This window comes from Arvicola amphibius, chromosome 9 (genome assembly GCF_903992535.2).
Source record: "Arvicola amphibius chromosome 9, mArvAmp1.2, whole genome shotgun sequence".
In the NCBI taxonomy this organism is placed as follows: Eukaryota; Metazoa; Chordata; class Mammalia; order Rodentia; family Cricetidae; genus Arvicola; species Arvicola amphibius.
Window position 1 is genome coordinate 113,561,442 of NC_052055.2, and position 72,089 is coordinate 113,633,530.

Consider the following 72,089-nt stretch of genomic DNA (forward strand, 5'->3'; position numbering starts at 1 on the left):
GTTCTCTTTGTGCCTGGTGTGATCTAGAAAGCAGCTTCTACTGCCAAGCAGCTCACAGCTGGGTTTAACAGTGGAATCCAGGAGAGAATTTCAGAGACAAGAACACAGTCTAAGGCACGTCTCTTGATTTCCCCTCCATTTGTCCATTTGGATTTGCGCTGTGTTTCACCTTTTTCTGTAGCCTGGTTGTGTCCTCCTTCTACTCCTCTTTGCTTTGCCTGACTTCCTCCAAGTGCCGCAGTGTCGAGGCTTCCATTTAGCCATTCTCTGGCCCTTCTCCTGCCACCACGCCTTGGCTCTCATTCTAGGTAGACAGCTGAAAAGGCCTGAATTGGAGAGGCAGAAATATTTCCTCTTCCTTCTGCTGTTTCAGTTCTTCCTCTAGCTATGGCTTCTGATTCCCACTGGTGCCCCTGGAGAGCAATTTAACCATGCTCACCTTGAGTCCCATTCATCACCTTGTCCTCTGACAGGTAATTGTTTTGAAAATGGGGCAGGGTGGGGCACTGCCTTGAAACTGGGCACTTCCCCTTTCTACATTTCTTTTATTTTCTTCCTCTGTAACTGACGTTTGTCTTCTTTGAGGAGGAAAGGATAAAGGACGCTTCCACTTTATTATTATTATTATTATTATTATTATTATTATTACTATTATTATTATTGGTTTCTCTTGTATAGCTCTGGCTGTCCTGGAACTTGCTCTGTAGAACAGGCAAACCTCAAACTCACAGATATCTGCCTACCTCTGCCTCCCTAGTGCTGGGATTAAAGGGTTAAAGGGTGCCACCACTGCCCAGCCACTTCCACCTTTCCTGCCTGCAGAAAGGGAGGTTTCCGGGGCACCCGGTAGTGTGGCTCACATAGCTTGAGCTCTTCTCACTATGTCTTTATCATCCTTTAGTTCTTCAATGCAAAATCTGGGGGCTTGAAACTTAAAGTGTTCATTCCGTGTTTTCATCCTTGCCTCTCACTCCCAGATTCCTTTCGCAGTTTCCAAATCAAAACCAACAGACTGAGCAGGTGGTTTCTTGGATTAGATGGCCCACTTTCAAGAATTCTGAGATCAAGTTCCTGTGTTCTAAATGTGTACGGTGGCAGTTTCTTGAGTTCCTCGGACTCCCTTTCTGCTCTGCTTTTGTAGGTTACAAGGCTTGAGCAACATTTGGTTTGCACCATGGGAGTCTGGTGGGGGGGGTATTTCATGAGAACTTATATTTAAAATTGTTTCATCTACGCAGAACTTATCCTCTACCACTTTTGCACCAAGGATGTTTTCCCTGTAAAACTTTTCTTTAGATGGCTTCACTCTGAGTTATAATTAAGCTAAAGTATGTAAGTAATTTTAGATGTTTTTAGGTGTTGGCTTATCAAGGGTTTCAAAGATTTGGGGGAAATTAAACATTCAAAACCCTGTGTTGAGCCTCCCTATTCTTTTCCAAAATAAAGCATTAAGTATGATATTGATAGAGTAATTATAGTTCCAATCATCAGTGTTGTTCAAATTTCCTTTCATTTTTCTCTTTTTAGTAAGTTTTTTAAATTAGCATAAAATTATTGAGCTTCCTTATTGCAGTTTTCTTACATGTGTGTCACCATATTTTCTTAATATTTGTTCGTCTTTTTCATTACCTCTTCCAACCTCTCCACCCATTAACAAAAGGAACCAATACTAGTTACAAGGTCACACATCTACCCCACTCCTGTACCCTGAAAGAACCTATTCTCTGAGCTGAACATATCAGATAGTCTAAAGACATAAGTATTAATTTTCATAAAAAGAATTTTAAATAACAAAAAGACTAAAGTAAAATTATAATGTTAAAGACAGCAAATTCTCTTGTCCAAAGGGTTTGCTTAGAACACTCCCTGAGAAATCCAAGCTTTTGTCTTTATTTACCTTTCAGAGTGCCTCTGAAGCCTTCTCTCAAAGGCTGGAGAAGCTTTGTCATTAAGCCCCCATTATGATTTTCTTTAGTTTTGTTTCTTAAAAAAAATAACTTAACTTTCAAAGAAAGAGAACACTTGGAGAAATTGTAATATACATTTTCAACCCAATTGCTTTCAGAGTCACAGTTCCAGACAACTCTAGCTTCACCCTCGTCTAGATAGCAGTATCATTTCCTTTATTTTTAAAACATTAGAAAGCATCATATGTATGTATGTATGTATGTATGTATATATGGAGAGCGTAAAGCATGACTACATGACTACACAAATTTAGGACATGACCATCGTTTCACAATAGTATCAAACAGTCAAACTGACCCTGCTCAGTTCATGAAGACTCCTTCTGATTCCGTATGTTTTCCTTGAAATCAAAATCCTATGTGTTTCCTTTGATTTTTCCCTTTTCTGTCTCTTCTCAATAGCATATACCACAGGCTGATAATACTGTTTATTTACCAAAAAACTGGATGGATCTTCATATTTAGCTTATCTCATTCTGCACATTTTGAAATGTGTGATGCTCTGATTTGGCTAGTGGTTTTTGATTAATTATTTCCTGGAAACTTATTTCTGTGGTGCTTGTTATTGGTCCCTGGAGTCTCAGAAGCTATTGACCATCTCTTACTTTGCAAAAGTAAAACTGAGTTTAGATGTTGTCTGTAGCCTCTATTTCTTCCAAATTTACATCAATCCCATTATGTGTTCTCATGATGTTATTTCTTGACAAGCGAAAGTTCACAATGTTCTAATTTCATTGGTAATTGGATAATTAGTGGGCACATGGTCTTTAATAAATGAGTTCTATTATCAACTATTAAGCAGAGTATTTTATATATTAAAAGCAGGGTAATTGTTCTATTATTTGTCCGTGTCTCTTGGTTCAGTTAAGAATGTCTCCTGTCTGTCATCCTCCACCCTCTCAGACCATTAAGAACCTGTGGTTACAGCATCAGAGTCACTGACTTCAGCCTATTGTGTTCCTTACTGGGATTGAGACCTGCCATTTCCCAAACATTAACTTGTGTGAACCTTCCAATTTTAAACTAAAAGAGATTTATTTGATATATGGATTTAGCTTAATTATTAAAGTAACAAGTCTATATTTAAGTCATAATAAGAGAAGAGAAAATATTAATGAACAGCAAAATAAAGATGCTTACTTTTGAAAAAAAAAATCCTCTCTTTCCCTTATTACTGCTCCCATTGATCAAAATCCCATATTAGTTAGATGAACAGCAAGTAAAAAAAGTTATGTCTGCTAAATAACTTACAGACCCTACTGTTATTTAGAAGTAATTGATTCTGTTTCATTTTTTCTTTCCTTTTATGTTTCTGTTATAGCTTTCAATGTAGACCTGCTTGTTCTATAGCTCACTGAGTAGAATCCGGGTGGTCTTGAACTCACAGAGATCTACCTTGGGGACTTGCATCAACGGGCCCCTTGTGCAGTCTTCACCTTTACAGATTCTTAGTTCCCATTAACTTATCCCCTGTCAGGAGTTCCAAAGCAGTCTTCTTAATTTGAGGAAGTATGAAAGGAAAGGAAGTTTTGTCCATGTGCAGATACATACCTTTTCCCTTTTCTTTTAAAAAAAAAAAGCCCTTCTTGTTATTTCCTCAGTAAAATTAGAGTAACTTGTGAAATGTTTAAATATCCAAGTAAATTGGTTAGGATAAGGGTTGGTCTACTTTGGAAAAGAAAGTTATGTCTGAGAAAGATCCATGACAGATGGTTCATGCTACCTGCAAATGCTAAATGCATCATTAGGAAATAGCCCAAAATATTACTTTGAATCATGTAAGCTGTATTTTGGCAAATTACTGTCTGGAGATGATAATAATGATGTCCTGATTCAGCCAAAGGAAGTTTAAAAACTAATTTTGTAGAAGATGCAGAGACAGACAACAGATGCAGAAATGTCTGGACACGGCTACCATTTTTCCCTTTGAGCAAAGAATCTGCTCCTTATTAAACTTGATAAAATCCTGGAGATTATTACATTAAGGCATTTGCATGAATATTCTTATTATACCTTTCTCTCCTCTGTTCCCTTTCTCTGCTGATATCTCCATTTCCCCCATTTATAGGCCCCCTTCCCTACAATCACCTACATGCCCCCCCAAATCTTCTCCCTGTTCTGCTTTCGTGTCTCATATTGTTTATCACCCTCTTAGACCTTCTTCCTTAAAACATACTATGGTTATAATCTCCTATTTACATTCATGATACAAACATATACATATATACACACATATATGTGCATGAAAATATACATAAGTATGTATATTTAATCATATACACACAGCTGAATTTAGATTCCACTTATGAGAAGGAATGTGTGGTACTTAGTAATCTTCCAGTCTGGCTTGGCTCGCTCTCATTTGCATCCATTTCCCTGTAAATGTCTTTGCTTCAGTTTCCCTCATTGCTGAAAGGGGATTTCTCAAACATTGCTCTCTGTCCTGAAGTGAGGGGGTGGGGAACGAAAGGCATAATTAACACTGAAAGGCATAACAGAATGGAGAAGAGGTGTTTCCTGCTTCACAACTCCTGAGTCCATACAGAATATCCAACAGCTCAAAACCCAACAAGCCTGAAGCTGAGAAAATTGTCAGGTTGGATTCAGGAAAATACTTAAGCAGCGTCACTTGTTAGCTCATTGTATAAAACACTTGGTCATCTGCCCCAAAGTAGGAGCTTTGGCCCTCTTTTGTTACACTGTGTGGATGAGACACATATGTGCAATTTCTAAAATGTTCTGAGATTATTTTCAGCAAAATATTGTCATTTCTACTGCAATTGCATGGAACTATCCAATTTCCATGTAATGCAATAGCTGTAATTATTTCCTTTTTATTTCATTTGAGATTTTTAAAATTTTTGAACCAGGCATCTCATATAGTTGAGGTTGACCTGGCAGTCACTTTTTAGCTGGAGATAAACTTGAACTCTTGATCCTTCTGCCTCAGGGTCCTGGATGCTGGTACTAGTGTGTGTCACTGCCCAGGGCTAAAAGCCACAACTTCTAAATAATGGGTAATGGTTTAAACATATTGAATCTCTTTAGCGCTTAGTAGAAACGCATGCACGAGGTCTAAAAGGCAACTAGATCATTTATCTCATCAAGAAAAGAATAAGATCAGTGACTCCTGCTGGAAAACTCCGTTCCCCCTTGTGAAGTGTCTTGTGGGCACTGTTCTGTTTGTTAAAGTAGCTTAGTGTGTGCAGACTTCATCAGAGAAACCTGATAATAATGCCAGAGGTGAGGCAGACACCCACTGCTTCTTAAGCAAACAAAAGCTTATTTTTTACATTTTTTCTCTTTGAGGAACCTTGAATACTAATATCAAGTGCAAAAGGCTCAAACGATTAGCTCTTAAAGGTCCTTTGCTGTTAACTCTTGACATTTTAATAAGCATAATGACTAATATATGAATGAATAAAGAGATTTGATGTTATTTTTCAAGGGTGTAGAGTTCTAATTTAGCATAGTTGAGAGATCTGACTAAAGACAAATGAAGTGTGAGGCCGTGGAAAGAAACACTGTGTAAAATAAAAACTGCTTTATGAAAGATCCACGTATTAAGTTACTCTAAGATTACTGCCAGATTCTCCCTCCCTCCCTCTCTCTCTCTGTCTCTCTCTCTCTCTCTCTCTCTCTCTGTCTCTCTCTCTGCCTCTCTCTCTGTCTCTCTGTCTCTCTCGTGTTTTACAGACACATATGCGGTTATTCCATATTCCTATTTAATTATATCTGATTAACAATTGCATCATGGAGTGAAATTCTCTAATTATGATAGACCTCTGCAAGGCTTTTATGTTCCCCAGTTTTCCATGTCATTGTAAAGTAACAAATATGAATAGAGAAGAACAACTTTTTGCTGCAAATTACTTAGTGATCTCTCCTCTATTTGTTTCCTAGATACAATGATACTTGGCAGCTAATTATTTCTCTACATGTCTTTCCTCCCCCCCCCCTCTCTCTCGTGAACATCTTGGCTATACAGGGTATCAGTCATACATATTTGTGTTTTCATACCTGTATACTAAAAGTATGTAAGTATACTAAAAATACTTTCTGAGGCGATCAAGGACTATTTCAATATTGAACAAACTCCTACCTATGACTCTGGCTGCACTGAGAAACAGGAATTCAGCTGTGTGCTTTTAGCAGACAGGTTGGATCCAAACCAAAATACTTGTTATTTCCTTTACCTCCTTCCTCTTTTACTAAGACTTTGGTGGAAGGTTAAGCTTGTACTCCATTCTGCATGTACTCTATACAAAACATTTGGTGTTTAATGCCCATGTTTATCTGCCTAGTTATGCATTCCCACTGTGTGTGTTTGTGTGTGTATACAGGGAGTCCAGAGCAGTATGTTAATCTTCTGATCCATTTCTTTCCCCAGGATTCCAGTGTCTCTTATTAAATCTGGAGCTAGGCTGATGGTCACCAGTCCCTGGAGATCCTTCAGTATTAGCATCATACAGTGTAGGGTTGCAACATTCCTAGTTTTTATTTAATACTTATGCAGCAAATTCTCTTACTCACTGATCCATATCAGCAACCTTCTACCACACCAGTGAATACCATCTTTTGAAATGTTGAAGGAATCAATGTCCTTGAAATTTAAACTTACTCAATATAGTCCTGTATCACTGGGATTTCTGAGCATAAAACTACTTATGACAGAAATGAGATACTAAAATTTTTATTAGAAAAAACTGATCAATTACTTTGAAATCAAACATCAAATAAAATGATGTATTATTTCATGCTTTTCTTTTTCTGCAATCTATAAAACTATTTAAATAAGTTGAAGTGTTATATTTTATATTATGTGTATGATTGTTTCTTCTGAATGCAATGCTACATACATTCAGCGCCCAAAAGAGAATAAAAGAGGGCATCAGAAATCCTGGAACTGGAGTTTAAAATGTTTCTGAGCTGTCATCTGGGTGCTGGAAACCAATCCAGGTCCTCTGTAAGAGAACCAAGTGCCATTGAGTGTGGAGCCATCTCTCCAGCCCAATCCCTAAAATTATTAATAGACCACTTTGTATGATAATGCTTTACATTCCAAAGTTGTCTTTAGCTGAGCAGATCCTACTAACATTAGCTTGAGTAATGGTTCTCAACCTTCCTAATACTAATATTGTTCCTCATGTTATGGAGACCCCAAAACCATAAAATTATTTTCATTGCTGTTTGATAACTGTAGATGGTAACTTTTTATAAATCATAATGTAAATATATGATATGCAAGATATTTGATATGCAACCCCTGTGAAATGTCATTTGACTCCCAAAGATGTTAGGACCCATAGCTTGAGAACCATCTATTTAGAGACATACAGTACTGCTTGCTACATTAAGAGAAAGGGGCAACAAGATTCATGACATATTTTTATGTCTTTTCTCATTTTCAAACAGAATGTAAATAGAAAAATCACACAAAACAGGGATTCAGCATCCTATAGAGAAGAACATGGTGGCCTTGCAGCACCTTGCTCTCCAAGCACCTCAGTTGTTGTCTCTTTTCCTCTAAGGAACACAGGTTCCTTAACTTCTATGGAAAAAAGACCCTTGTTTATATTTTTCCACTTAAAAACTGAACATGCATTCTTAGTATTTTTTCTTCCCACAATCCATATACAGAAGCACACAGAAAATACTATTTCGCATATTGCTTGTTCTTTCATGTTTTTGTCGCATTTAGCCTTGCTAATATTTATAGTCTGTTTTCTTAAATGAATTCCAACATGTCTTTACATTATATAAGGAATCTCCATTTAATTTACTACTGGTACTTTTGTTGGTATTTGAATTATCACAGACTGGAGACTTGTATCATTTATATTTTTTTTGGTCATCATCAGTGTATATCTTTGTTGGGCATATATCTGGGGGGGCAATTACTAGGTCTTGGTTAGTGTGTATGTCCAACTTTCCTGGAAAATGATTGACTATTTTCTGATGTGACTGGAAGCATACAGTTGTCACAGGCTATATTAATGGACCAGTTTTTGACTTTTTGCATGTGGTGGCATTTAATTATGGTCTCGGTTTTATTTCATTGGCTATTAATGAGGCGAGTCACATTCAATATATTTATTATTGAAGATTCACACACTGTAACAGTGAAATGCTTTACCAATTAACTTGACTGTTTTCAATTTTCTTTCTTGTTCTTATTGATCTGAAGAATCTTAATTTTCTTGAAATAGGGACTTGCCAGTCACATGTGTGTTACATGACTTCCTTTGAAACCTTGTATTTTCATTTTTAATGCTCTCAATTTTATCGTCATTTGAAAAATAACAGGCTTGGCTGTAAATGTAGTATAAATGTAATATTTTATTGTTAGTAAGGTTTTTTTTTACAAATACTGTAAAAATTATTTTCCTACTCTAAGGTCAAACTATATATCATAGAGTAGCTTTAAACTTATATTGCTTTGTTTTTCATATTTAGTACTTTAGCCCATCACAGATGGGTCTGTTCATAGTTTTAAGTCACGGTCATTTAAGTGTATAGTATGAATTAGTTTGTCCTAGCACAAATTTTTAAAAAGTTTTTCTTCCCTTCTCTCTAACACCAACATTGCCCCCACTCTGCACTTGTAAGTTAGTGCTTAAAATAATTCTGTTTTCATCATTTCTGTTATCGTATTTTCATGTATACAGCACACACACAGTAAATTACTTACAATTTACAAATATGAATTCTTTGTATGTGTTCCTTCTATAACTGTAAGATACTTGGAATCCTCTTGAAATTTGATTTTCATATGTATTTTAACTTCATCTTTTTTATGAACTAATTATTTTGCAAACTTGATCGACAGTTTCCTGCATCTTGTGTTTGTATATAATGCCATTACAATATAACATCTTCCAAATCCATGAACATGATGGATTTTTGTGTTTATTTGTTTTCTTTATTTTTCTTCTTTGTAGATTTATTGGTTCTCCAAATAATGGTCTCAAAAACTTTAGTTAGAATCATTACCCCATAATATTATTTTTATTTATTCATAAAATTATCGATATTGTAAAAGGTTTTGTATGTAAATTGGTGTTATATTTGTTTCAGACAATCTATTCTGATTATAGTCTTCCCTTCCTGCACTCTTTCCTTCTCTCATTGCAATACAAGTAGGCATCTAAAATATAAAAAAGAATTAAAATAAGATGAAATAAAAGCAATAAACAAGAATAGTTCAAAACAAAAACACCAGGAAAAAATGCCCAAAGCACTGTGTGATGAAAAGAAACCCAACAAAACAAAAAAAGTTCAAAATACAACTGAGCTGATTTTGTGTTAGCCATCTGTTGCTTGGCATGGGACCTGCCTTTGAGTGTGGCTGGTATACTCAGTGAGATTTCAATGGAGACCACTAATTTTTCCTTTATGAGCTGTTATTCATTGATGATATCTTCTGGGTCAGGGGTGGGAACCTGTGTCCACTTCTACTCAATGTTGGAACCCCCACCTGACTCAGACCTGTGCAGGCCCTTTGCAAGCTCCCACAATCTCCGTGACTACATTTGTGCGTCTGTCCTGTTCTGTTATCTAGATCTTGTCTCCTTGGTGTCCTCCATCCCATGGGCTCTTACAATATTTCCACCTCCTCTTCTTCAGGGTTTTTGAGCCCTGCAGGGGAAGGATTTGATGGAGACATCCCATTTAGGACTGAGCGTTCCAAGGTCTCTCACTCTCTACACAATGTCCACTTGTAGGTCTCTCTCTTTGTTATGATGTACTTCAGGAAGAAGCTTCTAGACCCAACAGGACTGACACACATATGCACTCACAGACACTGTAGCAGCATGCACAGGGCCCGCACAGACCTAAGCTAGATGAGACCATACCTGATGAGAGGACAAGTGGACTCATGTCCCCAAATTATAGAACCTGTTTGAAATGTTGCTGGGGCAGCTGGCCCAATCCATTGCATTCAGGGGCGTGGCTGCCCCAGGGGAGAGAGGTACCTTTAAAAAGAACCGGGTTGGGGATAGACACCCTGTTTCCCCCCCCCCTCCCCCCCCCGCTTGACTCTCTGCTTCGCTGGAGCCTTGGCTTTGTAAGTGTGTCCCTCTTTCTCCTTTTATTAAAACTGATTTATTCTAAAAGGACTATTTTTGGTTATTTCCAAATTCCTCCGACCGCCGTTACAAAATGTATTGTTTAATTACATTGGTGAAGCTTAATCACACACTTTTTTATTATTTTTTGTTTAGGATAAACTTGTGCATGTGGATGCATGCACACGAACACACACACACAACAACAACAACAGCAACAACAACAACAGAAACCTTGAACAAAGCAAAAGCACGACTTGGGGGACATAGAAAAAAAAGCAAGCACTTATCCATAGCTAACCCACACCTGGAGTCAGTAAGCCGGCTAATGGCTTAATTGCAATGGGACTCAAGTTAAAAGGGGAGAGTTATCTCCAAACATCTCTTTCTCAAGGCAAGACATGCAGATCAATAACAGAGAAATGAAAAATACACAATATCTCCAATCATCATAAAGGTACAAACCAAAGAGAGATACAACCTTACTCTAGTAGAGGTGTGCTTCATAAAAAAAAGACAAAAATATTAAATGCCGGTTGCTCACCTTCCTGGACTTAGGGGGAGTTGGGAGGACCTTGGACTTAACATAGTGAAGGGAACCCTGATGGCTCTTTGGCTTGGAGAGGGAGGGAGTGGGGGTATGGGTGGAAGGGAGGGGAGGGAAGGGGGAGGAGGAGGGGAGGAGTTGGAAATTTTTAATATAAAAATGAGAAAAAAATATTAAATGCCGCAAGGCTATGAAAAGGAGACCCACTGACTGCTAGTGGGATTGTACATGGACTCTTCCCCTTGCCCTTACAGAGCAGCACAGAGGCTTCACAAAGAATTAAATACTGCTTTCCCAGTGTTCTCCCCTGGTGTCCTTCAAGCCCACTTACCTTAAGCTTCTCATTTTTCCTAAACTTGGGGATTCTTTGCTTGGATTGAAATTGGACCATGGCAAGGGGAAATCATATGTTTTTTTTTGAAAGTACACGTGGGCATAATGGCTAGTAATTACTATCAATTATATTTCCATTGCTTGCCCCAATCCATACGAGAAGCAAAAGGTTAAACTGTGAGGACATGGTTGTAATTTTCTTGGGAAAGTCTTTGCCCACATGCTTGCAGCTTGTATAAAAGGAGTTTCCTGAAACTTTCTTATGTTTGGAAACATATGTCTGTGTGTCTGTCTACCTGCCTTTCAGCCTGCCTCCCTCCCTTCCTCCTCCCTCCCTCCCGCCTTCCCTCCCTTCCTTCCTTTCCTTTCTTCTTTACCTCCCTCCCTCCTCCTCCTCCTCCTCCTCCTCCTCCTCCTCCTCCTCCTCCTCCTCCTCCTCCTTCTTCTTCTTCTTCTTCTTCCTCTTCTTCTTCCTCCTCCTCCTCCTCTTCTTCCTCCTCCTCCTTCTTCTTCCTCTCTCTCTCTCTCTCTCTCTCTCTCTCTCTCTCTCTCTCTCTCTCTCTTTCTTTTTGGCAATTTTTGAGATAAGGTTTCTCTTGTGTGGCCTTGGCTGTCCTGGAACTCAGTATGTAGACCAAGGATGACCCTGAACCCAAAGATCTACCTCCCTCTGTTTCAAGAGTTCTGGTATTAAAGGTGTGACCCACCACAAAGAAACTTTTTCTTATGCAATCTTTTGTGATTACCATTTTTTGTTTTTTGTTTGTTTGGTTTTGTTTGTTTTGTTTGACCAGGTCATGTAGTTCAGGTTGGCTTAGACTCCTAGTAGCAGAAAATTATTTTGAATATAGGGTTCTTCCTCTGTCCTCTGCATACTGGCATGGATGACCTTCACCCCACACCTGATTTAGTATTCAATTCACCTATGTGTAGGCAAGAACTCTACAAGCAGCTCCTGACCCATTGCTGGCACCTATTACTTCTCTCAAGCATTTCTTCTTCGGTTGCTTTGTTTGTGAGTCTTTTATTAAACATCAGTTAGATTGACAACTTATCATTTCTTTGTTTTCCGACATTCATAGAGTACCTATACGTTTTCTACCTTGAATCTTTGTTAAGTCCCTTATTTCTCCCTCCTGGTTAGGTTTCTTTGTCCAAAGTTTTCTACTCACCTGACTAATTATCCCTTCAACTTCATTTTTTATCAATTTGTCTCTAACACATACATACACAATTGTTTTTTTAGGTTCATTATTCTCTTCTCAAAGTGAACCATATTTTCTTTATTTTGATGTTTATTTTGATAATTCTTTATTCCGACATGTCAAATGTCTACTTTTCCTACTGTTTTATCTCATCCATCTTTTTTCCTGCAGTTTGCACTTCCCCATCTCCTGAACTGCCTCTGTACTCCCAATTCAGGAGCATTTTCATTGTGAACTCAAACTTTTCTTCAAAGTGCATTTTCTGGTGTCCATGACTGGTAGCCACATTACAAAAGGCTACAACATGGTGCTCAAATGTTAGGTCCTTACCAAGGGATTTTGTTGCCCTTGTCTAACTGTTGATACATGTTCTAGTCTTGATGTTCTTGTATCTACCCTCCATCTGAACTGCCACAATTGGCAGTGTTTCAGATTCAGCCATCATAGAGCTAGGTACTGCCTTCCTTCTCTCTTCTTGTCACAGGAACAACTTTTAGCAGACTCACACTTAACCTGAGAACATGTGCATCAATTCATTGCAGAATTGCTTAGTTTCCGAGTGGTCACTGGAAAGCAAGTCCTAAGGCTCACACACCCAGCTGTCTGATCTTCCCTACTCCACTTTTCTCCACTTCTGACATTGACTTCTCTATCAGAGACACCAGAGGATTTTGGATGTTCTTTGTAATATCTTTTAAGCCATGTCCTGTGTTAAAAACAATTATCTCTTTTACTTATTTTCACCTGTAAACCATTGGGTTTTCTCAATAAAGTTTAGAGAGAATGTTAGTAAAATACATTAAGTTTAAGTTTACAGTAATTGTAGCATTAGATCAACACTAAACATGTCACCTTCCACTATTGCCAAAATTACTAATCAATCTCCATGTGATGTTTGCACTTTTTTTCATGAAAAAGTTAGCCCTTATTGTAGGTCTAAATCATGCAGCAGGTATCAAGATACATTTTGCTGTTTATGCATCGCTGGAGGGGAAATTGGAAATGATGACAGTTGAATCTATTATGTAAGATAATTTGTATAACAAGCTATTTTTCTAAAATTTGTTTTGCTATTTGTCCCTATTGCTTTCTATTTTCAAACTTTTCTCCAACTCTTCTCTTAGCTACAAGCCTTAGGGACGAGGGATAGAATATTGCTACACACTCAATCAGTGACCAAGAGATCTGCAGCTTTTGGGCCAGTCGCTTGTTCAGCCCCCCCACCCTTGGTTCTCCCTTCTCCACAATCATATTCTATTCTGAAGTTTCTGGGGTGATGTGGTGTTTCTAAAAGATTCCCCCAAAGTTAGCACTGGCTTTAAAGTTTGAACAACATTTCCCCCCACACACATGCAGTTGAATTTATCACACGTGTGGTTCTGTTTCTTGGTGTATTGAGTGAAAAGTTTGCACTGGGTCTTAATTTGCTACACTTTGCAGTTACTCATTCTTTTCTTCAGCAAAGATTGGCAAACATTAAGCCTTACCGAGACTTCCTCCCCAGCCTACCCCTTTCAATTTTGCTGTTGGTCTTTTCTAAGCGACCATTCTATCTTTGAGTTTGGAAACTCTGTGACATGTTTTTCTTCTAACTCCCCTCTTTTATAAAAAATAGGTTCTTTTCTTATACAATATATACTTAACAGTTGCCACTTCTGGACAATAGCAAGTGATGTCTACTCAGACAGGTACCACTGCATTTTATTTTAAAACAGTCATGCATAATTTATGAAGGTCTTCAAAGTTAAATTATTTAGAACTCCTGAAGAGGTACATTAGTAGTTACAGATTATTGTTAAGAAGTAACCCAAAGGGGAATAGAAAATGGATGTTAAATATTGAGTTGCTGTTCATTGCAACTGTGGAACCATTTCGTACATTGGTTATGGTGAGAATGTGTGCTAACATTTCTTTGCAGAACCACCTGGAACACATCCTAGAGCTTTAATTTCTCAAATACTTATTTGTAAAAAAAAAAAAAAGTATTCCTCCTTCAAAGATGTTGAAATTAGGAAGAACCCCTTTGATTTTTCTCCTCTTCCCTCCCCTGTGTTATCCTTCCTGCTGTCAGTGGGGCTCCCGTTTGATGAAGATCTTGAGGTTGGCTGTCATATCCTAAGCAAAGCTAAGAAAGGTTTAAGGAGAGATGGCTTATGTGGTGAGGAAAATGAAATATACTTAGAAGATTTAGAAGGCGGTGAGATTTGTTTTTGATTTGAATGCTATGGAAAAGGCTGAGATGAGAATAAAACTATGTAAATGATAACCTAAGTGGCTATTATTTATTCAGTCTTGCCAGAATTGCAAATATGCAGCTTAGAAATATTTAAAAATATATTTGTACCCTTTCCACTTTTTAATATTGTTATGATCAACATGTTATGTTAATATCTCTGATTTCAAATAATAACCAAGATGTGGGGAGTTTTTATAGATGTTTAAACTGACACAAAAACCAGAGCATAGTTCCATGTATTCCAAGCAAATCTCTGTCCTATAGGAACCAAAACATGAACCCATCTCCCATTTATGACTTCACATGTATTTCCTTCCTATAGGAACCAAAACACAGACTCAAAGTATGAATAGGTTGAATAAACGCTGACCTAGTTTATGAATGATGAAATATTAGAGATATTCATGAAAATTTTTCCCCTAGTCATTTTGTAACTGATATTAAAATCTATGCTGCTCTGTAATGAACTGGAAAAGCACTGTCATAAATATCTGTATATCTAGAATTTGTATTTAGGAAGTTATGATTTATGTGTTTTATAGCAAAATGAAAATAATTTCAACATGATTCAAGATTTTCACTCTGTCGAGGTCCTCAGTCTCTGAGCCATGACATCTGTTAGCTTATCTGACAAGTACTCTCATTGAATTAGATAAGTGCTCTAGATTTTATTTAGCATTTTTGATTTAATAACCATAGCAACCATATTTATTTACAGTGTATGTCTATTTCTCCAAGCTCTCTGTTCTTGCACAATTTTTAAGTTATAGAGAAAAGCCAGTTGTTTCCAGCATGTGCTCTTTTACAAAGTACACTTTAGACTGGGGTTCTGTGCAAGCGGCGTTAGTTACAACTATCGTTTCTATGCATATTTTCAGAGTTCTTTTCTACCAGTAAATACTAAATTTTTACGTCTAGACATTTTTCTTCTCCATAAATTTATGTTATGAAGAGGCAAGTTTGATGAGTTGTTTTGTAGATCTGAAGCCAGGCATGAGGACAGGATGAGAATCAGGGCCAAAATCCAGAAGGAATGAGCACTTGGAGCCTTGAGGGGTGTGTTTGTCAGGAGGCTGGAGACCCAACACAGCTTGGCCTGCTTAGGAACTGTTTGGTGCTGCCTATTGCAATGTTATGCCTCTCTCTTAAAAGCATTTAATGCAAATATAATAACTTTTTGCTAGAAAAACATTTCTGGAAAATCACCTTATTTTTCCAGAGACAGTATTTCTCTGTGTATTAGTTGTATTAGTCCTGGCTGTCCTGGAGCTCACTTTGTAGACCAGGCTGGCCTCATACTTACTGAGAAGCACCTGCCCCTACCTCCTGAGTGCTAGAATTAACAGCGTGCTCCACCACCACTCTGCTGGAGAATCTGCTTCTGAAACAATGGCACATATTCGAGGAGGCAGGCTGGTTTAAACATGAAACAATGTATGTATGTGTCAGTATATCACAGGGTGTCTCATTTGTGTGTTTTTTACATATTTTCTTCTTTTTTTTTTTTTGGTTTTTCGAGACAGGGTTTCTCTGCAGTTTTTTTAGAGCCTGTCCTGGAACTAGCTCTTGTAGACCAGGCTGTCCTCGAACTCACAGAGATCTGCCTGCCTCTGCCTCCCGAGTGCTGGGATTAAAGGCGTGCGCCACCACCGCCCGGCTTTTACATATTTTCTAAAATTAAAATTTTTTAAATCAAAAGATTTTTTTTAAAATTGTATCTGAGTTCAAGCTCATCGCCATTGTCCTTGGTTTCTCAGTCCTCCTCTACCGTCAGCCACATTCAGAGAGTCCGGTTTGGTCCCCTGTTCCATCAGTCCCATTCCAACTGGACTTGGTGGTCTCCCGTTAGATCTGTCCCACCGTCTCAATGGGTGAACGCACCCCTCACTGTCCTGACTTCCTTGCTCATGATCTCCCTCCTTTTGCTCCTCATCAGGACCTTGGGAGCTCAGTCCGGTGCTCCTATGTGGGGCTCTGTCATTTTCTCCATCCAACGCCAGGTGAAGGTTCTATGGTGATATGCAAGATATTCACGAGTATGGCAATAGGATCTGGACATTTCTGGCACCCTCTCCTCAGCTGCCCAAGGAACTAGCTGGGGGCATCTTCCTGGACACCTAGGAACCCCTCTAGAGTCAAGTCTCTGCCAACCCTAGAATGGCTCCCTTAATTAAGATATATAAGCTCACCTTCCTGGACTTAGGGGGAGTTGGGAGGACCTTGGACTTAACATAGTGAAGGGAACCCTGATGGCTCTTTGGCTTGGAGAGGGAGGGAGTGGGGGTATGGGTGGAAGGGAGGGGAGGGAAGGGGGAGGAGGAGGGGAGGAGATGGAAATCCTTAATAAAAAATGAGAAAAAAAAGAAAAAAATTGTATCTGAGTAATTCACTTTTCTGATTGTTCCACTTTATGTTTTGTGCTTACAACAATTACAGAAAATTTGTTATGATTCTTCCCAATTGAACATTTTGGGGGATCGACAAGTCTTTGATTTATGATGATAAATTTACTTTTATAGCAGTTGCTTACCCTACTTTTATGGTGATTGGGAAGTCAAATGTATTCTTGTTGGTTAGCTTCTCTTAGGGAGACTTGAACATATGTCTACATACTGCAGACCGAGCAACAATGACAAATCAAAGTAAGAATTTCATGAACATCATCTTGGTGAACCAATAACTATATTAGGGTTACTTCCAGGAATGTGAATGAAGGGTTATTTACAGGTGCATGAATGAATCAAAGGGAACTACATCCCCAAGAAGCTCAGACTGGTATTCATTTATGAAAGCTACAGTCATGGAGCTCTTATAACTACTTACCAATGGCTCAGTAGGCCAGAGATTTATCTCCTCAACAATCACTGCTGCTAATAGAACCTTAGGGAGAAAGGAAATTTGTGAATCCTGTCAGAGACTACTGATGCCAGTCCAGACTACTATACCCATCAAAACTTTCAATTGTCAGAGACAGAAAAAACAAGACATTTTATTACAGAACCAGATTTAAGTGATACCTAATCACAAATCCAGCCCTACTCCAAGTACTAGAAGGAAAACTCCAACCCAAGTAAGTCAGCTACACCCATAAAAACACAGACAATATATGATCTCACAGCAGCAAATCCCAAAGAAGGGGAAAACATACACAATAACAATACCAGCAATGGAAACTTAAATAACAGAAACTAACAATCACTGGCCATTAATATCCTTAATATATATGTGCTCACTTCACCTAGAAAAAAGACATAAGCTAAAAGACTGGATACAAAAACAGAATCCATCTTGCTGCACCCAAGAAACAAACCTTAATCTTAAAGACAAACATCACTTCAGAGTCAAGGGTTAGGAAAAATTTTCCAACCAAATGGACCTAAAAAACAAGCTGGTGTAGCTATCCTAATATCTAACAATGTAGACATCAAACTAAGATCAATAAATAGAGACAAGGACATTTCATATTTGTCACACGAAAAATCTATCAAAAGGAAATCTCAGTACTGAACATCTAAACCTGAAATACAAGGAAAACCATCATATGTAAAAGAAACATTACTAAAGCTTAAATCACACATTAAACCTCACAAATTAATAGTGGGAGACCTCAACACCACACTCCAACCACTGGACAGATTTACCAGACAGAAATTTAACAGAGAAATAAGGAAACTTAGAGATGTTATGACTCAAATGATCTTAACAGACCTATATAGAATATTCCATACAAGCATGAAAGAATATACCTGCATCTCGGGTTTTTAATAAAGATTATTGAGAGTTTAATCTATGGCAGTATAGGAGACTGAAGTCAAGGAGAAAACTTACTTCACATGGGTAGTAAGTGTTCTTCACCAAAAGAACTCTGCAATATAAAAGTAATGAGGGATACCCTGCCTAAGTCAGAAGTAGAGGTAAGGGGACATTTGGATGGGCGGGAGAGATGGCTGAGCAATTGAGAGCCTTCACTGTTCTTTTCAAGGATCTAGAATCTCTTATGTGAACCTTTTCTTTCTTTGTAAAAAACAGTATTTATGGGGGATGGTGAGATTTCTCAGTGGGTAAAGTCACTTGCCACCAAGCCTGAAGCTTGAAGACCTAATTTTAATCCCTGGCATGTACATGGTAGACTAAAAATGACTCCCAAAATTGTCTTCTGACCTCTAAATGTGTGCCAATGCATGTATGTGCATGCACACTTGCACACGTGCACACACACACACACATAAATGTAATAAAAATTTAAAACATAGACTTGGTGTTGCTCTCTTTTTCTAACTAATGTCCTTTACTTTTGGGCACATACGAAATTCTTACCTTTAGCTACAGCATGAAAACACTAGGGGACATGCATTTAGTTGCTAGCTGGAAAGGCGACTAATAGCTTTCTTTTTTTGGTATTTTAAAATATGACACAAATAGGGTTTTCTCCTAATGCCTTATTTATAGTCACCTCTTTTCAGCAGCTTGCCCTAGAGTAACACAAAAAAGCAATTAATAGAAAAGTTTCCTCTAATAGGGACTGACAACAGATGCAACTCGCAATGAACAAATTACAGCTTCCTTTAATGGCCTGTTGCTGCCCCCTATTTATGCAATATAAGAAACAGCTTTGCTTTTCACTGAGTAGGGTTCTACCTTTCCAGAGGCAGGAAGTCATTCTGTACCATCACATGCCCCCTAGTATATTGGACATTAATGTCAAATTGCATTCAAAGATTAGACTTACATACAGAATTGAGAGACAAGAAGGATAGAAAATACATATGATAAAATTCATGTACTCAAAATGACCAGTGTTAGGGCTAGAGAGGTGGATCGGTAGATAATAGTACTTACTGGTCTTTTGGGCACCCAGATTCAATTTCTACACTCAAATGGTGGCTTACAACTATCTGTAAGTCCAGTCCTAGGGAATCTGATGCTGTCTTCTGGTCTCTGAAGACAGTAGGCACATATATGTCTAGGTACAAGACATTAATGAAGGCAAAATACTCATGCACATAAAATAAAAAATAAGCTATATAATATCAGTGTACACTAAGTACTTCTGAAGATGTACAGTCTCTCATCTCTCTTAATGCTGAGTTATGCCGTGGCTGTGTTTTAAACCAGGCTGATGAATTAAGACTGAATAGCTCACCTTGAACTTCTGTTTTTGTGAGGCAAATACATAGAGAAACTGTCTCATTAGAATATCTTAGAATTAATTTTAGAACCTAAACAGGCATAGGTTTGCATTTATGTTACCAAGGAACACATAATAAAACCCTGCTAGATGAAAACATTGTCAACACTGTGCTGGGGTGACCAAACTTCAGGAGACTCCTTTTCAAGTACACCCTAAAGTCAAACTAGCAGTGTGCTATTGGATTGGAATTGAACAGAACACAGGCCAAAGTGTGTTGAAAATAGCATCACATAAATTTTTCTTGTGTCATTCACCAATTCCTGTTCAGCTTTTGAATTTTACTTTATAAAGATTTTTGAAAATCAAAGTGTGTATGTGTGTGTGAGTGGGGAAGGTTCTGACTTCTTTATGTAGCAAAGCTCGACAAGCCTTGCTATTGTCCTTGTGTGTCTTCCAATGTTGGAAGGCATGTCCCTATTGCTAAAGTCCCCATGTATTTCAGACACCAGGCCCAGAGTCCTTTGACCTGAAAGCCTCCTTTCTGGAGGCTAATTTTAATGGCACCAGAAGAGAACATGCAAAGGTCCAAAGGAGATCAATGACCAAGAATCCTACCCTACCATGACACCAATGGACTGCAATGAGCATCACCGCAGAATAACCTTAAGGGGGCAGTAGTGGCACACACACCTTGCAGTAATCAACAACTCTCTAATTGGAAGTAAGACCTAGTCAACAAAAGGGAAGTCATGCAAATTGGAAGAGAATTTGCAAACAACACTTTACTAAAACTCTGTAAGAACAAACATCACGGGGTTTAATATAAGCATATATAAGACCTTGAAATTATTTTTGATTACTGTTATAGTTTGAGGATATTCCAAAACTGGAATGCATTTAAATTGTTATTTTCAGAGAAATAACTGAAAGCGCACCCATATCCAGTGAGTACTTAAGCTGTGATTGCTGGATAATTTTTTTAGGGTGAGATATGCTTGAGTATTAAAATATAAAGCTTCTTAAGTTCCTCTCCCAGTCCAGCAGTTTATCTCTAGATTGATGATTATGACTCCATCTTCATTGCTTTGTGACATTCATTCACTTGCTGAGATTGAAAAAAGGCAAATATATTGTTTTTCATATAAACTGACTTACAAATGGAACATGTCCCTGTGTTCAAAATATTCAGAACAAGACTTTAAATGCTTTGTTCAGGTGTAACCATATTTTAATTCAATATAAATAACCACAAAAAACTTCCACAGTGTGCCTTAACTGATCATGTTTTCCAAAACGGCACTGTAGCAGAAAATCAGATGTGATTAAATTGTTTTTCTAGGAAAATGTTTCTTCTGTAAATGGGGGAGCAGAACTGAAAACTGGAACATTTGGTGTTGGGAAGAGTAGAGCAGTGCCTGGGGTTGAAGGGCAATTGAGATACCTAACCTATAATTATTTCATATAATAAAAGATACTTATCAGATGTTGACACTGTGATCCTAATTCTGAGACAGACCCACTAACAGAATGTGTTTCCATGCTGTGCTCTTCCCTTTTCAGCATCCTGGTTTTCACCAGACAGCTCATCTTTTTTCCCTCACGCCCAACCTCCTGCATAGCAGGTATAGAAGTAGAGATGACATCAGGGATCCACAGACAGAGATTACAGATTGATTGCTCCATAGCTGTCCTTTTATGTTCAACTGCTGTCCACTCATGAATCTTGAGTCATGTTTCAAGAAGAAAATAGTTGATCATCCTGCCAAATAAATTTATCCAAGTCTTTCTAATTTAGCCTTAATAAATTATCAGGACGGGGGCAGAATATAGCCAGATCATTTTTTAAAGCATCCAACGAATGGCCTACATCCCGCTGCTAACAGTGTATGTCTTTGCCTCTGAAATGTCCTGAACCAGGCCTCACTGTCTGCATTACCCGCAGCATTATAGCTCTCCTTGCTTCTACCAGAACAAATGGCTAAACGCTTCTTACAGTATTCAATGGCTTTTCTAGGGCTAAATTCCAAAGATATCTAAATTCCTCAAGCAAGCAAACAAACATAAAACAAACAAAAAGAAAACAGCCTGGTTATGTTTTATCAAAGCAACTGTCTCTTTTTCTTGGGAACAACTTCTATCTTAGTTATTTTTCTGTTACTGTGATAAAATGCTATGACCCAAAGCAGCTTCACTTAGAAAGGATTTAGTATATGGTTCCAGAGAGATGGAGATGGTAGACTCTATAAGAGCTAGGAAGGCAGCAGGAACAGGAAACTAACTGGTCATATTTGTATCCACATAGAACCAAAAAAAAGCCAATGGGAAATGCAATGAGACTATAAACTCATAATGCCTACCTCACCCTGATGTACTTCCTCTGACAAGTCTCCACCTCCTAAAGCCCCAAGATCATCCCAAACAGTCCAACCACTGTGGATCACATGTTCAAATATATGAACCTATAGGAGGTATGGTTCATCAAACACAATGCTTACATAGGTCCCATCAACCTCATGGATAAAAAGATGGAGGCATAGCTTAGTTGGTAGAGTGATTGTTTAGCAGGCATGAGGTCCTGAGTTCAATCCTCAGGATATTATAAAACCAAGTGATTAGTGTACACCTGAAATCCTAACGCAAAGGAAGCAGGGGTAGGTGGATAATAAGTTGAAAGTCATGTTCAGCTGTAAAGCAAGCTCAGTGACAGCCTGAGCTATATGAAATCTTCTGCCAAAAGACAGCAAAACAGAAATAAGCAAAGCCATGCACAGGATATAATTGCTTTATTCTTTTTACATTTTTTTTTTCGAGACAGGGTTTCACTGTAATTTTAGAGCCTGTCCTGGAACTAGCTCTTGTAGACCAGGCTGGCCTCGAACTCGCAGAGATCCGCCTGCCTCTGCCTCCCAAGTGCTGGGATTAAAGGCGTGCGCCACCACCGCCCGGCCTTTTTACATTTAATCAGACTCATTGTCAGTATAATCTGCTCAATTGTGATTTATTTATCAAAATTAATTTGACGTAGCCAATTATGTTCTGACAAACTGAGATAATACTAGTTTTTTAAAAATTATTCTTTCTTCTAATGCACTTTATAAAACGGGGTCTAATATAAACCATAACTCAGAACAGGTGACACAGTAATTAAATAAAATTTTTATAAATAGTTTAAAGCAATCTTTTAGTTATTTAGAATCAAACTTATTTCTATTTAGATATTTTTAAACTCATAGCATTGCTATTTTTCTGTAATTCTTTGTGTTTTCATTATTATAGACTATAGTGATAACAATATAACACTATGTAATACTAGGAATTCTATAGTCTCTGAGAGAAATAAGCATAGTTTATTTAGTTTACATTACATATTCACTGAGAATGAACAAGGGATTTTAAATATGAAACAGCCTGTATATAAATTCATAAATATCTGGTGTTTCAGCAAGAATATAAAAATCTAAAAATAAACTTCATAGTGCAAACCACAGATATCTTAAGACTGGATTTTCATGGTTTGAACTACACATAAACATTTTATATATGCTATTTCTATTTAATCACTATTTTTTTTCAATAAAGGAGTATAATGTCCTTAATTCCCTAAACTGAGAAAACCCAATATTAGCATTATTTTACCTTTTGCTTTAGGATGCTAAGAGGTAAATATTATTTCTAAGTATGCACACTGAATATTTCTCCGGCATGTATTCAGCTGTCTCCACTTTCTTCTCCTCTGTTGAAAGCGTTTTGTTTTGTTTTTCCTTTTGCTGTTGTTTTTATCCACTGTGCTCCTGCGGCTACATTGCCTTCTGGTGCTCATCCTTGGAAATGTCCCTGAAAGGATCTGCACATGAGATCTTGCTTGTGTGCTGAGGTTTCTGTCTTCTCATGTGCCGAGATGCTTGACATTTGTTAATTGGTATTAACTGGTAAGATATTTTTCTGAAGTCTTGATGCTATTAGCTTTATAGAATATCCCAAACTTGGCAACTCACATTTTTATTGCCCTTGCATATATTTCCAGAGTCTATTTCTCAATGAGAACTTCTTTTGGGTTATTTGCCAAGCACCTTCCTTGATTTCTAGAATTGTAATGGATATAGAAGTCACTAACGGGATTTTTTGGGAAAAGTAATATTTTAGAACAAAATACTGTGTCATGTCATAGTCAACTGAAATATGATAATGGAGGACAGGGTTGGTCCTTTGAATTAGAGTTATTCTCTTAGGAAATCCCATCCCAGTTTTAGCCACTGATAAATTTTGTTTCCACTATTGCCTAATTAGTTTGCTCTGTTATTCACATTTAATATTATATGTTTGTAAACTTGTTTATTAATAAGATTTCAGAAATATTAAAAGATATCTCTTATTATGCCCACTATTAGCAGTAGTGGATATAGTGTTTTTTGACAATGGTCGTGTTCATCTAAAGGAAGAATGTGGGCATGACTGACAAGTTTCAGTTCTCTTAAAGTTTCAGAGCACTCTACAAGTCTCGAAGTACATTTGTAGGGTTGCTGATGCTTCTCCCCGAGAGTGCTTCATCACTGTATGAAGGGGATATTGGTGTTCTGAGAGTCACAGTGCCTTATCCAAGGTTGGTCTGCAGGGAATGGAAATGGATCACACTGGTTCATGCTCATTGATGCTCCTGTGCCAGATACTTTGTTGGACTCAGAAGGGGTGAAATTGGTCACATGCAGTCCATTAATTTTGTTTCTTTTGTCTCTCTTTTAAAATGGTTAAAGCTCTTTGTGCCACAAGGGATTACTCTGCCCAGAGGCCTGGCTTTAGATCTTCACTCTTGGATCAGGGTAGTTTTACTCTGTTTTTTTTCTCTGCCTGTGTCCCCAGCGGGTGCCCCTGCCTGGCAGGAATGCAATAGTTGATCGGAGGTATTTCTTTGCTAGCTCTAATGGTAGACCCTCCGTTCCTATGCTTTGTTTAATTCAAAAGGTTACCATTGAAATCAAATTTGGAGAAAAGGAGAGCTAATTGTGTGAATGTGAGCAATGAGCTAGGTATTCATCCACACTGGCTCAGGCTTGGGCAATGTAAAACAATGCCTTTGTGCAGCTGAGCTCACTGAGCTCGGGAGCTGCTCAGAGTGGCTGCTCAGAGTCAAAGCCACTTTCCTGCTTCTAAACCTTCTTTATGCTCGTGGAAAATTTTAGGTGTGGCTTGTTTTTAAAATAACCTAGAATTAGTCCTCAACTCTTAGAATATTTAACTTTCTAAATTATATTTTATTATACATTTTAATTAAAATACAATTATATCACTCTTTCCCTTCTCTTTCATCTACCCAGCCCCACTGAACTCCCCTCCCTTCAATTCTTCTCATACCCCACTACTCTTAAACCTTCTTCTTTCATTATTCTGCTTTAAATCTGCTAGTCCACGTTTGCTGTTTATGTGTATATGGTTTTCAGGATGACCAGTTTGCACTGAATAAACCATGACAGCTCTCATCCCTGGGAAGAGCTAACTTTCTCTTAGCAGTCATCAGTTGCTTAGAATTTCCTGACCGGGCATGTGACTATTCCATTTGAAATTTCCATATTTGTTTTGGTATCCTACAAATTTATTCAGGATTTTATTATAATATGGAATATTTGAAGGAAATAGTTAAATGTCTTATAATCATATACCAATGAGCCTTACAAATGAAAATTGAGTACATATCTAGAGTTTTTAGTATAGATGTTATGTTCTGGATAGCACTAGTGAATTAGAAGAGAAAGAAACGTCATGTAAGAACTTCATATCATCTTCCGGTGCAGCATGCAGCACTTATTAGGTGCCTGTATATATAATAAGACATTTTATATTCCAAGTGCAAAGTTTTTTATTTAGCTCTTATTATTTTTATTTTTAAAATATTAAATTTTTACACATGTATATACTATATATAAAATATATAAATTAGGTACCAGTCAATCTGGGAGGTAATCAAGAACAATTGCAATAGTCTAGAATAGTTTTTAGTAGGGAGTCATCTGCAAAAATCACCAACAAACAAACCAAAAGAGGTAACTCACACAAACACTGAACTATTTATTTGATAGCCTATTAGCCTATGGTGTCTAGGTAAGGTGTGGTAACAAAGTATATATATATATATATATATGTATGTATATTTGTGTGTGTATATATATTATTTCATGAAGCTCCTACTTGTAGTAGGTTTCCATTTGAAATTTCCATATTTGTTTTTGAGTTATCCCTTCCTAAACTCCATCTTTTCTGGACCCAGCCCCAATTATTTATCTCTTACTTTTCTCTCACCTATAGATTGTGAGGTTTGAATCTTTAGAGATATTCATTTAAGTCGTGTGCCCATAAAAGGCAGAAACTTAGTTAGGAATCATGGGGAGATTTCAAGGGATGGCTATAGAAAGAAGCAGATGTTAAAGGGCAAAGAAGAATAAACTGTATACATTTGGTTAAAAAAGTGATATAAATCCTAAGGCAAGGGACACCCTGTGAATATAGGCTGAAAAGACTAGCTTTGGTTTTAAGATAATGTTCCACAATTGATTAAATTGTTAACATAATTCTCATGAAAAACAAATGCATACAAGGGTTCAATTAAATTTCTAGCAAATTTAGGGCAGCACCCTCCTAAAATTTATGTGAAATGTCAATGAAAGCATGAGAGTTTGCAGAAATTTGAAAGAGAATAAAATATAAGATGCCAGTCCACCTGGCTTCAAAGTTAATGGTCCAGTTACAATGATCGATACAGGAGCTTTGGCAGAAGGACAGAAGCTTGGATCAATGAAACAGAATAAGAAGCTCAAACATTCCCACACCGTGTTACAAACTGCTTTGGAGGAAATCTCAAGAGGAAGTCAGTTTACAAAAGAGTCTGTCATCAACTCATGCTGGGTTTAAATACACAAAAATTTAGCAGGATTATACATTATATGAAAAGAAAAATTGATTATGGACTAAAATGTATAAATATAATAAAAAGGAAAAAAATGTCTCTTGGATCTTACCCATCATAGAACAATATCCAAAAGCTGAATTACACATCAAAAGCTGAATCTACTGTAGGGGCTGGAGAGATGGTTCAGCTGGTAAGAGCAGTTGCTTCTCTTACAGAGAATCAGGTTCAGTATGCTGCATCCATATGGCAGCATACAGATGTAAATCTAGCTCCACTGGATTTGGTGCCTTCTACTTGCTTCCAAAAACACTGCATGTCCTGGATCACAGGCATACATGTTGACAAAACACCCATGCACAAAAAATAAGTGTGATAAAAACTTTTTAACGAGAAATGTGTGAAAGAAAGGTTAATTTTTGGACTTCATCAAGCTGAAAAACCTTCACTCTAGGGGCTGAATAGGTGAACTGGCAGCTATGGAACTGATTGTTCTTTCCATGGGTCTCCCACTCAGTTTCCTGCAATCACATGACAGCTCACAACTATCAACAATTCCAGTCACAAAAGATTCAGTGCCCTCTTCTGACCTGCTCTGGATTACATGAGTGTGATATGCATACGCACACTCAGGAAAAACCCATACACATGAGTTAAATGAAGCCTTTGCTGCACAGAAGATTCTGTTAAATAAAAGAAGAAAAAAAGTAACAGATTATGAGAAAATGTTTCTAAATCTTAGTATCACCCTGAATGCTAACATCTTATAAAATATTTCTGAATATTAAACAGTGAAAACAATCTTTGGTGTTGTGTACTGATTTTAGTTCTTACAACCTTTCTGCCTTCTCTTCCACATAGCTTCCATAGCCCTCAAAGGAGAGTTTTGTTGAAGGGATTCCATTTAGAACTGAGTTCTCCAAAGCCTCTCCTTTCTACACATTGTCCAGTTGGGTGTCTCTTGTTAGTGCTTATCTGTATTAGTTTCCCATAAGGAAAAAGCTTCTCTGATGACGGGTATAGTGAAATTTCATTATTAGAGGTAATCTTATTTCTATATTCCTTTAGCAGAATTATAGTATTACATTTTCCCCTAAGCCCATGACCCATATAGTCTCAGATTCTTGATCACTTTAGCAGGATCAGGCATGGGTTCCATTTCATCAATAGGCCTTAAATCCAATCAGAAATTGGCAGGTTATTCCTGTAATAAGTATGCCACTATCACACCAGTATATCCTGAATGTTCACGCATAGATTGATATAGATTACTACTTTCCACCTCAGGTAGCATGAATGTTTTCTGCATTATTTTGCTTTTCTTTTGGTTTTAATTTCTTTTGTCTTATTGCTTTTTATTTTTGGTTTGATTTAATTTGTTATTTTTTTTTTCGAAAAGAGAGGGAAAAATGGTGCTATGGGAAGATGAGGAGGATCTGGGAGGTGTTAGGTTAAGGAAAAGAACCTGATAAAAATATATTGTATGAATAAGGATTTAAATAATAAAAAAGAAAAAATAAAATTGTGGTATAACATGGGAGAAAGACAGTAACAGACACTTTGCTGAAAAGCTAGATTACTGTGCAGGTGAAAGTGTCAAACTCCATTGATATTTTAAAAGGTAATACAGGTAAAGTTACAATGAAACTCTTATCACCAACCTAAGAATACCTGAGATGAGTAACCATTAACTCTGAACCCTGGCAAGGATGCAGAGAAGGCAGCTTGTTTAAAGATGGCTTTGGGGAATATCATGCAACGCTACCATCTTGGAAAATCATTGGCTACTGTCTTACAAAATTAGAATTTACATCTTCACTGTGGTGACTGTCTCTGTGACTTGCACTAAGTAGTTTGCCTGACAGAAAACAAGACACAGATATTCCCTCCTGTATTGGACTTTAACAGTATGTTCTGGGTGCATTCCTTTGGTGATTGCATCTTGCACAGAATGTCTGTGGTTGGCTTTGCCAAACATTGGAGTACCAGTGAGAGGGCAAGCTTATGATCCACTCTAATATCAAACTTGAATAATGGCGGTGGTGGCGCACGCCTTTAATCCCAGCACTCGGGAGGCAGAGGCAGGCGGATCTCTGGAAGTTTGAGACCAGCCTGGTCTACAAGAGCTAGCTCCAGGACAGGCTCTAAAGCTGCAGAGAAACCCTGTCTTGAAAAACCAAAAAAAAAAAAAAAACTTGAATGATGGGTACGAGGACCCTAGACTTAGGCAGTTTGATCATAAACTCGGGTTATTATCCAGATATTGGTGTCCAAGTTGTTTACAAAGGGCCCAGTCTTAGAACTCTGTCCTCTCATTGTATTCTCTGTACTCACCAGATAAAACATTGTTCTCTGGTAAAGGCTGATTGGATCATACATCATATGCTAAAAAAGACATACTTTTGGGTAGAGAAGTGTGTCCATTTTAGACTGCAATTTCATTGGGTATAACAAAATATTTCAGAGGCAACTGGAACTTTATTTGTAACTAGACAGCCAAGTTATTTATAATATAATCCCAGACTTTTTGCATAAAAAGTTGATGCAGAAGAAATTTTCAAAGTAATAATAAAGTTTAAAACAAATTAGGAAGAAACATAACTATGGAGTTTATTGATAAGTAATGGGTTAGCAGGCATGCATCTACATGCAAAATATTGTATTATCGTAACTGGATTGGATGACTCAGACTCTCTATTATGCCTGTGATGTATCATTAACTATTCAATATCATGACTTATGGTCTCAGGGTACATTTTGTGCAAACAAGTCTTCCTGTGAAAGGCTTGACAGTGTCCTTACCTGTTGCCAGTTAGTTTGGCCTAAATTCAAGACATGCTAAGATTTGGGAGCATCTACAGACCTGCTCATCTCCACGTTGTTCTATCCAGATCTGAGCTCCATCATTATGATAAGGCCACCAGGGTGATAGCTTCTTTCCTTTAGACTAGTAAGGAATCTCAGAGATTTGACAAAGGGTAGGAATCTGCTAATGAAATTCCAATTACTGTCAGATAAAGATTCTACCAGCAAAGGCAGAACTCCAGGCTTCCTCTCTGTAGCACCTCCAATTACCTGCCCACCCACTGTCCTCCGAGCCAGGAGCTCAGCACATTGATTCACATTAAGAAGGACATCATTTCCCTTGGGTTCAATTTGAGGAGAGAGGCATAAGAGAGAGGTTGGGTTGAAATTTTCTCTCACTCATCTGCAAATTTACAAGTAAAATGTGTGAGTTAAAACCACATGGTAGGGTACATTAATTGTGTTTCAAGCTATCAATTTGTTTATTCTTCACCAAGGAGACCAAGTGTTTGTATATTGTATCTATTTTTCAAAGACATGAAGGGCTTATTTCAGACCTTAGTACCTTAGTTCATCAGGAAGAAACAACTGTCTAATTTTTATTTATTTATTTATTTATTTATTTATTTATTTATTTATTTATTTTTTTGGAGACAGGGTTTCTCTGTGTAACAGCCCTAGCTGTCCTGGAACTAACTTTTGCATACCAGGCTGGTCTCAAACTCACAGGGATCCACCTGCCTCTGCTTCCCAAGGGCTGTGATTAAAGACATGCACCACCACTGCCTGGCTACAACTGTCTATTTTAACATTAGGAATAAATTATAAAATGTCTAAGCTAGGCTAAAGATTGTCCAAGATATACCAGACATTGTGGATCTGGCGATCTAATGGCTTGTCCATCACCATCACCCAGCATGTAATATTTAGTAAATATCAATATGCGTACAGAGATGCACACACCAAAGAGCTCTTATACATCTGCAAACACATTTTACATTAATTGTCTATGAAGCCAATGGAGCAAAGACTTGCTGAGTCAACTTCGAACAGAGGTTAAGTGAAGCCTCCTTTCTCCAAGAAGACAGTCTCCTATTTCACACTGTGAAATAAAATGTTCTAGTCAATAGCTTTTATACATTAGCACCATGCATCTCTGCTAAAGGAGAAAAAATTGCCTTCCAGTTCCAAATATGAAATAAATGAATGTACTATTTTAGGCAAATCCTAAGGGAGTAATGATAGGGATAGTTTTAAATGGTGGGAATGATTTGAGACCTTAAAGGAAAATAGAAGGTTTAACAAATGGATCCTGAAATAGTAAGCCTATTAAATCTGTACTTGGTTCATACAAATGTATGATAAGAAATATGTGATGAAACTTGGGAGAGTAGGAGGAGGCAGGGAGAACTATTCTCCATCGTAGATGGGGAAATGGGCTGTATCTCACTTTTCCCTAAAAAGAATGAACGTTAAAATCTGGAGTATAACAGATGAGTCAGTTCACCACGGGACAAAGGGAATCTTGCTTTGGCCTCTCTCTGGGTAAGGCTTGAAAATTCTATTCTGTAAGCAACAGCTTGCAAATTTCCCTTCTTACTGTACCCTAGCACTCACGGTGACTATAGAAATACCCACAGAGCAGACATAAATATCTAGTGAATGGAGGAATTACACTGGAAGAGAAACTCGTGGATGATTGTTTCAGAAACCAACAAGTCTGTCTTTTCTATGGAAAGTTAACTCTGTATAGAAAGCAAGCAGGAAAACATAGATGGATAATGGCATCGCTTCCCTTTTCCAATAGTGTGAAAAAGAACAGATAATTTCTGGACTTAACGATTGTCTAAGGAACACGTCATTTTGGAAGCTGCAATCAAGTCATGATAGGATGCAATCATTTTCCATAAAGTGCTTCATTTCAGTACAATATTAATCCATAAATAAAGAGTCAAAGGTTAAAATAAAACCAGGATGTCTGTTGTTGATTTTAAGAGAGTCCTGTGGTTATTCAGATTGTCGTGTTCAGAACACGGAATTGATCTTCACTGCTATTGTCTTCCGCAGCTTATGATAACGCAGAAAAGGAGACAATACTTGAGAACACTGCCCCAAGTCTCACATGTATCTGGTACAGAAGGTTATGTTAAATGCCGATGCATGTTTCACAAAAGCCTCTTCAGTCACGGAAGCTGCTTGACTCAGACAGGTTATTTCCAGTCTTCCATAAAGATAGTAAGGCACAGTTCCCCAGGCTGCATGGCTTACCCTTCTGCCCCAGGCCGCTCCCATCCTGAAATAACCCCTGTTTTGTGGGACTTCCCCACTGCCATTTACTCTTTAGAGGCTGGAGATGATAGCCTTGGAGGATATCACTTCTGTTGCTTTGCTCATTAAAAACTTTTTTCTTCGGTAAATATTTACTAGACTGTTATATATGTGACATTGCACCTCCTTTTACCCAGGAATCTCTGCTACACAAATGGATATGGAAGTAATAGTAACTAGCAAACAAAATTGAATACAGGTAGTGTGTATAAGTTTAAGAAGCAAGGAGACCAAGGACACCCGGCAACAACAAAAGGGAATTGATTTTCAAAACGATGGCACGTTGGAAGTTAAAGAATAAGTTGAAAAATGATGTTGTAAAAATGTAACTTAGCATAAAATATGTCCGCGCTGTATGAAATAACAATGAATGAATGCTGAAGAACAGTTGAGAAAAATCAAAGCATCATATGATCCCTGTATATTAAAATACTCTTTAATCATCTCTATATTAGCTTTAGTGTTTGGTCACTATACATCTGTACCTATAGTCAATAGCTAAGTAGAGGAAAGGTGTATGAATTATTGCGATATTAGGGGAATTAGTAAATTAATCTGATGCTTAATTTGCTCTGAATTAATGTTTGAAGGAACCACCTTGCCCCTATTTTCTTCAATGCTAAGAGAATTGTTGTCTACATCCTCTATCAACCATTTCTTTTCTGTTTTCTAAATGCTAATTCTCAGTGAATATTAAGGAAAATCCAAATGTTGAACCGCAAACCGTCCCTAAAGAAATACAACGAGTCTTTGGACTCCATTTCTAGACTGCTTTGTTAGCCCATAATAATTATCTTTCCTGCTTTCCTGACCAAAAGGCAGCTAATTGACTTGGGATGTGCCAAGGAAAACAGGAACATTAAAATCTAAAATTAAAAGGCATTTCAGATAAAAATACTCCAGGGGAATGACCTAAGTACTTTCCTACGGTAAAGATGGAATGGGTGACTGGCAGGCGTGGACTACCGGAATACCATGGGAAACAGAAAAACAATAGGTAGAAGAGCCTTCCAGAGGTCAAAAGCATAAAATCACTTTACTCAGAGTTCCTGCATAAATCCTGCCCTCAGGATCACAACTCATTCTTTTGAAGGGAACATCAGAGATTCTGAGTGATGTGTTTCTTTTCTCTCTCTGTCTCTTTCGTTTCTTCTCCGTTAATCTTTTTGGAAAAAAATTGAGAATGGCCACTACTCATGGCAAAATTTGTCTTTATTTCCTGCTGAGAATTCACTCTCAATGTAGTTACTTTCAAAGGGAAATCAAGCATCCTGTCTGTCTACAGTTCACCCGACCACTGCATGGCTGTCTTGAACTACTCCCCTGGAAGCCTTAGAAGTAATCTCTAGGACCTTTCGCCTTTGTATCTCAGATTGGAGAAGTTCATCTCATGAGAGAGCTAAATGTTTTGATCAGAAAGCCATAGAGAACAACCTATACCGAGTGAGATTTGTGTGAAATTTTCTGTGACCCAAGTATGCCCTTAGGAACCTCTGGGTTTCACAAGAGAACATTATGGAAATTCAAAGTCAAAACTCCAACTTTGTACTGAAATATTCCACGAAATAATTTATGAAGAGGTTTCTCATGATTTGCATATGTGACTAATCAATATAGAAGTAACACAAATCCAAATACAATTGTATCAATTATAATTGTTTTGCCGACCTTGACAAAGGATAGGTATGAATTACTTTTCTCTGTTTCTTATATTTTATTCTACCTCCTAGGCCATGAACTAAGAACCATAAGGGAGTATATTGGTGATAACTGAAATATTTAGAATGGCAAAGACATTCTCTGAAAGGAAAATGTGAAAAAAAGAACAGAAATAAAACCCTTCATTTAGCAAATAGAGTATTCTACAGAGTGGATAACAAGCAGGAGCAGCTTAGACACCAAGCAAGGAAAGGATCCTGGTATCTAACAAGGTGATTGTTTCATCCAGCTTAGCTGCTGTGGGGTGAGGAATGTGTGGTTAAGCGTAGATAAGTGGGTGATCTTAAAATGTCTTTAGAATGCTGGGTTAGATGTTAGAGAGAGGAAGTACAAGAGGAAGCGGAAAGGGATGAGCCTGGACTCCAGGCTTGAGTTACTGAAAGGAGGAATGTCACTTTATTGAAAGAGGTTTCTGGAATGAAGTGATAATACGCAGCGACGCAGGGCAATAGGAGAAAAGGAAAGATAAACATGTGGTTTATTATATTTTTTTCATGATGTTGTATTGCCCATTTTTTTTCACTGCCAACCAGTTCCAAATCATGAGCAACTTCCAAGTAATTTAGGACAATAAGTAGGACTATAATCGAGATATTAGAGAATTTTTTAAATTGGAAGAATGGATTGTGTGCGCATGTATATGTGTGGGGGGCATGTGTATGTGTGTGTGTTTGTGTGTATGTGTGTGTGTGTGTGCATGTGCATATGTGTTAGCATTAGACTCTCTCAGATTTTTGCTCAGTTTTTTTCAAATGCAGTATAAGGTAACCACCACACATTTCTTCTATAATATTTTTATATAGCCTGTTATGGCTAAGTTAACTTTTAAAAATCCATTACACACTTCAAAATTAGTCCACTAATTGTGTTATCAGTGTGGAAGAATTGGCTACGTTTCAGCATAAAATATAAATGGATCTAACTTTTCTCATTAATATTTGATGCTACATGGTTTAATTTTGAATTGAAGCAGAACCCTGAGGAGGTCCTGAAAGGATAATTTATAAATGTGAATTTAACCAAGGAATGATAAAGTAAATCTTAGCTTTGGTTCCTTGAGGTTAGTGTGCCTTGCTCGACTTTTTCAACGTGGAAATTGTATTCTGTTAAAAGTATTGTATCTCTATTACCATGGTAGAGACGGAATTGCCACGTTCCTTTCCGGTATTATTTTCATAATATAGGGCCTGTGAGGCATCATTAGAAGCCACTTCTATGTGAACCTTGACCACATAACTCAATAGGTCAGCCAGTTGATACTCTCTAGAACATGGAACCTTGGTATTGTCAGATGAATTTCTCCCATTATGTTTATCTGCCTTTCCCGTCTTTTATAGAAAATATTTTCCATTTGAATTTTTAAAAAGAAAATAAGGCATAAATAATTAACTAATATAAGCAAACTATTGACACATTTTGTATTATTTTGTGGGAAATTATGGGGATGGATAATCATTTAGCTTAATTTTTGGAAAATAGCCCAATGGTCAGAACATGAAACCATATGCTTTCTCAATTAAACTTTGGGTCTTGTAGAAACCCAGAGTCTTGGGCAGTAGCTATGAAGAGCATACCTTCGGGTCACATGGATAGGAGAAATGTCAGGGATCATGTGACTTTCAGCATAGTTGCTCAAGGGTCTCTCTCTCTCCTTCATCCTTCTCTATCTTTCAACTCACAGCTAACAGGAAATATGTGTTTCAACATGTTTTGTATATCTTTCTAAAACAGGCAAACAAATAAAATCAACTGGTTCAGTAAATAGCACAAGTGTGCTAGCTACAAAATTTCAGGCTAGCAGGCTAAGAGCCGGGGAGCAAGCATGAAGCCCTCCAAGCAAGGACTGCATTTAGTTGCATAGGTTGTTTATAAAAAGCAGTTAGGAAATGAGAATTTAAGAAACCATGAGAATAGTAACCCACACCTGAAAGTTCTATCCAGAGGAAATGAAATGCAAGGCTCCAGTCACATTCCTCCAACAGAAGAAAAGTTGTGTCTATGGAATGGGTTGTGTTCCATTTTTACCCCTTCTTCTCCACTGATGTATTCTACATTCCTACCAGCTATGGTGGGTCTGTGAACCTCTGGTGCTCTCAGAATGAAGTTGCAAGCATTTAACAAGCCTCTGCTTTTATAGCCTCAGGACACAAAGCACTAACCCTAGTTCTTAAAATAAGTCTATTTTCAAGGTTGATAGGCAGAATGCCTCATATCTATGTTAAACATAGATGCCCAGCTTTGCTCATAATACCATTCAAATTTACTCCAAACTCGTTGTCTAGATAAGGCAAGTTCTAGAATGTTAACTCTGCAGACTAAAATGAGTTTGTGCATATAAATGGAGTGTTAAGTGGAATATAAAAAGGGAACTGTTTAGAGTGTGGGCTTGCCTCAGGCTCCCATGCTATCAGGAGAGCTCACACTCGTTCTCAAGCTGACAGGAATTCTAATGTCTTGGTATAGGTCTTTCACACGGACACAGAAGAAGGTGACAGAGAAGCACCCTCAATATTCTACTTTTTCAATTCTGGGTGAATTCTAATGTATCCTTTCAATTTACTTAGAAACGTTCTTTCAAAGCTCATATATGCAGACACATCAAATTAAAAACATTCAGATTGGGAACTTTTATCCATTTTAGGTGAATGTGTCGTCTTATTTGGCATTCAGTTCTTTATTTATTAAAGCAGTCATCAGCATCTGTATGAACAGAAATTGACATTACATCAGCACATAATACTCATGGGAAAATTAAAAAATATTATATCTAAAAACAAAAACACCATGTAACTGGAGGGGTTGTTCATCAGGACAACAATAACCATGTTAAAGTAATATGTATATAAACTTTATGAGTACAAGACATTTTTAAGAATACCCCCTCCCACATGTGAAGTGATATCCTTGCACACACTCACATAGAATACCATCTTTAAAAAACAACAAAAGGAGGTAATATCACTTTTAGATTTCTCTTAGCAGTTACTCCTCCTAGAGATGTGGTAGGGAATGGCAAGACCAGCGGAGCCGAGGAGGTTGGGAAATCCTATCAGAACAGGCATTTCCTGGAAAGATGTTACCTCTACATAAAACACAGCATCTTGTCCCCTAAGGAACCTTTTATGAGGTAGTGTCACATCCCTACATCCCTTATCTGAACTTGAGACCGTGGTGCCTTATAATAACCTGGCTCATGAGAAGAACAGAATTGAAATCTGCAGGCAGAGACAAACCAGGAGACAATTATGCTGCATCAGAGAAGAAGATCATTTCTACACTTCCACTTGAGAATTTCTGCATCCTAGTATGCCTGAGAGAACATTAGCAAGACCAGGAAAGTTAGCCATTTTCGCCAATCTATTATCTGGTTTTCCAAGTTTCAGACAACACAGAACAGATTATCAGAGTGGCTCACAATTCTTTGCACATTCTTTGCATTCTCCTCTGTGAGATATTTCAGAATGAATGGATATTCGGGAAGAAAGAAATACAGGCCTTTAAATGAATATTGATATGCCCATTGCATAATGTTTCTAACTTACCTAAAGTGAGGAATGTGGGCAGGTGGAGAGATTCAGAATGATCCCCTCTTTTTAAACATAACACAGCACAGAGCTGGTTTTTTTTTTAAGGAGTTGTGCTTTTAGATATTGTGACCATTTAACATTCCATATGAACACATCAGAAACTACCTTAGAAAGGACCCACTGGCGGGGGGGGGGCAAATAAACTTCTCTCTGAGTTCTTCTTCTCTTGTTCCTTGATTGTCAGTCTGCAATCAGAGCAGGAGCTGTCAGTCAAACTGGGAAATACACAGTCAGGGAGAATGGCGATGACAGGTCCAGTGACAGATGAGATGTTCAGAATGATCTCCCAACCAGACAAACAGCACCCAGATAAGAGATTTTAAAAACGTGTCTTTTCAAGCAAGTCTGTGGACTGATTAAAAAAAAAATGGACAACTCTACAGATCCTTTAACTAGAGACAGTGGTAATTTGACAGCTTGCACAAAGCCCTGCAAGATTGAGGCAGGGAAAAAGTCAGCACGAGTGGGTAAAAAGAGCAAGGAAACCCACCTTTTAGCCAAGGAGCTATTGCAATCCATGGCTACTGGAAGAGGGCATCAGTTCTCCTCCTTAGTGATGTGGTCCCTGGCCAGAAGAGGGCACTACACATGGGTTGCATTCTCTGAACTGTGGTCCCCAGCCAGACTTCCCATTCTCCAAAAGAGGGCACTGCACATGAGCCACGTTATCTGGACTGAGAATTTTTTTTTAAAAAAAAATAATATAAAATTTGAAGGGCTTTTGGAAAGAGTTGGAGGGGATTTTTTTAAAACATGTTGTATGCATATATGAGATCACCAAACAAATAGAGGCAATATTAAGGAGCATTTTAAGCCAACTGTAGAATCATAGAGTTTGTAAACCTACAGTTTCTTTACCCTCTGATTTGACAGCCATGGGCTTCAGATCCAACTTGGGTATTGAGATGTATCTCACACATAACATTAGGGAGCTAGAGACTGCAGCCTCTTCTGGAGAGTTGAGAGAGAACATACCATTTAGCACACAGACAAGCACGTATGGGTATCAGAACTTGGGGGACACAGTCTATTCTGAAAAATGTGCAGTCACAAAGCAGCCATGAAGTTCATTCAAATGGCCTGGAATCTGAGTACGAGCTTAGTCATCTGTCCGACCATACACATTCAGATTGTGCATCTTAACATTCTCTTTCCATTTCAACTTTACAGGTAAACTGAAAGGGGTTTTGGGGTTGCCTCCTGTGTAAGTTCTGATACAAAGAATGCAGCCAGTAATAGTAATGCATGTCCCTTACCCAAATGAAACACATGCTTGCTATTTGTACATTTTTAGTTCAGAGCAGCTAAACTATAATTTCTAACTAATATTTGGTGTGGGTGTGTATGTGTGTATGTGCGTGCGCACGCACATATGTGTTGTATGTGTGTGTACATGAAATGCCAGCCACTTAAGGTGTTCATTTTTAAAAACAAGATTTATTTTTTCTAATTGATAATGTAGAGAACATAGAATATGTTGAAACTAACGTACATGTACAATGCTCAGAGCATTCTCTTATAATTTTTATACAATGTTAAAGATGGTGTCTCTAGATACTTTATGATATTCAGCTGGGGCTTGTGAAATGGAGAATCAAATTCCTTTCTCCTTGTTTGGCGTTTGATAGACTCACAGGGGATGCAGAACTGCATAGCAGTTGAATGAGGCATTGTGAAGAACCACAGTGAAGATGTGTTGAGAGTATTTAACGGAGGGAAGGATATAGAAACATTGAGCTAAATCTTAGAGGATATGATGCGCTAAGTTGTGCAAGGGTAGAATATGAATAGGGAAGTCAATCCACAGAGAGGAGGGCAGGGGAAGCCTAAAATGTCCTCTTTCAGCTTCTTACTCACCCCCTGTATGCTGCCTACTGATTCGTAGTTGGGATTATTGTTTGAAAATAAAGAAAAATATTAAAAATATTCAACTTCTGAGGTATGCTGTGAGTTCTCATGGCAGGCAGCATGAGAATTTTTAAGGTATTAATTTTTTTTTCGAGACAGGGCTTCAAGGTATTAATTTTAATTTAACCACACTTATAGAGGATTATCCGTGAGTGGCTTGGGTTCCGCTTTTGACTGCCATTTTATTTATTTATTTTCCCTGACAGATTGTGAGATTCAGAGACATTCTGTTGAGTGCCCTAAGTGCCTGGCATAAGTTTCCAGAGAGCTATTAATTCCCCTTCTCGTGAGAGATGCAGCTTTTATTTAGGAGTGGTTTTAGAAGCAAAGGCACAGTTCCTTATCCACACTCATGACTTACTTTTGTTCTCCGTTTCTGGAGAATGAGCACCACTCACCTGTAGCAACACAGGATGCACTCCCCTTAATGGCACTGTTTGAAAGATCCTCTCCATTGTGTAGAGTAGACTCCATTTCACTAAGACTGTCAAAACATCTTTGTAGAAAGGTGGTTTTTATGGCATTTACACAGGAAACAATATAAAAGGAGAGTCTTAGTTCATTTCCACGCTATTAGTGAATTAGAAGTTATTTCTCTGCTGGAAAAGAAGTTAGGGCAGAGAGAGCTCAGTCTTTGGCAAGGGAGATCAGAGCTTTAGTCAAACCTGGAGCAACTGAAGAGAGCAGAAGCCTGAGCCAAGTACCCAGACAGATTTGCACAGTCCTTGCTCGTGAGCCAGGGGTGAGGTTGCAGATGAACCTGACAATTAAAATGACCCATTTCTTTCCCAGTGCCTGTCTCCATATTTGCTGAGAGCCAGAAAATGCAAATCGGGTGACCCAATATTCCCCCTATTAATTAAATGGTAAAGTATCCGATCCTAAAGTAGCAGGTTGCACGGAGCACTTTTGAATGCATACTCTAGTTCACTGCCATACCTTTTTATCTTTGCAAAAGAACGACAAGTGTCCCTACTTAGAGAAGAAAGGTGTCTACCCTTTGTTACAAGCATCAGAGAATAATTTCCTTCCCATTGGCAAAAGCCTTTTCTGTTCCCTAATTCACTTCTTTTTTTTTTCCTAGCAGCAGTAGGAAGGAAAAGTTAGACCTTGGTCTCTAGTCTTTATGAAAACTGCTCTTTTCATAAATGAATCTTGGTTTGTATCCAGACACCATCAGGTTTTAGTCAGCAAACCTCATGCCAGCCATATATTAGATTTAACCTCAGCAACTTATAGATTGAAAGTCTTAAAGTCACAGGCACAACAGGGGTTCTAAAGTAGCAACTTTGAAACTAATGTTCATTGTTATTTTTAGGAAAGAAATGCATACATGCATTTTAACTATGAAATGTTCAAAACAAAGAAAAGGATGTAGAGGTATGGAAACAGCATTCCCACCCCACCCCCATTAATACTAATTTCTTGGTAGCCATCAAAACCAACAACTTGGAAATGAGTAGTTTAAAACACCTCTTTTTCTATTTTGTTTATTCATGTACAATAATTAGTAAGTTTTGATGATAAAATTACATTTTGAGTTAACAAATGAAAATGTTTGTTTTCCATTAAACAGCTCAACAAATCACTTTTTGAAGTGCCGAGACTCGAACCCAGAACATCTGTGCAAGTCAAAGGTTTCCATGAAGCCGAGACCATAGCTCCCTATATCTTTATTTACTAGAAAGTGTTGATTATTCTCATATGCTTTAATGGACCAGTCCAGCGCCCTGGTGAACTAGCTTTTAGAACAGAAAATCAGTGAGCCTAGACAACCTCCCCAGCTGGAAAACACACTGTATTTTGTTTGATTTCCTAACACTCTCTACTCTCAGTTTCCAAACCATGTAATAGAAAACACATTTGCCAAGGACCTTTTCCCATTGCTATGCACATCAGGAAAGAGCTTTCTGGTGAAGGAACCAGGAGCCCAGGACCCATAAGTTTGGTGATGGGAAGCTCATCATAGCTGCTAAGAAGTGACTCCCTGACATCTCTGTGTATGGGAGGCTCTGCCGTGTGTGCAATCAGACATCAGTCACTGTGCTGCTTTTCCTCCTACAGGCAGGGTAGACGGAGCCTCTCTAAGGCCCTATCTGTTTGAAGTGCTCCTAGGAGAGAAACCATCTCAGAGTCCCCTTCACGACTTGACCTTCAAAATGAGAAGAGAAAGGGGGAAGAAACTAGTGTGTGTGTGTGTGTGTGTGTGTGTGTGCATTTTTGTCAGTGCTTGTTTAAGTTTGAATATGTTGTCTGTGTGGGTCTGTATATGTGTGCATCTTTGCATGTGGATGTATGTGTATGTATGCCCATGTGTATGTGTGTATGTGAGTATATATGTTCCTGTGAGTCTATGCGTGTGTCTGTGTATGTGTATTTCTGTGTTTTTCTTAGTGTGTGTGTATGTTTGTGTCTTTGTGTGTGTATGCATGAGTTTGTGTATGTATATTTCTTTGTGTGCCTATATATATATTTCTGTGTCTCTGTGTGTGTTTGCATAATATGTTGTGTTTCCCTGTATGTGTGTATGTGTATTGTGGTGTGTGTATGTCTGTGTTTTTATGCTCTTTGTGTTATATTTGAATTGTTTTATTCCTTGCTTTTGTATCCATATCTTTATCTCCTGATCTTTCACCCTCCCTCTCTCCTATCATTTTCATTCCCTTTTTACGTCTACCCTCTTTTATTATTACATTATTTCTCATATTTTATATTTATAATTTATAAACTCCCTATTTAGTCTACATATCTCTCTCCTCTCCCTTTGGTCCTTACTGGATGTAGCTGTTGCTTCCAGATTTCCTTTACTATATTTAGAGATCTGTCCAAGTTCTCCCTTGCTGTTGCTGCTTTCTTCCTTGTGCTGCTAGGTGGGAATTATAACCTTTAGAGAAACAGTCCATGGAACTTTCTTCAAAGAAAGTAGTTCAGTGCATAAATAACTCTTCAGAGGAAAAAGAGGAACTTGTGATAGTAATGAAATTAAACAGAGATCTGTAGTAAGAGGGAAGACCAAGAGCATAGAACTATGAAAATTTAGTAATGTCTTTATTAAATTTCTTTTTTCATTTTTTTTTAAATTTATTTTTAGAAAAGCTATCTTTTCTCATTTTATATGCCAAATCCATTTCCCACTCCCTCCCCTTCTCCTGCTCTCTCCACCTTCCTTCCTCCTTTCCCAATTCGCTCCTCAGAGAGAGTAAGGCTTCCCAAGGAAATAAAAAAGATCTCCTGAGAAAATGGGAAGCATCGGGGTGGGGAAAAGGGAAGACAGAAGGGGAGGAGGGGGGAGGAGAACTAGAGGAAAGAGGTGAATATGGGAAAATGATAGATACAGAAAACACAGAAAGAGGTATCTTGATTGAGGGAGCCATTATGGGATTAGCAAGAAACCTAGTACTAGAGAAATTCCCAAGAATCCACAAGGATGACCCCACCTGAGAACCTAAGCAATAGTGGAGAGGGTGACTGAACTAGCTTTGCTCTGTAGTCTTTTTTTTTTTTTTAAAGAACAATGTATAACATTGCTTTTTATTGGGGCATAGTCTTAAATGTCATCCTAGAACCTACATATAGCAACTGATGGAAGCAGATGCATAGAAACCACAGCGGATCAATGGATCCAAAGTCAAGTAATGCTTTTGAGTAATCAGTAGGTTGTTTTAGAAAAAAATAAAGACATTTTACAGTTACAGAAAAACGCCAGGATATAAGGAACCCTTCTGGTCTCTGAGGACACCTGCACACATGCTCATACAAATACAAATGCACACACACACACACACACATACAATCAAGGGTGGGATATAATAAATTTTAAAACAAAGTCATATATTCTGAATAGCCTAATGATACACTTCATTGTCTTTGAAAAATAAGAACAAATTATACTCATCATTGATGGAAGAAAATAAATCCTAAAAATCAGACCTGAAGCAAATTAATGAGGAACAACACAGAACACTAAGGAAAAAACTATTTTATTTTTTAGGTGTGTAATACAACAGTGCTATTAGGCAAACTGACCAAAATTAATAGACCTGTAGGCGGGGCTGTTCTTTCATCTCCCAGCCACCTAGACCCAAAATAATCATACAGAAATTATACTAATTGCAATATTGTTTGGCCAATAGCTGAAGTGTATTTTTATCTAGATCTTACATATCAAATTAACTCATTTATATTATTTTATGTTTTATCACAAGGCAGGTGGTACCTAATATTATAAAATAATATAAATGGTTCCAGGGGGATAGGCATCTGGCAGCTGTATGGCTTCACTTCGACTCTGCCTACTCTCTCTCTCCATCTCATTTTGAATGTTCTGTCTGGCTTTACTCAGTTTAGCCATTAGTCAAAATCAGCTTCTTTATTAACAAATGACAATAAAATATATATAAAATCATAGACTAAAATCAGAAAGAATAGGGAAAAATGATTCTATCGATACAAAAGAATGGTTAGGAGATATTAGGAAAAATCTATATTTCCATGAACAAAAAATCATGTAAGAAATGAATTAATTTTTAGACACATAAAACCTACCAATCTCGAGCAAAGAGGGCATAGAACACTTGAAGAGATTATCAATAGGCAATGAGATCAGAACAATTATAGAATTTCTCGGCAAATAAAATCTCAAAACCAAATGTATTCATAGATGGATTATACCAACTTTAAGAGTTGTTTAAGGGCAAACAACTCTTCTGCTCATACTGTTGTATAGCATAGAAAAGAAAGGGGCTACACCAACCAAGACGCTGAATGCAGATCAACACTCCTTCAAATGACAAGAAGAGTGGGCACATTGACAACTGAGGCCAGTGTCCTAACTGCGTCTTGGAATCAACATATTTAGTTTCCGTTTGTGTGATGTATCATTTTCCATCCATAGCCTGACGCAAATAACCCACACCTATGGTTCAAACTCAGTGTGCCTTAAACATCTCTTTCTTCCACTCAGACACAATTTTTATTTTGTTCTTATTCACATAAACAAGAAGACAGGAAGTCACATCCATGTTTAGAATTAGCAGTGACATTTTGAGTGTTCACAATAAATCAAGGACGAGTGGATGGTTGGTTTAAGCCATGTAAAATCAAATTCAAGGAAAACGGTCTAGATTAATAAGAACACACCACGAAATAATTTATTTTCAAACCTGCTGACTCAATTAAAATAACTTTTCTGTTACATGTCTGAGAGCAGAGATATGTTTGTATTCTACTGTCTGTCTGACTCAGTAAAAGTTTTACACATGCAAGTGTAGTGTCAGGTATGGTGATGTCATTTTGCTCAGATTTATAGATTCTGGAAACATAATTTTTTAATTTTGAAAACATTCTTTTTTAGCTATTTCACAATTTGTGAAAGGGATAAGAATAGAATAAACATTTATTTCACTAATATTGACTTAAATGAATAACACATTAAAGTCTTTAGAGGGTTAATTGATTTTTCTCAGTCGTTGTAAAAGGTTAGAAAGCATGTCACAGAGAGTATAATGCATAGAACATAGGGTGGAGTATGAATTGCTGCTCCATGAAAGAATACATGTAGACGCTTGTGAATGGCTCTTAGCTCTTGCAAAGAAGAGCATTCTGTGATGTGACTGATGACTGCCATTAACATCCTTAGGAATATTTTGTTGTGAGAATAAGGTGCAAAACAAGCCATTCCTTCATGTATTTACACTGGTGTCACCATAAGTAAGATATGTAAGTAGCAATTGCTAACATTTATGTTCGTGAGATGGTAGTGAGGAAAAGTTAAGTCACATTGACTCGTTTAAAGAACTCACTACTCGAAGGCTTTCAGTGCTATGAATGCTTCTGCTGTAATAGTGTGGTTATGACTGGTATTGCCCATGTGACTTTATGTTTAGGAGTTGCTACTGGATTCCCACTGAGGTATGATGCACTGGGAACAAAAATAAATTTCTGGTGTGTTAGTGAAGTATGAAATATTCTCGACTTCTGTCCTGGAGATCATCTTATCTGTTACTTTTGAATTTTGAACTTTAAAAATGTTTTAAAATATGAATCTCTTGTCTCTGTCATGCATCCAAGGCAATTTAAAATGACTTCAAAAACATACCTAAGAATTTAATTTTTGATGTGAAATATTAACATCTCATTTATTTACATATATTGAGTACTTATATGTACTACACACATATAGGCAGCACATATGTAGTAAACACACACATATGTACACACACACATGCACATACACCACAATCCAATGGAAATTATAGATAAAATCTTGTTGAACTTAGAGTCAATTGATTATATATAATATATATATTTATTATAGATAAAAATTCTGTGTTGTTAATGCAACGTAAGTTTACCTATAAATTAATGTTTCTTAAAGGTAACAAAACAATAAAAAGACTGAACACAAACTTTTAAAATAGCTTGTTATTTTTTAAAGCATTGTAAAGAGGAATTATAATTTAAGGATTTGTTCTTTTAGGGATAGTGACTTCTAATCTGTGAAGAGTTCTAAAGTTCAAATCCTCATTTAAGGAAAATTCACAGAGATGTTTATCATTTAAGAGGTAATCAGATCCTGTGTTTTAGTTTCTTCTAAGCTAAGCTGTCAGTTGTCTGTAGGTGGGCATGTATAGCAGCATGACTGAGAACTGCTAACCAATGAGAGAGATGGGATTTTGGAGGTGCCAAGGACATGCACATGCTGAAGTGGAGGGTGGCAGGGGTTCTCAAGCATGAGTTGCAAGTGAGCACCCGGTCAGCAAGTGTTCTCGTGACAGAAGGGCCTACTCACATCATCTTTGCAGTCATGCTAGGGATTTACAGGAGTTACTTCATCCTGTGTGTCCTTCATGTTCAAGGCTAGGACGTCCGTTTTCTGAGTAAAAGCTAACAGCCAATCACTGGATTGTTTGGAAATACTATCGCCAGCCGTTCTGATCCATGTTATGTCCATACCATGTGTCATAACTATTGTGTCATGTGTCCTAATTGATTTATCATGTTGTTCTTGTTGGGTTTGTCGCCTGAAGAATTTCCATTTGGTTGCACAGAAGGAATCACATTCATATGGTGGGTTGTTTTCTATAGACTCTCTTACATTGTTTTTGTTATTAAGTTTTTGACCATGTAAAGATTTCATTTTCAGTGTTTCATGTTTGGAGACTGTCACGATACCTCAGGGGCATCCCAATTCAATAAGATGGGAACTGGGGGACTCTGGGCATTACACCAAGATTGGATCTGCACTGTGAGTCCGTTCAATATGCTAGGTACAGGGCACAGAAAATCCACAAACAGACATTTCAGACAAAACTTTCTAAAGAGATAAAAATTGAGCCTTTGAATTTCTTCTTTCATATGAGCTCTGAGAAGTGAAGACTGATATTCAAAGATTTTGTTTTTTTGTTCTCCTTGTGACATTGCAAACACCCATGGGTAGGTTGAACCTGAATTAGTTCACTAAATGCACATATAACATTTATCATTTCTATTGAAATGACTTTCACCTCCTGCAGCATTATGAAAAGAGCCTCCTTCTAAAATGGTCCATGCAGGATAAATGGTCCATGTAAGGGATTCAGTTAAGGTAAAATTAAACTTAGATTTTATAGATTGTATAAACTGGCTCAATACATTTATTAGAAACATGATTATTACAAAGAGAATATATCTTAGAATCTCCACATACAAACCATGTTTCACCTCAAAAATTGTCCAATTGCCTACATTTATCTGACCCACGCTCTCACTTGTATATTCTAAAAGCTATGCACATGGAGAAATCTTTGATTTTTCACTCTATCTTATATCCTTTTTCTCTGCCAGGCTAACATTGTATCTACGTCCTAAATGCACTTGTCATGGACCTAGTTTCACATCTTAAAAATAACAAACTTGTATCATGGTATCAAAAAATGGGCATTACTTGATGATCCATGGCTAACGGCAGTGAGATTTTCCTGTTTCAAATCACAAGGTTGCACACAGGATCCCTGGTTTCAAGCTCGCAGCATTCTTCACATGAACAGATTAGACTTTTTTCTAATAGAACTGTACAGCAGCAGAGCTGATCCCCTATTAATTAGACCAAACAGAACAACCCAGCATGAGCATGCATTAAGTCAAGCGAAGGTTGTCTATACCTTAAGACAGGGTTATTTTATCAAGTCCCACAGTTACTACCTGCATTCATGATATACTACATGGGATGGCATGCTTGTCTGGATGCAGGAGCTGTTGCATAGGCCATGGAGGACTGCTGTTTACTATGTTGCTCCTTATGGCTTGTTCCCTTTTTTTTCCTGTAGCATCAAGAACTGCTATTCCAGGGGTGGCACAATCTACAAAGGGTTTGGCCCTGCCACATCAATCACTATTGAAGAAAAGGCTAATCAACAGCCACACCTCATGGAGGCAACTTTTACGTTGAGGTCTCCTTCTCTCAGATGACTCTAGCTTGAATCAAGTTGGCATAAAACTAGCCAGCACAAGAGACAATGATACCAATGACCATGCTGGATCATTCCAGCCCAGTCCAATGACTGTGAGATTATTATATTATATGGGGCAAGCTAGAAAAACTTGAATTTCTGTCTTCATGGTACAACAAAGTTAAAGACTCTTGAGATTTGGAGTTTGGTTTTGTTTTTCAAAAATTTATCTGTGTGTCACATTACTCCACACACTTGTCTTTAATTATTCAAAAAAATATAGCACCTTCACTTTGTGTGCTAACAACACTCAAATCATAAGTACATCCTTTATTTTATATGTGTGAGGCTATGTTTCTCTAAGAGCTATGGCCCTGAGGAAACTCCCCTTCATTCCTCTTTGTCATGCTTAGTGTTGTATATGTCAAGGGTACAAGCGTTGGCTCGAATGAACTGAACTGTTTTGACCTAAAATAGGTGACCTACCACTCCACTGTCAAGTCACTTGTACTGGAAGACACATCTTGTCCATACAGCCAGTGTTTCCAGATGAATCTGTGGGCCAAAGCTGCATGAACCTCGTGAACTGCAGTGCCCTTCTTCACAGTGTCTTCCAAAACTGTCACTTAAATAGATCATTCCACTTTGGAAGAGCTGCATATAAAACCCACTTTAAGGGTTGATTGCTTTGACAACCTCTGCCTTATAGTACATCACCTCATCAATTCATGGTATAGAAAGTAAAGTGCTAGTCTTCATTAGATATAATAATAACCAGATTCTCAAAGTACAACTTTAGTGAGAGGCTTATGATACTCATGAATTGCTTCATCCATTTTAAAATAATTTTAATGTACAAACATACTCTCAATCCTGCCATCAATAGCAAGTGTGTTGTTTCCAAAGCAAAGTTATGCATAAAAGATGCTGAGACATTAAGTTTTTCAAAGATGAGGACTTAAAAAAGCTTCCATGACTAGCATTTTGTATAATTCTCCATCCAAAATACTAATTTTGTTTCAAATTTAATATTCGCACCTAATTACTGAAATAGCATGTTTTCATGGTTGACTTCACTGCAGTTGGCAACGTGCTTGACTTCCAGTGCGTAATATACTGTTTGAAATATTATGTACTTAACTCACTGAACCAAGAAGTAAAATGTTTTAATTTTTACAGTTTTTTTCCATATGCAGCCACAAACTTTATTACCCACTGGCTGTACATCGTGTTTCTGTTTAGTTACAGTGCTAAAAGAAATATCGACATTATAAGAATAATTTCTTTATATTTCTGAGAGTAGCTACCAATTGATCTAAACACCCCCCCCCCAAAAAAAGCAATGTTTTTCTGTGATTAGATTTTCCATCCAGAGCAGCATTCATCATTAACACTCTTTCCTAAGCCTTCTAATTCCTTCTATTGCACACATGATTTGATTACATTCTAGACACAGCTTTAGTCTCTCTGTTCTTCTTCAAACTCTATTCTCTCTTTATACTGTCTACTTATGGCTCTGCCTCTCTCCTCTCTTGATTATTATGAACCTGTTTAGTTGTAGCCTATTGGTCAAACATAATGGAATTTCCTGATATCTGAAAATTGGACATCTTCCAAGATGGCCAGTGTATATATTTAACCATTTTTATTAAATAGAATGCTTCTGTGACTCTGCCAGGATTTCTATTATAACACAGAATGATTTGCCAAAAAATATTTTGATTCTTTGGGAAGATTCTCTTTTCTCTGTGTAAAGGTTGAAATTACATGTTTATTAATAATTATGGTCGTATCTTAATATTCCAAATAGACACATTTTAGTCAGTTTAAACATGTTATAGTAACCTTTATGGCTAAATGCTATGTTCCAATTAAGTATATGTGTCTGGATATCTTTATTTAACCTTCCAAATTTATCTTATGATGCTTAGATTGCTCCCCTTCTGGGAAGAACTTTACTGTTTTGGGGAGTGGAAACAAACCACTTCCCTTTAGCTTGTTTCTTCTTTGGTTTTCTTGGCTGTTGGTTTTGCTCTCAAGCCAGTAACATTCAGACATATCTATGTTAACTCTGACAAATTTTAATCATATTTGATTTGTTGAGCTAGAAGAAATGACTTCTGACTGGATTCTTTAGAAAAAAAGAAAAAAATACATATCTATGTAAGTTCTGTTTCTAGTCCAAGGTTCTAGAATTTGGAAAGTAAATAAAGATGGTGTAGGGGTTTTAGCAGAAAGGAAGAAGTGGTGAGTGTCCCTCTTTGGCTAGCCCTCATTATTTGTGATTGCACAGCTCTCATAGGCAGAACTGCTTTTCTGCAGAGCGCTTTGGAGGAAAGATGACTTTTGTTTGCTTATTTTGTGTGGAATAGCATGTGATTCCCTTGTCAAGAAAACAGCTCTCTGTCAGGATATACATGTAGGATCTCACTAATAACTCTGGGGGAAGCTCACCCATCACAAGTAAGGAATTGCAACCAAGTGTTTACCACCAGAAGGGATGGTTTAGAGGCGCATAGTGGAAGACAAATAAAAATGCATCATGCTCAAGAATTTACTATTAGTCTTTTGCCAAAATGTTTCTCTGTCTACATCTCATTCTGTTTTGGACTCAGGGTCTAAGAATAGAACAGCAGAGCTGAGAGATGGCTCAGACTTTAGTACTTGCTGCCGTTGGAAAACACCCAGGTTCAATTTCTAGCACCCACAAGGCAGCTCCATCCCCAATGCCAGTCCCAGAGGTTATTATGCCCTCATCTGACCTCGGAAGGCACCAGGCATTCATGCACTGTCTATGCAGGCAAAATACACAAAGATATAATGCTTAACCTCAGGGAAAGCGATTGCTGTGAGGATGTGGAGTCCCTTATTCCTATACAAAAGCAAGTCTATCATGACTAATAACAGTTACTATATATGTAAATTAATCAGTAAATGGCAATACCGAGTAGACTAATGATCAGAATCATTCTCATGGCCAATTGTTCCAGGGATAAGAAAATATGTTCACATTAAAATTTGCTTACAAGCACTTCCAGAAGATTCCACGAATTTGAAAATAGCTGAGGTGACCCTCAATGGCGGAATGGCTAACCAAACTACAGTACTTTTATACAGTGTGGTAGTCAGTGAAAGAGATGTCGAAAATATTGATATGAACAACTATGGTATATTGATTGGTTTCAGTTTCCTAATGCTGCCTATGTATAGTTATTATATATCACAAAATTACTAAAATAACAAGATCAGAAAAATAGGTAAAAATCAAACATCTGCAATAACGACATTTAAATCCAAGAAAGTAAACAAGTAGCATCTAATTGCACACTCGAGCACACCTGTACACCCCCACACAGACACATATGTTCATAAATACATGATATATACATATCTATGTATCAGATGTAAATCTATTAAGGGGCTAAGTTTCTGACTATCTGTGCTCACACCTTCATTTCTTCTTCAAAATATACAAACAGGAGCACCCAGTAACTCTGGAATGAGAAACAACTCTGAGAATTAATAGGAATTATAAAACTGGGCAGTGTATAAGAGGGAATTAACATGTTTTCTTGGGTAATTGTGATTGGAGAGCAAAGAGGAGAAAAAGAGACCCCTAATTGCAAAAATATTGTACAACAGAAAACATTAAAATTAAACGTATCCCAACTATGAAAATGATTAGTTTTATTATGTAATGGAAATTTAGTCCATTTGGGGAGCCTAGTTTCTCATTCCCAGACCAGCAATATACCACATGCCTCCATCATTGGACAGGTCTCACTAGGATACTCTGAGAGAAGGATTACAATTCAGCAAGAGAATAAAACTCTATGGAATTAAACTTCAGTTATTATTTTGCTTATATATAGACTGATACTGTAAGATGTCTAAAATATAGTGAATTCTGCATTCAACACCAAGGATGACATCTTGGAGGGACAGTGAGATAGTTAGACACTTACTTCTTGAACATTAAGCTGACCTGGGGTTTGCCTTAACTTGTTTTCCAGACACTCCATTATGTTGGATAACGGGGGCTATTACAGGGTCAGTTCTGAGGACTGAGAAGAATACTGAATGTCAAGACACCTGCCTATGATTGTCCCTCCAAAGATGATTACCAGGATAGGTCAGTTTCTAGTTTATTGTTACAAGGTTTCAAGATAAAGTTGATATATGTTCTAAGTGTAAAGCTGTTGGGGGCATGTAGAAACTGATCTTCACAATTCCTTTTTGTTTTATCAATCTCAGAATACTGTTGGGGGAAAGCATGCCAGGTACTGGGTCATATGATGTTGAGCATGTTGTCATGACTTTAGTTTTTTTCCCAAAATGATTCTTGGGGAATTTGTTGACATTCAGATATATTAATTACTAGGGTCTTCAGTACATTTGAATATTCTTCAATAATCCAACATTGAAAGATTTTTAAGCTATTTTTTTTTTAAAAAATCTATCCAAGGCATAATAATGTTAGAATTTTATTGGTGTTTTATTGGTGTTTTAGACTATAATATTGTAAAAATTTAGTTTCTAAGATTGAGGTGAAAATAAAAATCTGCATATAAACATCAAATGTGATTAGAGCATCCCAAATCCCAAATGTAATTAAGAACAGTAAATCAAAGGTTATTTAAGGTTAAAATATAGTTTCAGTTTTTTCCCAGTACATGTGTAACCAAGGGCTTTACATATGCCAGACAAGATTCTCTCTCTCTCTCTCTCTCTCTCTCTCTCTCTCTCTCTCTCTCTCTCTCTCTCTCCTCTCTCTCTCTCTCTCTCTCTCTCTCTCTCTCTCTCTCTCTCTTCCCCTTCTTTCTCTCTGTCACCTCTCTCCCTCTCACACACAGAAACTTAACTCTCTATCTTTTATTGTGTTTTCTACCTATAATTTTTGCAAATTTATTTATTGTTCCTGACTAAATGAACATAAGATTTTTTTTTTTTACATTCTAAAACATCATAGCGTATGTTCTAGATGAGAGTTTATCTTTAACCTGTTTTCTGTTCCTTAAGGAGAACTGGTGTGCTAACTTCTACTTTTATGTGATACACATCACGATATACTCTAAAGAGTGATTGATTTTTTTCGATGCCCAGTTTTGTGCTTTAAACTCACGGAAAACCATTTCGATTTCCAGCTCCTGCCTGAGTAACTTGCCAAATCTGATCAGGTTTCAAAGGGTAAAGAACTTCAAAGCAATGGAGTTTACAGATGATAAGACCTGGAAATGGTGTATCCTGTATTTAATGAAACCGTGGCGGCACAAAGAAAAAGGTCACCATCAGCAAGGTGTTCATAAAAGAGAAAAAATTAATTTCTTCATCTTCTAATAAAATCCAGTTTACTTTAAACCTGCCCATTAAAATGTTTGACTGGCTCATATGAACAACATTATGTGAATCTTAGATTTAGTAAAAATTACTTCATTATTATAAGTTTACGCATTCTTATTGTGACACTAATTTTTGTCAGGACACTGAATTCCATTTAAAGATAATGTTTTATAGCAGCACACTGATCTCAGTTGTTCTAATAACTCTATGTAAGGACATAGAGAACTGCTGAGTGAGTGGAGAATTATGTGTATAGAAGTTTGTGCCTTCACATGTGTGTTGACATTTATGTATGAGTGTGCATGTATCTGAATGACTGTGCGTATATGTCTAAGTATACAGAGAGGAAAGTGAGTGTACATACATGTGAGGAACTTATGCTTGTTTGTACTTTTGTGGGTATACCTGTGTGAGTTTGTGTGTGTGTGTATGCGTGTGTGCTCATGTGTGTCTCTGTGTGTATACATGGATGTGTTTATGTGTCCATGTCCATCTTTATGTGTGTGACATTTGGAATACACATGTTTATTCACTGTACAGCAAATTCATAGACGTCTCATTAAGAAATAGCAGTTTGGTTAGAATCAGGACTGTTTTCTCTTATTGTTTTGTTTATATATTATCACAGTACCTTACTTTACTTTATGTTGAAATGCACAGAAGAACCATTTTGCATACCAAAACCATGTATTTGAGGATGAACCTGAGTAAGAAGACATGATTGAGAAAAATAAATGCAGGCGAATGAGTCATACAAATGGCAGTAAAGAGAGGACAGAGAATCATAGTCTACTCTCACAGGGAATTCTCTCTAAGACCTACAACAGTTTCCATATGGGTCTAGATACAAATATTTATCAAAATATTCAGAAGATATTGAAAAATGTCATTTTTGCCTCAAAATATTCCATTGCATTAAAATGTGCTCATTGAATAATATAATGTCAAATGCATTTAAGAGCTACACCTATATCCAGTACAGTATTGTTACAGTATCATTCATAACTTTAATTGGATAACTCCACAGAAAAAAACACAAAGGTTAAATGAGACAAAATGCTAACAGTTAGCTTTCACCAAGACACATGGTATGGGTGATTATTTTCTGAAAAATGAGTCCCTTCAGAAAGGCACCTTTGACTAAGGTTTGTTAGATTGCATAGTAGAGGAGACACAAGATAAACAACCAAGACAAAACTTGTGTTGGAAGGACCCTCTTCCATCAGAATGCTGAGAGCTGTCGACAGCATATTTTATATTCTAACCTCTATTGTTTCCAGCACTGTGCCAATCCCTGAATGGTAGAGATAGGCAAAGGCACTACTTTTCTCTTCGTGGATATGGAGGTGTTGTTCTGGGGTAGAGCAGAGACCCACACTAGGAACAGAATCAGCGTGAAGCATCTCAGAAATCAAGAAATTGGAGGTCTCTTTAACAGCAGGGCCCAGTAGATAGCCACTAAAATGAAGGGTTTTTGAAAAGTCTGCGATTGTTACTCACATAAATTTTCTTCTTAAGTAGTAAATTGGGACCCAAATTTCCCCACAGTGTTTTCTTCACAATTTAGCTGAAGCACAGCCTCGTGTTGCCATTTACAATTCCCTGCTTACATTTAATATTCATGCAATGTTGAATTAAATAAAAACCTGGAGCTCGGCTCTTGTTCATTTCTTGTGTATTTCATGGAAGCTGCATAGAGTTCAATAGAATATGAAAATATACACCATTATACTCATTATGAGCAAAGCTACCCACTGGTAGGCCACCCTGGGAAATGAACTTTCTTTGCAGGCAACATTTTTCTTATCTTTTACCGACACCTAGTTGTTTTATTTCCTATACTGAATGCATCTGGTTTTGAAAAAAATAATACCTATAAGCATATTCCTTTGTAAAGTCCGTATTTCACCGCCTAAAAATACATCGTAAATTTCTTCAAGTACTTCAAATGTTTTTTTTAACCCAGTTTCTTTATCATTAGGTTTGAATCCCTTCTACCTATCATAAAACACATCATCACTACCTGGGCCTATAGTGGGTGTTTTACCACCTTCGTGCTAATATCTTTTAGAACTCCCTTGTTCTTTTTATTTTCCTTACATTTTAAATTAATTAATTATTTTTTAAAATCTATATTTTATCATTTTACATACCAATCCCAGTTCCTGCTTCCTCTCTTCCTTCTGCTTCCTCCACCTTCCCCCACACCCAACCCCCATCCACTCCTCAGACAGAGTAAGTCTAGCACATTGTTTTGACACAGGACCAAGGTCCTCCCCACTATATCTAGGCTGAGCAAGGTATCCCTCCAAAGATAATGTGTTCCAAAATCCAGTACAAGCAGTAGAATGGGAGCCCACCAACTGTGGCCTGACAGCAAAGGAACCAGCATCAAATCAAACTAGGTCTTCTGAGTGTGGGTGACAGTTATATAGTTGGGGAAGACTGTGGGGCCACTGGTAGTTAGACCAAAATTTATCCCTATTGCTTATACTGGCTTTTTGGAACTCACCTGCTCTTAAAGTACATATGTTCCCACTTAATATGTGACACTTTTTTCTCAATTGTTTTTTCCTAAGAAATTCATCAAGACTTTTGCCTAAATCTGTCTTTCTAGACAGGTATACACCTAGAGTTAAGTGTGAATTCTCTCTCTCACACTTTAATTTTTTTCAATTCCCATGACTAATCATCTTTCACTTTCTTCTCTGATTTTCAATAATAAAATAAAACCAGCAAAATCTTAAAACTTTTAAGACTTTCAATAACCTGGATTCAGGCCAGAAGGCAGAGAGAATGACTGAGAAAAAATGTAATGGGGTAAGAATCTTCAGAAAGAGTGTTCAAGAGTGGGTGGAAGCTCAGTCTTTTATGGCCACAAAAAACACCAGATGTCCTTGTCCTTTTGACATATAAAAGCATAAGTAGCAATGAAGAAAGACTGTCCAACAAGACGAAGTGTAACATTTTCATGCACTCCAAGGCCCAGTGCCTGACACAGACCTCCAGACTGTTTCTGAACTAACTTGCAAAAGTTCACACATCCTAAAGATTGGGAGTGACAGAACCGCCTCTTGTCATTTGGTGATTAAGAACATCTTCATCCAAAAGATGAAGCATTTTTCAAACTCTTTACTCAGTTATTTGTAAATAGTTATGATTTGTTTTTGTTCTGCACTTCTCAACTATTATCTACAAACGAGAAGTGTTCCATGGTTGTCCTCAACACTAAGTATTACTCATTAAAATATCTAACATGCAAGTTTTAGGTAGATAACACTATTTCATTCTCAAGTTCCATCCTTTATTGTTGCATCAGTGATGAGGAATTTAGGAAAACCGTTTCAAATCTCATGCATATATTCTCTTTTGGATAGGCCCATTCTCAATGTGAGAGCAAAACATCTTTCCATACTACTGTTGACTCTCTGGGAATCTGTCATCCCTTTCTGTATATATTAAAGACTGGGAACATAGTGATGCTATGCTCCTGGACCTGTCCTTTTCTACTGTAAACCGTTGACTCTAGAGGGCTGTTTCAGGTTCTCCGTGGTAATGATCACTTGTTAAGGGCTCAACCTCACTCCCTGATGAATAAAACCTGCTCCATGAACCATCTAGATTTCAGGTAATCTGAATTTATAAGACAAATCGCTTCTTGGACTGATATGTTTAATTAGATAATCCATAAACATTAGCGGAACTTGATCTACCGGTTCAGGAAGATTGTTTGCATAAAGCCCAGGCCTGTATAATTCTTCCACAATGTCTTATTCTTGTTAATTACTTGGAGAATATTTAACAGAAGTCAACCAGCCTGCACTAAAAAAAGGGAGTTACTACAACCAAATATTTTTGATTTAAGTACCCTTATTTTTATTCTTCCATGCACATACAATTAGTCCTAAACACACAGCTACATCTACAACCTAAATTGTGATTTACCTTTCTTGTTTTCAAGACTCTTATAGACAAACGAGTTCAAAGAGAACATAAAGAATGTGTAGCTCGGGGCTGGAGAGATGACTCAGCGGTTAAGGGCATTGCCTGCTCTTCCAAAGGTCCTAAGTTCAATTCCCAGCAACCACATGGTGGCTCACAACAATCTGTAATGAGGTCTGGTGTCCTCTTCTGGCCTTCAGGCATACACGCAGAAAGAATATTGTATTTATTATATATATATATATATATATATATATATATGAATGTGTAGCTCAATCAATAAGACAAAAAAGCAACCTACAGATCTGACAGAGGAGGGCTGATTTTTATAATATATAAAGAACTCAAAAAACTATATATTAACAAACCAAATAATTCTGTTAAAAATGGGGTACAGATCTAAACAGGAAATTCTCAACATAAGAATCTCAAAGGCTGAAAAATACTAAATATGTTTAGCATCCTTAGCCATCAGGGGAAAACAAATTAAAACACCTTTGAGATTCCATATGGTACCTATCAGAATGGTTAAGATCAAAAGTACAATATGCAGTTCATGTTCGAGATGATGTGGATTAAGGAGAACATTGCTCTGTTGCTGGTATGGTGCAAACTTGTACAGCTACTTTGGAAGTCAATGTGGAAGTCTTTAAGAAAATGGAGAATCAGTGTACAAAAGACCCAGCTCTGCTACTCTTGGGCATATAACCAAAGGGTGCTCAATCATACCATGAGGACCCTTGCTCAACCATAATCATATTAACTTTATTTGTAATAGCCTGAACCCGGAAACAACCTATATGTCCCTCAACCACAAATGGATAAAGAAGTAGTACATTACACAATGGAGTATTTATCTGCTGTTAAAAGTAAGTACATCAGGACTATGAAGGCAAATGGATGGAACTAGAAAAAAATCATCAGAGTGAGGTAGCCCAGATTGAGAAAGACAAACAAGGTCTGTACTCACTCATAAGTGACTCAAAAGTAACCTGGAAGGAAAATATGACTAGAATACATACATAGTATTTAAATTTGTGATGTTTTAATGCAGTTCCATATATTACAGTTTTTATAAAGATTGATATCTACTTTTATGTGCATATTTTGTAATTTGCTGATGGTTCTGAGGATGTCAGGAACAACTAGAAACAGATGGATAATTATTCTCTCTGTATTAGATTTTGCAACTCCTTGTATATGATTATTTTAAAGTAAAGATGGAAATATAGTGATAAAGTGAATTAAAGGAAAAGTACAGAGGCTTAGTAGTACACGAATAAATCAATAGGATATAAACTGTGCAATAATCTAATAGTATATAATAATGTTATATTAGTGTAGCATGATAGTGAGTTGAAAATCTTCATACACTCATCTGTGTTTCAAAAGTGCTTATTTTAAATCTCCAGTGGTGATAGCTATAGATTGTAAGATTATAGCTTAGAGTAATTTAAATGTGAAAGGGAACTCCAGCATTTCCTTTTAGGAGTTTCTCAATTCTAAGGTATCAAAAGTATATAAATTAGATCCTAAAGACCTAGCATGTTTATCATTATGGCATGCAAAGATTATCTTACTTCATTGTTCTAAATTCATAGTGATTTTGTTAGTTTGGACACAAGCTTCACAGTGTTAGAGATAATGAGAATAAATGATGAATTCCACAGATACTTAGAATTGTAGTAGACTGCTGGAATGCCCCACTATTTTCATGTACTGACTATTAATTAGTAAGACTGAGTAAATGCAGAAAAATTTAAGATGTGAAAGATAAAATATTAACAGAAATATATTCTTCCCAGATCAAAGTAGTTTTGGAACGCAAGTTCCACTTAATAAGAGACATTTATATGCTGAGATCATTGTGTTCCTCATTAAAGAGAATACTAAACAATCTGCAGTTCAATTTCCTCAATCATTTCTTCAAAACTAATTATATTATGTGTAAATTCATTCAATCCAGTAAATTCTATCTCTTGTACCTTTGAAAATTGTAATTTCAAAAACAAATTTCAGGAGGTGCGATCAACTTCTAATCCAGTGAGGTTCCATTAGGGTTCATTCTTTAGAGATGCATGCGCTGTCACATTAAAAATGTGCTCGGTTGAGGGGAAATTATGATATTCTATGTAAATTATGAAAGACTTCTAAAATCATTCCTACTACCAGGATCAATGAATGCCTTGGAGCAAGTAGCCTAACTGTTCACATACCCCTCTCACTTAGTTTATTGGTATTCCAATGCAAAATTCATGGTGTTCTTTACAAGTAAAAGTTAATCAATGTATTTATCCGCTCACTTAAATTGAGAAAGCATTTTATGTAGACATGCCTGGACTGAACCTCACTGTCCAGATTGAGGCTGTCTTGGGCTCTCTGCACTCCTCCTATCTTCCCTCCCTGAGCACTGGGATTATATATGTGAGTTGCTGACTCAGCTTAAAGGTTACTCTTAAAAATAATACTGTGAAAGCTGGCATGATGTTGGAACACACCTTTAATCTCAGCACTCAGGAGGCAGGGCCAGGTGGATCTGAAAGTTTGAGGCCAGCCTGTTCTACAAAGTGAGTTCCAGGATAGTCAGGGCTGCACAGAGAAACCTTGTATCAAACAAACAGACTAGCAAACAAACAAACAAACAAACAAACAGAACTGTGTAGCACAATTAATAAAAACCCAGAGACAGATATTGGGGTTCAAACTAAAGCTCAAAAAACCCAAAACAACTAACCTTTGGGCTCTTACCCCTACCCCAGTCCGAAATGGTGATACTGCCTCCAGGAATCCTCAGAATGAGACAGAGTGTAAGCTATCTCCTCCCATATTATTTTTCTCTCTAGTTCTGGGATTAAAGGCTTGCACCACTACTTCACAGGTTCTATTACAAACTATTGTGGTTGCTGGCATTAAGGGTGTGTGTCCTTCTGTCTGTTTTATACCAATACGAGGCTGTTTTCAATACAGTAGCTCTGAAGTAGAGTTTGAAATCAGGGTTTGTGATGTCTCCAGAAGTTCTTGTATTGTACAGGATTATTTTGGCTATCCTGGAATTTTTGCTTTTCCGTATTGCTGCGCACGATGCCCGTCTGTGCTCCATGTGCCGCCATACAGTTCATGAGCTGGGAAAGGTGCTGGAGATTGAAACACACAAAGACTCACAGACAGAGAGAGACATGGTGATCCTTGATGCCAGAATTCCCCAAGAATGCCGCCTTTGTTGTGTCCAGGGGCAGATTATATAGGGATAGCCACGCCCTAGCCAAACGCACCAGAAACCATTCCCGTGCCATCAGGAACTCCTGCGGATCTTGTGCTCAGAGCAGCTGTAGGCACTCAGATTAGGGGAAAACAAGTTGTTTACAAGAAATTCAGCATCTGGGGGTTCACAACTCTCAAAACCATATGAAGTTGAGTATTATTATTTTGAGGTCTTTGAAGAATTTTTCTGGGATTTTGATGGCATTGCACTGAATCTGTAGATTGCTTTTGGTAAGATTGCCATTTTACTATGTTAAATCTACCTACCCAAGAGCTTGGGAGATCTTTCTATTTTCTTGTAACTTCTTCAATTTCTTTCTTCAAAGATTTAAAGTTCTTGTCATACTGATCTTCCACTTGATATTTTTTGTTATTTGTGGCTACTATGAAGGGTAATGTTTTCTGATTTTTATCTAAGCCCATTTAGCATTTGTATAAAGGAGGGTTAGTCTTTTTTTGAGTTAATCTTGTATCCTAAAACATTATTGAAGGTGTTTATGAGTTTTAGGAGTTTCTTGGTAGAATTTTTTGGTCACTTCTGTAAACTATCATATCTTCAGCAGACCTGGATATCAATCCATGCACCTATAAACACCTGATTTTTGACAAAGAAGTAAAATGGAGAAAAGAAAGCATGTTCAATACTGGCATAACTGATTATCAACATGTAGAAGAATGAAAGTAGACCCATATCTATCACCATGCACAAAACTCAAGTCCAAATGGATCAAAGACCTCAATATAAAATCAACCACACTGAACCTCATAGAAGAAAAAGTGAGAAGTACACTTAAATGCATTGGCACAGGAGAATACTTCCTAAATATAACCCAGTAGCATAGAAACTGAGACCAACAATTAATAAATGGGACCTGCTGAAACTGAAAATCTTTTGTAAAGAAAAAGACATTGGCTGCCTACAGAATAGGAAAAAATCTTCACCAACCCTACATTGGACTGAGGGCTGATCTCCAAAATATTGAAAACCTCAAGAAATTGGTAATTAAAAGAACCAATAATCCAATAAAAATGGGGTGCAGGCCTAAATAGAGAACTGTCAAGAGGAATCTAAAATGGCTGAAAGACACTTAAGGAAATGTTCAAGATCCAGAAAAATGCAAATCAAAACAACTCTGAGATTCCATCTTGCACCTGTAAGAATGGCCAAGATCAAAAACAATGATGACAACTTATGCTGGAGAGGATGTGAGGTAAAGGGAGCAGTCCTTCATTATTGTTGAGGTTGCAAATTGGTACATCCACTTTGGAAAACAGTATGGGGATTTCTCAGAAAATTAGAAAATAACCTACCTCAAGACACAGCAATACCACTTTTGGGTATATACCCAAAGGATATTCAATTGTACCACAAGGACATGTGCTCAACTATGTTCATAGCACATTATTTGTAATAGCCAGAACCTGGAAACAACCTAAATGCTTTTTAACTGAAAGATGGATTTAGAAAATGTGGTACATTTAAACAATGGAGTACTATACTATGGGAAAAAAATGACATCTTGAAATTTGCAGATATATGGATGGATCCAGAAAATATCATATTGAGTCAGGTAATCCCGACCCAGAAAGACAAATATAATACATACTCACTCATAAGTGGCTTTTAGACATAAAGCAAAGCTAAAACAGCCGACAGTTCACAATCCCAGAGAACCTAGACAAGAGAAAGGACTCTAAGAGAGACATACACGGATCCAATCTACATGGGAAGTAGAAAAAGACAAGATCTTCTCAGTAAATTGGGAGGGAGTGTGGAGATCATAGAGACGTATAAGTGAAGGGAGGATGAAGGGAGGGGAGTGAAGAAAAGTATATAACTCAATAAAAAATAAAACCAAACAATATAAAAAAGAGAGCAAAAAAAGGTGTTTGTCACCATTGCCTTGTCTGTAAGGCTGACTACTGGGGGCTGTTTTACTCTCTGAACTTCAGGCAAGCTTATTTATTAAAATACAAATGAAATATCAATACAGACCTTAAATACGTGTGGAGAGTCTGTAAAGTAGCCTTATGTTTTTGAATGAAAATTACAACTTATTGCCGGGCGATGGTGGCACACGCCTTTAATCCCAGCACTCGGGAGGCAGAGGCAGGCGGATCTCTGTGAGTTCGAGACCAGCCTGGTCTACCAGAGCTAGTTCCAGGACAGGCTCCAAAGCCACAGAGAAACCCTGTCTCGAAAAACAAAACAAAAAAAAAATTACAACTTATTATCTTCAAGTTGGGGAAAACCTTGGCTTATCCTTCTTTTGTAGAAATGCCAAAGGCCACATGTCAATGTTTATGAAGAGTCACACCAGATCAGCATGTGACCTTGTTCTCCTACTCTCATTAAAAGTCTGGAATATCATCCTGCAATATTTAAAGATAAATTCACGGAACAAGCAATTTTCTGTAAAAGCATTTCATCATAATACTAGAAACTTATTTCTCAATTGCTTGGCTAATGACATGTATCATTCTGTGAAAATTTCAACCTAACAACATTTCAGATTTTGTGAGAGGTAGATCTTCAGATGAAAATATTTTAAATTTCCTAAATCAACTAGACCATAATGTATTATATTCTGAATTATACTTTACAAGTAATAAATGTTTTTCAATTATAATAATTTGAAAATAAGATGAAATGAAATCAAATGCTTGCCTATTTAATGACTTATTTTCAAGTTCACCTGCATTATAGTATGATTAAAAAACTTAGATGAGGGAGTATATTTATTAGACTTCTAGATACTGTTAAACTAACTTTTCTTAAACACATTTTCATTATTCAAGTCATCAACTTTTACTAGTATCTTGGTCCTTCTCAAAACGATAGGATTTACTTACCAATAACAATCAGCTATGACTTGCCAGTTCTTTAAATGGAATGCTCTTTAAAGTTGATGCACATTCAAGCACAGCATTTTCTGCTAGAAAACATGTTAATTCATACGGTGGTCATAAATTTAATATGAAAAGTCTGTTGATATTCAGTAGTATTCCGAAATACAGAATTATTGTTACTTTCCAAATTCATATGCAACTTAATATCGGGAAGAAATTACTTCCATGTTATATTTCTTCTCATTCAAACATAGGCATTCTCTTTCTGTTTAACAAGGCACACATTGTTCAATACCTGAAAATTAGTTTCTCATTAAATACACACTTTTTTTGTGGTGCACCTCATTAACCAAGCAATCGGAAGTTAAGCTTTTGGCCATTATGATGAAGGGTGAGAAGTGGAGACTTTTTAGGAAAGGTGTCCCTTGTTCTATCCATTTACCTTCAAACACTTTGCAGGATGCCATGTCATAGATTGTTACTCCAGGGTTACTTCCACTTTTATTGAAATCAAATGATTTTTGAAAGACATTTCCTCTAGAAACCAGAGAAAGAAGGTGCCTGCTAACCTGGAGCAGACAAACAGCACCATTTTGGAGTACTAATGTGTAGGAGGATACCCAAAAGAGGACGGGTGACTACGTGGAGTGCAAGAAAACTTGAAATGTTAACAATCAGGAAAAGGCAAGATGCTGTTTATAGAATCCCAAGACACCTTGGAGATCATTCCATTTTGTTTTAGTGGTTAAACCCTTGGGCTGACTTACAAGTTATGGAGCAAGGAAATAAAACAACATAAAAAGAAAGTGGAAGAGAACTTTCTTTGCTTGCTTCATTCTGACCTATAATATAAATTAGTCAAATGTTTTAGTGAAAAACATTGTTTTTAAAATTTCTGTCAAGTGTAATTTATTCTTTCATAATTATATGTTTAGGCAAGTATATTAGTAAGACCGGGGTTAAGATTCAAGGTATTTATTATAATTTTAATTCTTTATGAACCCAAAATGTTATTTAAAATCAGTTTCCTGAGCTGAGTAGTAACTACTCAAGGAATAAAGTATTCTGTTATTTTAAGGCAAAATATAATTGAACCTAGATTCCCCAATATCATTCTTAGTTAGCAAAGCTAGACATAAGCATAAAGCTCTCAGAGATAATTGAATTTTGTACTGAGTGGCCAACAAAAGTCACGAAGCCACATCCACTACTATTTTGGTAATCCGCACCAAGAAGACACATAAAAAATTCCCACCCTTTAATGACGATAACAAATACCCAAGTTATTCTTTTATGAGGAGAACGGCTCATCTTCACTTACAGTCTAGGGTCTTTTTGTTCAAGTTGATGGCTCCTATTGCCTTTCACTCAGTGATGCACTGAACATGATGGGAGCCAATGCAGAGGAAGATGATTATATCACAACACAGAGGAGGGAAAGACTAACGAAGGAAGGAGTAGGCCTCCATGACACAAATGAATGGTGCCCCACAGTCTAACCTCCTTTGAGTAGACCCTACCATCTGAACCATCCTTCCACCAGCATCTGACAGTGTTATAGAGGGGAAACAAAGGGTATCACCAAAGCCCTGGTGTGACTCACACAAGATGGCAGCTTATCTGGAATGGAAAAGAGTTTCTCCAAATACTAATATGGTTTCTCCTACCTCACACTGTACTTTATATTTAGTGTTTCTGAATCTGATATGTACTATTTATAATAAATGCCATATTAAGATCTTAGATTGGATATGAACGAGGGCTACTATCTTCTCAGATTTTAAATGCCAGTTATCATTTAAATAAAACCACTGCATCACAGGTGGTCCAAAGCACTGGTGATAAAACGGAGCAACAGATAGGATTCAGTGGGCCTAATTAAGAAAATAACAAATGTGAAAGGTGCTTAGAATATCACATGGCTTCTCATATCACACCCCACCTCCTCCCAAGGTTCAGGGGTGATCTAGAAGAGGCACCAAATAAAACAGACAAAAGTAAGATGCAGAGGTGGTAGATGACCACAGCCAAACAATTTCATGAGGACACAGCAGGGCAGTTGAATATATCAGCTTATGGGATCTGTTGCTCCCTGCTCATGCCCTACACACAAAATCAAGCCAGACAAACTTCCAGCGTGGCGGGGGAGAAGGGCTCATGGTGTCCCACCCCTGACTGGGAAGCCAGTGATAACTGATGGCCAGGGCGGAGTCTGTTTTCATTAGGGATGCAGCCCCTGAGAGGCCACCCTTGTTCGAGTAGATAGATGATCGTATGTCCTGAAAGGAGTAAGAGGACTCGGTGGATTATTAAAAAGCCAAAAGCATGTGGACGTGAGAGGGAAAAGCAGTGTGCGGAAGGGGGCAGACATTGGAGGGCAGGAAATGAGGAGGATTTGATCAAAGCACAGATCAAAGCATGGCTTGGGATTCTCGAGCAATACATAAAGAAATTGGAACACCATATGCCTTAGAGTGGAGGGAGGGTGCGTAAATTGGCTGTGTACCTCACTTCCCACAGTTTGAAACCCTGCTAACTGAAGTGTCAGACTGTGGCAAGAACTTGCACATTTGGTAGTTGGCACAGAGACCCGTATTTAACGTTCAGTCACAAAACAGCTTCTTTGCGGTATACAGAGGGGAAGAAATTTTCAAGGAAAAGACAGGCAGATAAGTATAAGCTCCAGCTCAGCCGTGATACAGAATTCCAGCTCAGTCTTCTGAAAGCCACTTAGTCTTCACTTTGAGTAGCAGCTCCAGGGTGTTCTTTGCTGTGTCTAGCATCTTAGTGTTGGGAAGACCTTAGCTTCTCATCAGATCAAATCACATGATGCCCTCATCTTCTCCAATTGTACCTTGCTCTGAATGGGGTTTTGCTTTATTTCTTAATGCAAGGATAACAAAGGTGTAACAGTCAGGAGCCTAAACGCTCACAATACAGGGAAATTTTCAGATGCCACCACATACAAGGTGAATTAATACAGGGAACACAGAGGGCACTGGGTGTTTTTATCCTTCCATCCTTCCAGATCATATGCCGGCTAAGCAAGATACTAAGACAAAAAAAAAATCACTGACTGTATTCAGAACAAAAGCAAACACTTCTGCCATTGACTGCAGGTGAAAATTAGCCTACGTCAGAGACACAAAGATGGTGGATCGATTAGGCAAAATTTTCAAAGTCACATTACAAAGGAGGGCAGGGGAAGTCTTCTTTCCATATTTCTTAATACACATCTTTTAGTTATATTTCTTTCTAAAATGTAGTATTCTAATGATTATTTTAAAATTTCATATAATGTACTTTGCTCACATTAAACCCCACTGCTCTAACTTCTCTGGCACTTAATCAAATTAAGGAAAAGAAAGGAAGAGAACAATACCAGCTCTTGGCAACCATCAACCAGAAAATTCTAAGATAATTGAAATCTTAGAATTAATAAAAGACTTAGTACTTCATATTTTTAACCTGATTTATAAACTACAAATCAGTTAAAATGTGAATTCCATACCTGGACTCTGTAACTCAATGTGTTTGGAATTCAGTATGGTTTTGAGTTGCATAACTCTCTCTCTTCTCACTGTTGTAGAGTTTTGTATCACATGACCATGTCAGCTCTTGACAGGGCTCTGAGTGCTTTCCAGTCTTCTGCTGTGAACATTTGATATATGCCAGCTGGAAATTCTTTTCTACTTGACAAAGCAATTATAAATTTTACCTGAGAAGGTAAAGCCCGATGAGAAATACAAATAACCTCACTGAAGGGATAGTGACCGCATGACGCATGACGACAAAATGTAAACTCTGTCATCTTAGTTAGGTTTTCTGTTGCTGTGGTATAATCCCTTGCCCAAGAGTAGTGGGGAGGAAAGGATTTATTTCCCCTTACAGTTTATTATTAAATCCCTGAGGAGAGACATCACAGGGATTCAGGGAAGCCACTTTGAGGCAGAAACAGGAGTAGAGGCGATGGAGGAGTATTGCCTCCCATGTTGACTTGCTCAGGTTACACGCCTTCTTACACACCCCAGGACCATCAACCCAAGGGTGTCACTACCCAGGATGGTCTGGATGTCTCCACATTAATCTCTAATTTAGAAAATGCCCTTTCCTCTAGGCACATTTTATGGAGACATATTTTTAATGGAGAGTTGCTCTTCCAAAATGAATCAGGCTTATGTAAGGTTGACATATAACTAGCCATCACACACACATATATATTATGTATTATACACATACTTATATATAAAATATATGTGTGTGATGGATAGTTATATATTATATATGTAATATATAATGCATGTGTATGTATGCATATGTGTGTTTGTGTGGGGGGGGTGGGTGTGTGGGTATTAGTAATGTCAGCAAGTAGATATATAGAGAGGTGACATCAGGGATGATTGATTAAATAATTTATTATTTCCATATATTGAGCCATAATATATTCTATATATCAGAAATGATTTAAGATGGACAGATTGACACTGGAGAATAAAGAAGAAAAGATGAAAAAAAAAGTCTGTCAACTTGATGGCATTAGGTCTAGGGGGAAAGAGGTATCACTGTGGTGTCTCTGCACATGGGGAACTTGTTGGTTGACTCCTGGAATACATAATGGTAGTGCCTTGATCATTACCACACAACAACAAAATGGTAATCAATGCAGCTGGAACAAAAATAAGACTATGAAATCCAGAAATATGGCAGACCAATGGTCTCAGAATAAGAAGGGAAAAGATCACTTGTTTCATATTGAATTAAACAAGTGCATCCCTTCTTGGTCTACAGTCCTGTGCAATCCCCCAGAAATGTCAGGGCTGTCTTAGAAAACCAATCATTCAGAGAGATTCTTTGTCAAAGGCTAGGACAGCATTGTATGTATTGAGATACAGAGAACTGAGTAAATACAGAGTTACACATCAGTATCATGAGTGGGACTTCAGTAGAAGTATTAGATACATATATGTATATGCATATAAGTATATATTGCATTGAGGAATCATTTTAATATCCAAGAAGGTTGAACTGATAATGAGGTAAAAGAAGGTTATGTTATCCATTATGGTTTTCCTGAGCAAGCCAGGATGGATAGGCACCCTGGAAATAGAGACGATATCAGTTCTTTATGGTCTGCTAATCATGAGAAAACTTCCATAGTCCCGAGATATATCTGACAGGGAAAGACATGCTAAGGTTATTCTGAGGTGACTTCCTTCCAAGGGGAATTTTCATCTAAATCTCTGACTTCAATATCTTTACCAGGTGAGAAGAAAGTGCATCGCGGTGATTAAAGGAAGTCATGTGATGTATTTGATGGACACTGTGAGAATTCTGTTGACTAGAGACTCATTCTCCCTCGAATGGCACTCATTTCTGAGTTATAAATAGAGAAGTCAGCCAATCGTAGATGTAGGTGAACGGGCGTTCACAGAGGAAACATCCCAAGTGACCAATACAGAAAGGGAAGGATTCTTAGAGGTTCTCATAAGTGAGCCATTCATTGGTGGATAGGGGTTTAACTACAGCCAGAGATGGGGATCACATGAGGTCACTGTGTTTCCTGCTTGGCTCCCCTTAGTTCTAATTGGGGACAGGCTTGGCAAGGAGCCCAGTATTTAGCTTAATTTACAGCCTAGATCCAGAAAACAGCATCTGTGAATCTCAGACCAGCATTTGTTTTTACCAGAACCATGCATAGCCCTGCCTACTTATTTTGAAGGTAGTGAGGGCAGAATGTGATTGTCATGCTCATTGCCCATATAGAATCACATTGAATGGACCACTCAAAGCTACTACTTCTGTAGAGTTTGGATAGGGATCCTCCAAACCACAAGGGTGTTGTTTTCAGGGATGGAGGGAATGTTAGAGGTAGCAATGCCTCTTCTTGGGAACCTAACATCTCTGCTCCTGGTTCCCACGGTTGTGGTTGCCTAATTCTATTTCTTTATTATTTTTTGATCACTTCCAGTTATTCTAGATCCATGCTAGCTCATGTGGCATTTTCTCAATTGTTTGCAATGGGCAAAAATGTCACAGGAGGAAAGTAGTATTCTTTTCAAGACTGATGGAAAGACAAATCCTTGTACTAGATGTGAATGAGACAATCCTCACTTCTCTCTTAATTCTTTATATATATACAATTTGAAATCTTCTTGCTTATTTTAAAGAGTTAATTTGAGTATCAGGATCAGGTATCTAGCACAAAAAGGCTGGTGTCCTATAATCAAAAATGCTAATAATACGGGGCATGGGGAGACTACTGATGAGATTTCAAGGCACCTCCTACAGGAGACTGCAAAGCAAGCCGGAGAGTGCTTGTCTAGCAATCAGGAAGTCTCAAGTTTAATCTCTAGCACCTTGTAAAACTGGTCCTGATGGTGGACTATGCCTAAAATCCCAGCATGTGGGAGTGGTCTTCCCTTGCTACAGGTGAGTTTGAATCCTTTTTCATCCTAGAAATTCTGTCTCAGATAACAAAACAAATAAAAACCAAACAACAAAAAGTCCCTATGTTTCCACACAAGTGCTTCTGTAAGTAGGTCATGTTAAAACAACTTTAGTTTCTTATTTATTTATTATTGTTTTTTTTTTGTGTGTGTGAGAGAGAGAGAGAGAGAGAGAGAGAGAGAGAGAGAGAGAGAGAGAGAAATGTAATAACTGTGGAATTGAGCTTTTAAAACTCATTTGTTACATGTGTATGTGTCTATGTGTGATGTGTGAACAAATCCACATAAATACTGCCATGATCACTTTTGTTGTTAGTGTATATGTAGTTTCCAGGCTGATCACTTTGCATTATACAGCCAATAAGGAAGTTCATCCCAGGAACAGGCTACCTCCCATTCTCTCAGCATTAGTTACCTGTATCAACCTGAGAATGGGCAGAGCGTGATCAGGTTCCCTGGAGGAAAGTTGGGAGGAACAAAAGGGAGTAATGTGATCTAATTTTAACTCAGTTGAAAATATATTTTAAAAATCTTTTTGTTAGATCAATAAAGAAAATCTCATTCCCAAACATAAATATTCTTAAAACTTAACTATATTGCAGATTTTGATTTAAACATGAAAAAAATCATTTGATCCATTAAATGGGAAGGAAAAGTGAAATAAGTACTTGAAATAATGACTAAAATGTTTTCTTTTATTTCATGTAAAGTAATTCTCTTATAATTAATTTGCTAAATGCTCAATTATTTTTCCTATTACCTAGCAATTCTTTATAAAATTTTGCAATTATGTTTTCAAGGTAATGAAGAAAATCTCTCTCCATCAGCTGTATTTTTAATTTGTTTTTAAAAATACATGAATGTGAAGAGATTTTAGTATTATATCTATTTCAAGTATAGAACTTGGCAAAAAGTCACTAAGTTTCCATTTTTTAAATTATTCTTTCACAAGTCTTGTGTGTGTGTGTGTGTGTGTGTGTGTGTTTGCACAACACTTTCCTCCTGCTCACTCCCCAGTAGCCATTACTACCCATCCACAAGTTCACACACAGCCTGATGTTTTTAACTTAGATAACTAAATTTCATACTCATCGTAGCTGTCTTCCCACACAAATTTCCAACAATTGATAATCATGGATGAAAACACATACAGCAACGTTTGACAGTTTCTATTCATGAAGCAAAAATTAAGTGATGTCAAAACTTATTTTTTTTTTTTGCTATGTAATACAATCTTTCATTTTATCCATGTAATGTGTCCTTCGTGCACAAACTGCTTAGGAACAAATCAGCAGGAAGGCAGGTGAAACATGCACTCCAACGAAGTGAGGGTGGGGCTGGGTAAGAGTGTTTGCTCAGCAAGCATTATGACCTGCGTTTACATATCCTGCATTCATATAAAAGCAGACATGGCTGCATGTGCTTGTAACCCCAGAATTTGGGAGTAGACAGAAAGATCCTAAAAGCTTGTTGACTAACCATGCTCACAGGATAGAAAAACTGCTCCAGCAAGAGCCCCCATCATAGGAGTCAGAAGGAGAGTAATAAAGATATCAGAATCCATGCTTTGCTTTGGGATATATGGGGGAGGGTATTGCTTGCACCTCTCCACCTCTATGTGCGTGGATAACACATTTGCTCTCTCTCTCTCCCTCTATCTCTCTCTCCCTTTTCTCCCTTAGAATGTTAATGAAATATCTCTAATTTAAATTCATGAAGTATACTGAAATATTATTTATCTTTCATTTTGATAATGCATACAACTACTCAAATCCATACATGTGGAAACTGACAACCTCCTGCCTACCACACAGACCTGTGCAAATACTAACTCATCATTCAACAGAGAAGAACTAACACATTTGCAAAAATAAAATAAAACGAAATGAAAGAAGTCTGCAACTGGGGCTCAGCCCTTCTTCAATTTTCAGAGCCAACAAATTAAAATCTTGAAATTCTTGCTGTTGTTTTCTGCATTATCCTGTTTATCCACTCACAGCTAATGGACCTCTCAGATCACAGATTTGTGGCCTTTGGGGCCAATTAGCTCTAATGCATGTTTTTCTGCTCTTTTATTCCTACGTCCTAGAGAGGAATCAATGATGAATGTATTGCTTACTCAGAGACACAAGGAAGAAAACAATGCACGTTAAATTAATTCGCTAAACTCCCAGAGTCTTGTGGAAGAAAGGGAAGAAGTTTTGTACAAGCCAGGGGAGTCATGATGGGGCAACCCAAAGAGACAGCAGACCTGACTTCACAAGATCTCATGGACACTGGCCCAACATTTAGGGAACCTGCATGGCTCATGACCTAGGCCCTCTACATGTGTGTGACAATCCAGTAGCTTGGTATCTGAGTAAGGCTTCTAACAGTGAGAGCAGGGCCTATCCCTGGCACTTAGCTGACATTTGGTAACCAGTTCCCCATAATGGATTACCTCGGCCCCCTCAATGTAAGGGCAGAAGCACAGTCTTCATCTTGATGTGCCATTGTTTGTGCAAGGCCATCAGAGAGCTACTCCTTTCTGAGTGGAGATGGAGGAGGAGTAGATGGGAAGGGGGTTAGATGGGAAAGAGAGGGGATGGAGGGAGGGGAATAAGAGGAGCCTGGTTAGTATGTAGAATAAATGAACAAACTGTTATTCAAATTTTAAATCATTTTTAAAAAATAAAAAATGAATGTGATAGTGTAATCCCTAAAAAAGTCAAACGCAAGCACTGTAAAATGATGGCCCATGGTTGAATTTAGGAGTGAAAGGCCTGGGAGGTCTTAAGTCAGTGGTCTCTTCTGTTGTGTATAAACAGTAAGAATACTGAGTTTACACCCTGAATGGTCAATCAAAGAACTCACAACCTCAGATCTTCAGAAAACAAACAAACAAACAAAAAATACAGACAGCAAATGTGGAGCCAGAATGCACTGGATGAACTGGGCTTCAAGTGCAGAGAATGTGAGTTTGCATCCCCAGGACCCACAGAAAATCCTCGGCATGTTGTCATGTTTCTGCAACCCAAGCTTTAGGAAATGAGAGGGGAGGAGACCGGGGTCTCTCCCCATCATGTCATCTGTGAAGTCAAGTTCAGTGAAA